General features: G+C 45.2%; 2 protein-coding genes, 1 long non-coding RNA gene and 1 pseudogene across 5 annotated transcripts; 1 reads left to right on the forward strand and 3 right to left on the reverse strand.

Annotated features, from left to right (window-relative positions):
• Positions 1-32956: 32956 nt before the first annotated feature.
• On the reverse strand, positions 32957-34447 carry LOC109740563 (peroxidase 45). The gene is made up of 3 exons (XM_020299614.4): positions 34105-34447; positions 33647-34004; positions 32957-33530 (listed from the first exon to the last, which is right to left on the reverse strand). Exons 1-3 carry the CDS (start codon positions 34324-34326, stop codon positions 33157-33159), a joined length of 954 nt encoding a protein of 317 aa, XP_020155203.1. The 5' UTR covers positions 34327-34447; the 3' UTR covers positions 32957-33156.
• A 2401-nt stretch (positions 34448-36848) lies between these two features.
• Positions 36849-39734, reverse strand: LOC109740558 (peroxidase 45-like; annotated as a pseudogene).
• A 2060-nt stretch (positions 39735-41794) lies between these two features.
• LOC109740562 (protein FAR1-RELATED SEQUENCE 7) lies at positions 41795-45579 on the forward strand. 2 transcript variants are annotated; one of them, XR_012189653.1, is made up of 5 exons: positions 41795-42152; positions 42792-42881; positions 42958-43032; positions 43106-45192; positions 45270-45579. XR_012189653.1 is itself a non-coding variant. In XM_073505123.1 (5 exons), exons 2-4 carry the CDS (start codon positions 42798-42800, stop codon positions 43412-43414), a joined length of 468 nt encoding a protein of 155 aa, XP_073361224.1. In that variant the 5' UTR covers positions 41795-42152; positions 42792-42797; the 3' UTR covers positions 43415-43463; positions 44570-44856. The 2 variants fall into 2 exon arrangements, 1 of the variants encoding a protein (XP_073361224.1); XM_073505123.1 differs by lacking the exon at positions 45270-45579 and having other exon boundaries at positions 43106-43463; positions 44570-44856.
• An 11018-nt stretch (positions 45580-56597) lies between these two features.
• LOC109740561 (uncharacterized) lies at positions 56598-58156 on the reverse strand. Of its 2 annotated transcripts, none has more exons than XR_002227339.3 (3): positions 57898-58156; positions 57675-57812; positions 56598-57012 (listed from the first exon to the last, which is right to left on the reverse strand). It is a non-coding gene; the product is annotated as an uncharacterized lncRNA (long non-coding RNA). The 2 variants fall into 2 exon arrangements; XR_006666347.1 differs by having other exon boundaries at positions 57675-57809; positions 57898-58122.
• Between the last annotated feature and the right edge of the window lie 13933 nt (positions 58157-72089).

The raw sequence follows: 72089 nt of genomic DNA on the forward strand, positions 1-72089 counted from the left end.
TTTTGCAAAATTAATTTGAGCTCTCTATTACTCAATTCTACTTGACCACTAGACTGCGGGTGATAAGGAGATGCAATTCTATGATTAACATCATACTTAGCAAGCATTTTACGAAAAGCACCATGAATAAAATGTGAACCACCATCAGTCACTAAATATCTAGGGACTCCAAACCTCGGAAAAATAACTTCTTTAACCATCTTAATAGAAGTGGTATGATCAGCACTACTGGTTGGAATAGCTTCTACCCACTTAGTAACATAATCAACATCAACTAAAATATGTGTGTAACCATTAGAGGCAGGAAAAGGTCCCATATAATCAAAACCCCAAACATCAAATAGTTCAATAACGAGTGAATAATTCATAGGCATTTATTGATGTCTACTAATATTACCAATTCTTTGACATTCGTCACAAGACAAGACAAACTTACGGGCATCCTTGAAGAGAGTAGGCCAATAAAAACCAGATTGCAATACCTTATGTGCAGTTCTGTCTCCAGCATGGTGTCCTCCATAAGCCTCGGAGTGACACTTGCGTAGGATCTGTTCCTGTTCATGCTCAGGTACACAACGTCTAATAACACCATCTACCCCTTCTTTATAAAGATGAGGGTCATCCCAGAAGTAATGTCTTAAATCATAGAATTTTTTTCTTTTGCTGGTATGTGAAACTAGGTGGTATAAATTTTGCAACAATATAATTAGCATAATCAGCATACCATGGGGCAGTACGAGAAGTATTTATGACATTTAGTTGTTCATCCAGAAAACTATCATCAATAGGTAGTGGGTCATCAAGAACATTTTCTAACCTAGACAAGTTGTCTGCAACGGGGTTCTCAGCTCCCTTTCTATCAATAATATGTAAATCAAATTCTTGTAACAAGAGAACCCATCTAATAAGTCTAGGTTTAGCATCGATCTTTTCCATAAGATATTTAATAGCAGCATGATCAGTGTGAATAGTTACTTTAGAATCAACAATATAAGGTCTGAACTTATCACAAGCAAATACAACTGCTAAGAATTCTTTTTCAGTAGTAGCATAATTTCTCTGGGCATTGTCTAGAGTTTTACTAGCATATTGGATAAAATTTAATTTCTTATCAACGTTTTGCCCTAGAACAGCACCTACAACATAATCACTAGCATCACACATAATTTCAAAAGATAAATTCCAATCAGGTGGCTGAACAATAGGTGTAGAGATCAATGCTTTCTTAAGTATTTCAAATGCTTCTACACAATCATCATCGAAGAAAAATGGTATATCTTTTTGTAATAAATTAGTCAGAGGCCGAGAAATTTTTGAGAAGTCCTTAATGAACCTCCTGTAAAAACCGGCGTGACCAAGGAAACTTCTTATACCTTTGATGTCCTTGGGACATGGCATCTTTTCAATGGCATCAACCTTGGCTTTATCAACCTCAATACCTCTTTCAGAAACTTTATGCCCCAAGACAATACCTTCATTAACCATAAAGTGGCACTTTTCCCAATTCAAGACAAGATTAGTTTCTTCACATCTCTGCAAAACTCGATCAAGGTTGCTCAAGCAATCATCAAAAGAGGATCCATAGACGGAAAAATCGTCCATGAAAACCTCACAAATCTTTTCACAAAAGTCAGAGAATATAGCCATCATGCATCTTTGAAAGGTAGCAGGTGCATTACATAAACGAAAAGGCATACGTCTATAAGCAAAAGTACCAAAAGGGCAAGTAAAAGTGGTCTTTGATTGATCATCGGCTGACACAGGTATTTGAGAGAAACCAGAATAACCATCTAGAAAGCAGAAATGTGTATGTTTGGATAATCTTTCTAGCATTTGATCGATAAAAGGTAAGGGGTAATGATCCTTTTTAGTAGCTTTATTTAATTTGCGGAAATCAATTACCATCCTATAACCTGTAATAATTCTTTGCGGGATCAATTCATCTTTATCATTAGGAACGACGGTAATACCTCCCTTTTTAGGGACACAATGGACAGGGCTTACCCACTGACTATCAGCAATGGGATAAATTATACCTGCCTCAAGGAGCTTTAGTATTTCCTTTCTTACCATTTCTTTCATCTTAGGATTCAGCCATCGTTGATGATCATGAACTGGTTTGGCATCTTTCTCCAAATTTATTTTGTGTTGACATAGAGTGGGACTAATGCCCTTAAGATCATCAAGAGTATATCCAATAGCAGCACGGTGCTTCTTCAGAGTTTTCAATAATCTCTCTTCTTCATGCTCTTCGTCAAGATCCCAATCTTCAGAGTTGCGTTTAATTCTATCCAATAAATCCTATTTGAATTCAATAGTCTTCATCATAAAAGAGCCAGCACAAGAAGTATCGAGCATGGTGCGATTGTTATCAGAAAGCCGAGCATAAATTTTTTGAATAATCATTTCTCTTGAGAGCTCATGATTGGGGCATGAATATAACATTGATTTAAGCCTCCCCCAAGCTTGAGCGAGGCTTTCTCCTTCGCGAGGCCAAAAATTATATATATAATTGCGATCACGATGAACAAGATGCATAGGATAAAATTTCTGATGAAATTCCAATTTCAATCGTTTGTAGTTCCATGATCCCGTATCATCACATAGCCTATACCATGTCAATGCATCTCCCTTCAAAGATAAAGGGAAGACCTTCTTCTTAATAAAATCACCGGGTATACCTGCAAGCTTAAATAATCCACAAACTTCATCCACATAGATTAGGTGCTCATCAGGATGCTTTGTTCCATCTCCTGCAAAAGGATTAGCTAGCAGTTTTTCTAACATACTAGAAGGAATTTCAAAGTAGACATTTTCATCTTCAGTAGGTTCAATAGGTTGAGGAGCAACTCTTTGCTCTACTGGTCGGGGTGAAGATACCCCGAACAAGCCCCTCAGAGGATTACTTTCCATAGTTACAAGTGACAGTAAATTTCAGCACACTATATAAATTTTTCCTTACCAAATTCCACCTACCAAAGGCGCTTCACTCCCCGGCAACGGCGCCAGCAAAGAGTCTTGATGACCCACAAGTATAGGGGATCTATCGTAGTCATTTCGATAAGTAAGAGTGTCGAACACAACGAGGAGCAGAAGGAAATGATAAGCGGTTTTCAGCAAGGTATTCTCTGCAAGCACTGAAATTATAGGTAACAGATAGTTTTGCGATAAGATAATTTGTAACGAGCAACAAGTAATAAAAGTAAATAAAGTGCAGCAAGGTGGCCCAATCCTTTTTGTAGCAAAGGACAAGCCTGGACAAACTCTTATATAAAGGAAAGCGCTCCCGAGGACACATGAGAATTATCGTCAAGCTAGTTTTCATCACGTTCATATGATTCGCGTTCGGTACTTTGATAGTTTGATATGTGGGTGGACCGGTGCTTGGGTGTTGCCCTTACTTGAACAAGCATCCCACTTATGATTAACCTCTATTGCAAGCATCCGCAACTACAATAAAAGTATTAAGGTAAACCTAACCATAGCATGAAACATATGGATCCAAATCAGCCCCTTACGAAGCAACGCATAAACTAGGGTTTAAGCTTCTGTCACTCTAGCAACCCATCATCTACTTATTACTTCCCAATGCCTTCCTCTAGGCCCAAATAATGGTGAAGTGTTATGTAGTCGACGTTCACATAACACCACTAGAGGATAGACAACATACATCTCATCAAAATATCGAACGAATACCAAATTCACATGACTACTAATAGCAAGACTTCTCCCATGTCCTCAGGAACAAACGTAACTACTCACAAAGCATATTCATGTTCATAATCAGAGGGGTATTAATATGCATATAGGATCTGAACATATGATCTTCCACCAAATAAACCAACTAGCATCAACTACAAGGAGTAATCAACACTACTAGCAACCTACAGGTACCAATCCCACACTTAGGGACAAGAATTGGATACAAGACATGAACTAGGGTTTGAGAGGAGATGGTGTTGGAAATATGCCCTAGAGGCAATAATAAAATGGTTATTATTGTATTTCCTTATTCATGATAATTGTCTATTGTTCATGCTATAATTGTATTAACTGGAAACCGTAATACATGTGTGAATACATAGACCAAAACATGTCCCTAGTAAGCCTCTAGTTGACTAGCTCGTTGATCAATAGATGGTTATGGTTTCCTGACCATGGACATTGGATGTCAATGATAACGGGATCACATCATTAGGAGAATGATGTGATGTACAAGACCCAATCCTAAGCATAGCACAAGATCGTGTAGTTCGTTTGCTAGAGCTTTTCTAATGTCAAGTATCATTTCCTTAGACCATGAGATTGTGCAAATCCCGGATACCGTAGGAGTGCTTTGGGTGTATCAAACGTCACAACGTAACTGGGTGACTATAAAGGTGCACTACATGTATCTCCGAAAGTGTCTGTTGGGTTGGCACGAATCGAGACTGCGATTTGTCACTCCGTATGACGGAGAGGTATCTCTGGGCCCACTCGGTAATGCATCATCATAATGAGCTCAATGTGACTAATGAGTTAGCCACGGGATCATGCGTTACGGAACGAGTAAAGAGACTTGCCGGTAACAAGATTGAACGAGGTATTGGGATACCGACGATCGAATCTCGGGCAAGTAACATACCGATAGACAAAGGGAATTGTATACGGGATTGATTGAATCCCCGACATCGTGGTTCATCCGATGAGATCATCGTGGAACATGTGGAAGCCAATATGGGTATCCAGATCCCGCTATTGGTTATTGGCCGGAGAGGTGTCTCAGTCATGTCTGCATGGTTCCCGAACCTGTAGGGTCTACACACTTAAGGTTCGGTGACGCTACAGTTGTTATGGGAAATAGTATGTGATTACCGAAGGTTGTTCGGAGTCCTGGATGAGATCCCGGACATAACGAGGAGCTCCAGAATGGTCCGGAGGTGAAGATCGGTATATTGGACGAAGGGTATTGGAGTCCGGAATTGTTCCGGGGGTACCAGGCTATGGGCAGCATGTCCGAAAGGGGTTTCGGAGGCCCCGGCAAGCGTTGGGGGCCCTTATGGGCCAAGGGGAAGGGGCAAACCAGCCCACTAAGGGGCTGTGCGCCCCTCGCAACCCCTCTCATGTAACCAGGAGAGATGGGGGCGCCTCCCCTAGGGCAGCCGCCCCTCCTGGCTTGGGGGGCAAGTCTCCTAGGGGTGGGGGCGCCCAGAACCCATCTAGGGTTTTCCCCTTGGCCGCCGCCCCTCCCCTAGGGCGCCTCCTCCACCCCCTTCCCCCTATATATAGTGAGGGAGAGAGAGGGCAGCCGCACACCTTGCCTGGCGCAGCCCTCTCCTCCTCCAACTTCTCCTCCTCCTCCTCCGTAGTGCTTAGCGAAGCTCTGCCGAAGAACCACGAGCTCCATTGCCACCATGCCATCGTACTGCTGGAGTTCTCCCTCAAATTCTCCTCTCCCCTTGCTGGATCAGATGTCCCCGGGCTGTACGTGTGTTGAACGCGGAGGCGCCGTCCGTTCGGCGCTAGATCGGATCTTATGCGATTAGAATCGCCGCGAGTACGACTCCATCAACCGCGTTCTTGTAACGCTTCCGCTTAGCGATCTTCAAGGATATGAAGATGCACTCCCTCTCTCTCGTTGGTAGCATCTCCTAGATTGATCTTGGTGACACGTAGGAAAATTTTGAATTATTGCTACGTTCCCCAACAGTGGCATCAGAGCTAGGTCTATGCGTAGATTCTATGCACGAGTAGAACACAAAGTAGTTGTGGGCGATGATTTGTTCAATTTGCTTACCGTTACTAGTCTTATCTTGATTCGGCGGCATTGTGGGATGAAGCGGCCCGGACCGACCTTACACGTACTCTTACGTGAGACAGGTTCCACCAATTGACATGCACTTGATGCATAAGGTGGCTAGCGGGTGTCTGTCTCTCCCACTTTAGTCGGATCGGATTCGATGAAGAGGGTCCTTATGAAGGGTAAATAGCAATTGGCATATCACCGTTGTGGCTTTTGCGTAGGTAAGAAACGTTCTTGCTAGAAACCCATAGTAGCCACGTAAAACATGCAACAACAATTAGAGGACGTCTAACTTGTTTTTGCAGGGTATGCTATGTGATGTGATATGGCCAAAAGGATGTGATGAATGATATATGTGATGTATGAGATTGATCATGTTCTTGTAATAGGAATCACGACTTGTATGTCGATGAGTATGACAACCGGCAGGAGCCATAGGAGTTGTCTTAATTTATTGTATGACCTGCGTGTCAATGAAAAACGCCATGTAATTACTTTACTTTATTGCTAACCGTTAGCCATAGTAGTAGAAGTAATAGTGGGCGAGACAACTTCATGAAGACACAATGATGGAGATCATGGTGTCATGCCGGTGACGAAGGTGATCATGCCGCGCCTTGAAGATGGAGATCAAAAGGCGCAAGATGATACTGGCCATATCATGTCACTTTATGATTTGCATGTGATGTTTGTCATGTTTACATCTTATTTGCTTAGAACGACGGTAGCATAAATAAGATGACCCCTCACTAAAATTTCAAGAGATGTGTTCCCCCTAACTGTGCACCGTTGTGAAGGTTCGTTGTTTCGAAGCACCACGTGATGATCGGGTGTGATAGATTCTAACATTCGCATACAACGGGTGTAAGCCAGATTTAAACATGCAAAACACTTAGGTTGACTTGACGAACCTAGCATGTACAGACATGGCCTCGGAACACAAGAGACCGAAAGGTCAAACATGAGTCGTATAGTAGATAAGATCAACATGAAGATGTTCACCGATGATGACTAGTCCGTCTCACGTGATGATCGGACACGGCCTAGTTGACTCGGATCATGTATCACTTAGATGACTAGAGGGATGTCTATCTAAGTGGGAGTTCATTAAATAATCAGATGAACTTAATTATCATGAACATAGTCAAAAGGTCTTTGCAAATTATGTCATAGCTTACGCTTTGGTTCTACTGTTTAAGATATGTTCCTAGAGAAAATTTATTTGAAAGTTGATAGTAGAAATTATGCGGACTGGGTCCGTAAACTGAGGATTATCCTCATTGCTGCGCAGAAGGCTTATGTCCTTAATGCACCACTCGATGTGCTGAACCTCAAGCGTCGTCTGTGGATGTTGCGAACATCTGACATACATGTTTTGATGACTACGTGATAACTCAGTGCGTAATGCTAACGGTTTAGAGTTGAGGCGCCAAAGACGTTTTTGAAACGTCGCAGAACATATGAGATGTTCCAAAGACTGAAATTGGGATTTCAGACTAGTGCCCACGTCAAGAGGTATGAGACCTCTGACAAGTTTCTTAAGCTGCAAACTAAGGGAGAAAAGCTCAATCGTTGAGCATGTGCTCAGATTGTCTGAGTACTACAATCGCTTGAATCGAGTGGGAGTTAATCTTCCAGATGAGATAGTGATGGTTCTCCATAGTCACTGCCACCAAGCTATTAGAGCTTCGTGATGAACTATAACATATCAGGGACATACATGATGATCCTTGAGCAACTCACGATGTTTGACACCGCGAAAGTAGAAATCAAGTAGGAGCATCAATTGTTGATGGTTAGTAAAACCACTAGTTTCAAGAAGGGCAAGGGAAAGAAGGGATACTTCATGAAACAGCAAATCAGTTGCTGCTCTAGTGAAGAAACCCAAGGTTGAACCCAAACCCGAGACTAAGTGCTTCTGTAATGAGGGGAACGGTCACTGAAGCAGAACTACCCTAGATACTTGGTAGATGAGAAGGCAGGCAAGGTTGACAGAAGTATATTAGATATACATTATATTAATGTGTACTTTACTAGTACTCCTAGTAGCACCAGGGTATTAGATACCGGTTCGGTTGCTAAGTGTTGGTAACTCGAAATAAAAGGCTACGGAATAAACGGAGACTAGTTAAAGGTGAGATGACGATATGTGTTGGAAGTGTTTCCAACGTTGATGTGATCAAGCATCGCATGCTCCCTCTACCATCGAGATTGGTGTTAAACCTAAATAATTGTTATTTGGTGTTTGTGTTGAGCATAGACATGATTGGATTATGTTTATCCAATACGGTTATTCATTTAAGGAGAATAATGGTTACTCTGTCTATTTGAATAATACCTTCAATGGTCTTGCACCTAAAATGAATGGTTTATTGAATCTCGATCGTAGTGATACACATGTTCATGCCAAAAGATATAAGATAGTAATGATAGTACCACATACTTGTGGCACTGCCATTTGAGTCATATTGGTATAAAACGCATGAAGAAGCTCCACGTTGATGGATCTTTGGACTCACTCGTTTTTGAAAAGACTGAGACATGCGAACCATGTCTATTGGTAGATATGCATGAAGAAACTCCATACATATGGATCGTTTGGACTCACTTGATTTTGAATCACTTGAGACATGCAAATCATAACACATGGGCAAGATGACTGAAAGGCCTCGTTTTCAGTAAGATGGAACAAGAGAGCAACTTGTTGGAAGTAATACATTTGATGTGTGCAGTCCAATGAGTGCTGAGGCACGCAGTGGATATCGTTATGTTCTTACTTCACAGATGATTTGAGTATATGCTAAGAATATTTACTTGATGAAACACAAGTCTGAATTATTGAAAGGTTCAAGTAATTTCAGAGTGAAGTTGAAGATCGTCGTGACAAGAGGATAAAATGTCTATGATATGATCATAGAGATATCTGAGTTACGAGTTTGGCACACAATTAAGACATTGTGGAAATTGTTTCACAACTAATACCGCCTGGAACACCATAGTGTGATGGTGTGTCCGAACATCATAACTGCACCCTATTGGATATGGTGCATACCATGATGTCTCTTATCGAATTACCACTATCGTTTATGGGTTAGGCATTAGAGACAACCGCATTCACTTTAAATAGGGCACCACGCAATTCCGTTGAGACGACACCGTATGAACTATGGTTTAGAGAAACCTAAGCTGTCGTTTCTTAAAAAGTTTGGGGCTGCGACGCTTATGTGGAAAAGTTTCAGGCTGATAAGCTCGAACCCAAAACGGATAAATGCATCTTCATAGAATACCCAAAACAGTTGGGTATACCTCCTATTTCAGATCTGGAAGCAAAAGTGATTGTTTCTAGAAACGGGTCCTTTCTCGAGGAAAAGTTTCTCTCGAAAGAATTGAGTGGGAGGATGGTGGAGACTTGATGAGGTTATTGAACCGTCACTTCAACTAGTGTGTAGCAGGGCACAAGAAGTTGTTCCTGTGGCACCTACACCAATTGAAGTGGAAGCTTATGATAGTGATCATGAAACTTCGGATCAAGTCACTACCAAACCTCGTAGGATGACAAGGATGCGTACTACTTCAGAGTGGTACGTAATCCTGTCTTGGAAGTCATGTTGCTAGACAACAATGAACCTACGAGCTATGGAGAAACGATGGTGGGCCCAGATTCCGACGAATGGCTCGAGGCCATAAAATCCGAGAGAGGATCCATGTATAAAAACAAAGTATAGACTTTGGAAGAACTACTTGATGGTCGTGAGGCTGTTGGGTGCAGATGGATTTTAAAAGGAAGACGGACAATGATGGTAAGTGTCACCATTAAGAAAGCTCGACTTGTCGTTAAGATGTTTTCCGACAAGTTCAAGGAGTTGACTACGATGAGATTTTCTCACTCGTAGTGATGCTAAGAGTCTGTTGGAATTATATTATCAGTTACTGCATTATTTATAAAATCTTGCAAATAGGATGTCAAAAACATTGTTTTCTCGATGATTTTCTTGAGGAAAGGTTGTATGTGATACAACCTGAAGGTTTTGTCAATCCTGAAAGATGCTAACAAGTATGCAAAGCTCCAGCAATCCTTCTAAGGACCGGAGTAAGCATCTCGGAGTTGGAATGTACGCTTTGATGAGATGATCAAAGATTTTGGGTTTATACAAAGTTTATGAGAAACTTGTATTTCCAAAGAAGTGAGTGGGAGCACTATAGAATTTTTTGATGAGTATATGTTGTTAACATATTTTTGATCAGAAATGATGTAGAATTTCTGGAAAGCATACAGGGTTATTTGAAAAGTGTTTTTCAATGGAAAACCTGGATTAAGCTACTTGAACATTGAGCATCAAGATCTATAAGGATAGATCAAAAACGCTTAATAATACTTTCAAATGAATACATACTGTGACAAGATTTTGAAGGAGTTCAAAATAGATCAGCAAAGAAGGAGTTCTTGGCTGTGTTACAAGGTGTGAGTATTGAGTAAGACTCAAGACCTGACCACGGCAGAAGAGAGAGAAAGGATGAAGGTCGTCCCCTATGCTTTAGACGTAGGCTCTATAGTATGCTATGTTGTGTACCGCACCTGAAGTGTGCCTTGCCATGAATTAGTCAAGGGGTACAAGAGTGATCCAGGAATGGATCAAATGACAGCGGTCGAACTTATCCTTAGTAACTAGTGGACTAAGGAATTTTCTCGATTATGGAGGTGGTAAAAGAGTTCGTCGTAAAGGGTTATGTCGATGCAAACTTTGACACTAATCCGGATGACTCCGAGTAGTAAACTGGATTCGTATAGTAGAGCAGTTATTTGGGATAGCTCCAAGTAGCGCGTGGTAGCTGCATCTACAAGATGACATAGAGATTTGTAAAGAACACACGGATCTGAAAGGTTCAGACCCGCTGACTAATAACCTCTCTCACAAGCGAGATATGAACAAACCCCATGGGTGTTGGATTCATTACAATCACATAGTGATGTGAACTAGATTATTGACTCTAGTGCAAGTGGGAGACTGTTGGAAATATGCCCTAGAGGAAATAATAAAATGGTTATTATTGTATTTCCTTATTCATGATAATTGTCTATTGTTCATGCTATAATTGTATTAACTGGAAACCGTAATACATGTGTGAATACATAGACCACAACATGTCCCTAGTAAGCCTCTAGTTGACTAGCTCGTTGATTAATAGATGGTTATGGTTTCCTGACCATGGACATTGGATGTCATTGATAACAGGATCACATCATTAGGAGAATGATGTGATGGACAAGACCCAATCCTAAGCATAGCACAAGATCATGTAGTTCGTTTGCTAGAGCTTTTCTAATGTCAAGTATCATTTCCTTAGACCATGAGATTGTGCAACTCCCGGATACCGTAGGAGTGCTTTGGGTGTATCAAACGTCACAACGTAACTGGGTGACTATAAAGGTGCACTACATGTATCTCCGAAAGTGTCTGTTGGGTTGGCACGAATCGAGACTGGGATTTGTCACTCCGTATGACGGAGAAGTATCTCTGGGCCCACTCGGTAATGCATCATCATAATGAGCTCAATGTGACTAATGAGTTAGCCACGGGATCATCTGTTACGGAACAAGTAAAGAGACTTGCCGGTAACGAGATTGAACGAGGTATTGGGATACCGACGATCGAATCTCGGGCAAGTAACATACCGATAGACAAAGGGAATTGTATACGGGATTGATTGAATCCCCGACATCGTGGTTCATCCGATGAGATCATCGTGGAACATGTGGGAGCCAATATGGGTATCCAGATCCCGCTATTGGTTATTGGCCGGAGAGGTGTCTCGGTCATGTCTGCATGGTTCCCGAACCTGTAGGGTCTACACACTTAAGGTTCGGTGACGCTAGAGTTGTTATGGGAAATAGTATGTGATTACCGAAGGTTGTTCGGAGTCATGGATGAGATCCCGGACATGACGAGGAGCTCCGGAATGGTCCGGAGGTGAAGATCGGTATATTGGACGAAGGGTATTGGAGTCCGGAATTGTTCCGGGGGTACCAGGCTATGGCCAGCATGTCCGAAAGGGGTTTCGGAGGCCCCGGCAAGCGTTGGGGGGCCTTATGGGCCAAGGGGAAGGGGCAAACCAGCCCACTAAGGGGCTGTGCGCCCCTCCCAACCCCTCTCACGTAACCAGGAGAGATGGGGGCGCCTCCCCTAGGGCAGCCGCCCCTCCTGGCTTGGGGGGCAAGTCTCCTAGGGGTGGGGGCGCCCAGAACCCATCTAGGGTTTTCCCCTTGGCCGCTGCCCCTCCCCTAGGGCGCCTCCTCCCCCCCTCCCCCTATATATAATGAGGGAGAGAGAGGGCAGCCGCACACCTTGCCTGGCGCAGCCCTCTCCTCCTCCAACTCCTCCTCCTCCTCCGTAGTGCTTAGCGAAGCTCTGCCGGAGAACCACGAGCTCCATTGCCACCATGCCATCGTGCTGCTGGAGTTCTCCCTCAACTTCTCCTCTCCCCTTGCTGGATCAAGAAGGAGGAGACGTCCCCGGGCTGTACGTGTGTTGAACGGGAGGCGCCGTCCGTTTGGCGCTAGATCGGATCTTATGCGATTTGAATCGCCGCGAGTACGACTCCATCAACCGCGTTCTTGTAACGCTTCCGCTTAGCGATCTTCAAGGGTATGAAGATGCACTCCCTCTCTCTCATTGCTAGCATCTCCTAGATTGATCTTGGTGACACGTAGGAAAATTTTGAATTATTGCTACGTTCCCCAACAGATGGTGCTGGTGAAGATGTTGATGGAGATTGCCCTCCCCCGATGAGAGGAGCATTAGTGATGACGATGGCGATGATTTCCCCCTCCCGGAGGGAAGTGTCCCCGGCAGAACAGCTCTGCCGGAGCCCTAGATTAGTTCCGTCAAGGTTCCGCCTCGTGGCGGCGGAGTCTCGTCCCGAAAGCTTGCTTATGATTTTTCTTCGAACGAAAGACTTCATATAGCAGAAGATGGGCACCGAAGGGCCAACAGGGGGCCCACGAGGTAGGGGGCGCGCCTAGGGGGTAGGGCGCGCCCCCCACCCTCGTGGCCAGGTGGAGGCCCCCCTGACGTATTTCTTCCGCTCAATATTTTTTATTATTTCCAAAAATTACTTTTGTGGAGTTTCAGGACTTTTGGAGTTGTGCGGAATAGTTCTCTAATATTTGCTCCTTTTCCAGCCCATAATTCCAGCTGCTGGTATTCTCCCTCCTTATGTAAACCTTGTAAAATAAGAGAGAATAGGCACAAGTATTGTGACATAATGTGTAATAACAACCCATAATGCAATAAATATCAATATAAAAGCATGATGCAAAATGGACGTATCAGGTCCCCCTTCTTCTTCTTCTTCGTTGACCTCCTCCCTAGATGGGAGAAGGGTTTCCCCTCTGGTCCTTGGCCTCCATGGCATGGGAGGGGCGAGAGCCCCTCCGAGATTGGATCTGTCTCTCTGTCTCTCTCTGTTTCTGCGTTCTCCCTGCTGCCCTTTCACCGTTTCGTATATATATATATATATATATATATATATATATATATATATATATATATATATATATATATATATATGAGGATCCGTAACTCTGATTGGACTGAAACCTTCGCCGTGATTTTTTACCAAAAATTAGCTTTCTTGCGGCCGAAGAAGGGCATCAACCGCCTTACGGGTGGCCCACGAGGGTCAGGGGCGCGCCCCCTGCCTCGTGGCCACCTCGGGCACCATCTCGCGTTGATTTTTCTTCCGGAATTTCCCAAATATTCCAAAAGTAATCTCCGTCCGTTTTTATCCCGTTTGGATTCCGTTTGATATGGATATTCTACGAAACAAAAACATGCAACAAACAGGAACTGGCACTGGGCACTGGATCAATATGTTAGTCCCAAAAATAGTATAAAAAGTTGCCAAAAAGTATATGAAAGTTGTAGAATATTGGCATGGAACAATCAAAAATTATAGATACGACGGAGACGTATCAAGGCCCATAAGCCACGAGAGGTAAAGGGGGGAATGCCGACAAACTGGAAAGGAAGGGAGGGGCCCCAGGCCCACCAGGCCCAACGGGCGGCTCAGCGGCCCGAAACCCAGGCTCAGGCACCACCACATTGGGCGTCGCCAGATCTAGGGTTTCAGTCGCCCCGACCGCCGCCGGCGAGGACACCTGCAAACCAGGAGACGTAGCGGAGGAAGAAGGAGGTGATGGGAGGAAGGACAAGAAACCAGGGCCGCCACGGACGCAGGGCACCGGCCAGGACCGAGGATCCCGTGGTGAAGAGACGGCTGAGGGGCCTTACGACGCTGGCGGGAAACGGGGGTCCAGCCGCCATCGACCAGCGGGGCGGGAGCAGGGCGCCCGCGGCTGCCGGGGGCGAACTTGCGGCAGCGTGACGGAGTAGAGGCAGCGGGCGGAGCGCACAAAGCCACTGGAAAGGGGGCGGGGAATCGGGGTCGGGGTCGGAGGCCTCGGGGTCGAGAGCCCAAAACTTGTTGGTGGGGGCTAGGGGGCGAAGAATGGACCGGGGAGTGGACGGCGGAGAGGAAAGGGGGGAGGAGACCACCTGCTGGCGGCACGGAGTGGCAGCCCGGAGGGTCATCGGAGACGAGGGGGAAGGAGGAGCGCGCGTCGCCACCGTCGCCCGGGAGGGGGAGGGAGAGAGGAGGAGAGGAGAGCCATCATTACGGGGATCCTACCGTCTGCATGTACACTGCAGTTCTACAATAATATATTACTAATTCACATATTTATGCCCCATACAACCATTCTCACTAGAATATATTGCAATCGATTCCCGCCGCAACGCTTGTATCATCTAGTTTCATAGATTATTTTGGAACAGCGGACTGTAGCTCTATTATTTCCCTGGAAAAAAGATGACCGGTTTCACTTTAAAATGATTCACGCGTGTTTTCTTAATGGTATGTGTTTTTTTTCTTGCTTGCCACAGAAGGAAAGTGCTATGGTTCGATCGAAGTGGAGGAAAAGCATCAAAGCGGGCAGGAGCGGTTCTAAGTAACTGCGTCGACCTATATGAAAATTCAGGTCACATCCGGCTGAGTGGAAATCCACTGGAATCTCCTTGGAATATTGGTCTTGTGGGTGCAGCATAAAGAACACCTAGCTTTCATGCTTTAGCAAACACGAGTGGGTTTATCCTCCTCCGAGATTTGTTACTGCACTAGGCATATCTTGCAGTGGAGGGAACAGCTCCGGAGTATGTGCCAACATTTCATTCCCGTTGCTTTTCGGTGTGTACGGTTGGGCGTTATATAAAGTATACAATTTCGAACGGACATTTTCTTTTCATGTTGGACACGTATATACTGTTTTCACTATGAATATTTGCCAATTTCCGTATCTGCGGAAGGTTCTGAGAAAACAAACTGTTTTCACTATTAATATTTGCCAATTTCCGTATTTGCGGAAGATTCTGAGAAAACAAACAGTGCACCTGTGACTCTGTGAGGCACATCTGATTCCCGTTACTGAACCTCACTACTGCTCCATGGAATGACTCGCATGGGCTATACACGAAGCAAAGCAAAGCAATTATGCCCCAGGTTGCTCTGGAATACAAGTTTTGGTGGAATATGCTTGTTCCAACCGACCAAGTAATGCCATTTCTTTCGGTTTGGGTACCAGCCGATTAGACACAGCAAGTCTTTTACACAAAATATTGATAGTATCTTACAGTGTTGTCAAGTCAGGTAGAAGTTAGAGCAACTCTAATGGGGCGACCCATTTCGTCCGTCCGCGTCCGTTTGGGTCGGCGCGGACAAAAGTGGCGGCCCAACGCGCCGACCCAAATGGACGCGCGTCCGTTTTTCGTCCACGGGCGACCCATTCCCGACCCAATTTGAGCCGGACTTGCGTCGGCGCGGACACGAGACGGACGCGCGCGCGCCTACTCCTCCCCCGGGCTCGCCTGTCGGTCAGAGCCACCGCCATTTCCCCCATCCCCCTCCCCCAAAACACTCCCGCCCACGCGCGCTCCCGCCCCAACCAGCCATGGACGACGCCATCGACCTCGACGCCGCCGCCGGCCTCGCCTCGTCCGGCGCCGCCGCGACCAAGCCGAAGAAGCCTCGTGCCCCGCGCAAGACCGCCGCCGCGACCAAGCCGAAGAAGCCACTGACGCCCGAAAAGCGGGCAAGGGAGTCGGCCAAGAGGAAGGACCGGAGGCACGCCGTGGACGCGAGGGATGAGGCCGCCGCGCAGGCCGCCGTCGTCGCCTCCGCGCAGCAGGAGTTCACCAACGCCCGCGTCGCGGCGGCAACGAGGGAGGCGCTCTACATGCTAGAGGTAAACCCTAGCCAGCACAGCCTCGTCCAAGCCGTCGTCGCCGCGGCCAGCACAGCCTCGTCCAAGCCGCCGTCGCCGCGGCCAGCACCGGCTCGTCGACGTTTCCTCAGATGGTGCTGCCCGACTCACCCCGCGCATCGGTTTGCAACCCGATCCCCGGCTTCCACGTCTACCCGCAGGCCTCCCGCCTCTCCAGGGAGTGCTCGCCCGACGTGAGCATGGTCGCGCCTTCCACGCCCGCGCCCGCGCCCATCGACCTCAACGCCACCCCGGTGGTCGGTGGCTCGTCATCCGGCGGCTCGAGGAAACGCGCGCGGCAGACGCCGGCCGGCGGGCTCCCGGACGCCCGTAACCTGTTCGAGGAAATGTCGTCCGCCGTCGATGAGGACTACATGCAGAACCTCATCTTCGAGGGTGGTGCGCCGGGCGCTGGCTATGATCCCGACGAGACACAAAGCCAGGACGGCCGCGGGGCGTTCACGCCAGCCGCTGGCTATGATCCCGATCAGGCGGCCTTCATGCGTGATCAAGTCGGCATCGATCTGGACGGCTTCCCCTCGACCACGAGTTTCCGGACGACTACGGGCTAGAGAAAGAGGACGAGTGCGACATCGAAGTGGAGCCTTTGTTCGAGGACGAGCTCGCCAACCAAGCCGCCGGTCCTAAGCCGAAGTGCAAGAGCAAGCGCACGAAGGCGTACACAGCTGCCGAGGACAAGCTTCTTTGCGAGTGTTGGCGCGACATCGGACAAGACCCCAAGACGGGCGCCGAGCAAAAGCATTCAACCTTTTGGACTCGTGTCCATTGAGAGTTTCATGAGCACAAGAAGTTTCCACCTTACCAATGTGAGCACGCGTGGGTGAGTCTCCATTTTCAAGCGGTGGAGGGTGATCCAACAAGAGTGCAACAAGTTTTGCGCCACCCTTGAGAGCGTCAAGGCCCGCCCCATGAGCGGCATCGGCATGCAAGACATGGTATGATAGCAAGCAAGCCGCCCTCTTTTGTGTCATCAAGATCATCCTTTGCGTGTTCATTTGCATATCACTTGCCCATATGCTTGCATGCAAACATTTTGTAGGCATTTCAAGCTTTGGAGGCATTCAAGGTTTAACACAATGGCAAGTGCTTCAACCTCTCCCATTGTTATCGGGTCATCAAGGACGAGGAGAAGTTCAAGGCACAATATGCCGCACTCAAGGCACGTGGGGGGAAGAAAGCCGTGGAGGATGTTGGGGAGGGCGAGCCGGCACGGCCGCGGGGGAAGACCAACTCCAAGAAGGAGGACAAGCGAGATGCGGCCACCAACGCCTTGATCGCAAGCGTGGACGGCATGATGAATAAGAAGGACTCAAGGAAGGAGGAGCGCCGGCGTTTCAAGGCGGAGCAAATGGATGCTTTCATGGAGATCCAAAGGAGGAGGCTAGATCTGGACGCCGAGAAGCAAGCGAAGATGTTCAAGCTCGAGGCGGAGAAGCAAGCCAAGATGCTAGAGATCGAGGCCGCCAACGCCAAGACCAAGGCTAAAGAAGTGGCTCTCGCGAGCATGATGACCGGGATGGAGATCATGAAGGTGGATCTCAACACCGTGTCGCCAAGGAAGAGGTCGTGGTTCGAGAAGATGCAGGCCGACATGCTCAAGTTCGACGACGAGTGATCTACGGCGGCGAGGGCCATCTTTTTTGTATGCCGGCAGGTGTGCCGGCATGACCACGGGAGCCGCGATGGCGTGGTCGAACTCAAATCACATCCTTTTTTTGTGTGCTGGCATGTGTGCTGGTCGGCTGGCGAGTGCGCCGGCATGAACTGTGGTATTTTCTGAAGCCGGCATTGTATGCTGGCGCTGGCATGGTGCCGGCATGAGACATGGCCGCTGGCATGATCAGCCCCGGGCATTTTTTATTTAAAAATTGAATGCGGATATGAAATGGATCGACGCGTTGGGTGCACTGCCGACCCAAATGCAAAACAGGGCGGACGCCGGGCGGGCGGCCGACCAAACGGACAAAAAGCGAACAAATGCGTCATCCGTTTAGGTCGCCCGTTGGAGTTGCTCTAAGTGCCAAGGCGAATGATTAAAGAGAACACACACTGATGAAGTGCGGCCTTGTGAGACCAGTCAGTCAGTCGGACAATCGGACGCTTTAACAGTAACTGCTTTGGAATGGAAAAGGCTTGACAGTCACTACTAGTACAAGCGTAAGGCGCATCGCTTTGGCCTGCTTCCAGAACCCAGAAAGAAATGGTTCCAGAGCGGTCGCAGTGGGACGCACGGTGGAGTTGGCAATTAGTATCTCGCGGATATATACGCGCTGCGAAAGCGCGACAGTAATCACCACTAACGTAACTTAGACGGCAAAAGGGCCCGGTAAGCCATGATTAGCAAGAGGGGTTAGGGTAGACGATGATTACAAGATCTTTCAACGTGGAGGACGGAGGACACAACGGCCGGCCGGGGAGCAGAGCAGACATACATGCCGACTATAATCTCATTTGCCCTTTCGAGAAAACAGAGTTCAGAGTACAAGTCGGGAGTTCATCGACCCCATGTCCAAGAAAATTGTTCTGCCTGCGTATGATTATTTTCCGTTGCGATCCATGGATCGTTGCCGGGCGTACGTGCGCGCGCATAGAATCGCGCCACCGCATTCATGCGCGCATTCCTCCTCGTGGACATGCGTGACGCCTAAACGCTAGCCGCGCGCACGTACGTGTACCACGTGAAACTCTTAACGAACCAAGGATCGGTAAGGCGGCGCGCCCGGCCGATCCCGCTGTGTTTCCCAATGATGAATGCTGGACATGATCCCCGGCCTATACATATTGTTAGAATTATGTCGAATATTATTGTATAAGTTAGGTTACAGTTGGACTTAGAGTCGTACGGTGTGTAGGCAGGATATGAAGTCGTGTCCTAGTAGGACACTTGTATCCTAGGCTTCTCATATATATCGGACGTAGACACATGATGTAACCTATGCCAATATAATAGCACGGACATGCGGGGGAGCCGGCGGCGTGTGCCGTCGCCCGGGCGGCCGGGGTGCGGTATTGTAGCGGTATCATGGGGAGAAGCGCCCGTAGTCAGGCCCGGGGATATAGCCATATCGATGAAACCTGTTAACAAATCTAATGAGTGGTATTATGAGCAAGGTTCAAGGAGGCCACAGATCGTTGATCTAGGAAAAGCTAGGCTTGGATCAAGGTTGTTCGCTGGTAACATGTCGCCTGCGGAGCGCCATGCGTCGACGAGAAATCGATCCGGAAGCGAGCGGCTACAAGAAGCAATTCGAAGCGGGAGGCAGATCGATTCAGTTCGAGGCCGGTCGGGCGGCTGGTGCGTGCAGTCAGCAGATGGGATCGAATCCGATCGGAAAGCAACTTGGCGGCGGCGGCGGCGGAACGTGCGTCGGGACTCGGAAGGCGTAGAGATCGAGCCGAGGTGGCTAGTGACTACAACAGGAGTCATAGCAGGCCGTGGCCCATAGCTGGGCTGCACTGCGGAGCGGTGCAATAGGTGGCTGATGGCACTGGGCTGGAGCTGACAAGGCCCGTGTTGGGCTGCTGGCAGCTACAGGTGAGACTTGTGCATGGCCAGAGGGGAACCGGGACAAAGCGCAAGTGCTGGAGAGTTGCAGGAGGCTGTACGTACAGGTGCATGAGATTTGTTTATAAAAAAGAGAGAATCTACAACGTACTGGTATATACTGTGTCATGGACAGCAATGGTATAGAAAGAGGAGCAATGGGACTTGTGGTGCATGCATGGTGCAGCCACGGAAGATACCATGGTAATAACTCTTTTTTGGGGTTGCATTACTAATTGCGTAGGTGTTTTTTACCAGGAGGTTTGCAGGTTGCCGTCACATGCAAACGAACGTGCTTGGTGTCCAGGAGCAGTTGGAAGATAAAATAGCTTGTCTTGGCTGCTAGGGGTACACGGACAAGTGCTAGCAATGGATAAGGAAAATAATTTTGCAAGGAATTAGGTTTGCACGGAAGGTTTTTCTGTCAAGATTACTAACAGGGTTCAAAGAGTATGTGGCCATATCGGTGAACCTCGTTAATAAATCTCGGGAATGTGCTTGTGTGATTGCTTGGTCCTCGGTAGATCAACGGTGGCCTCGGATTTATTCTAACACATATTGACTGGAGATGGAGGCCAGGAGGCTGGCTAGCTGGAGAAGAGGAGGAGATGAAGTCGCCGTCCGGCCGTTGAAACGCGCCGTGTTGTTTTCGCGCCCATGTCGACGGCCATCACGGCGTCTATGCCGCGGGTTCCATTGCACCCGCCCGGCTCGCCCATGGGTGCCCCTGCCTTGCGTGTGTCGTGGTGGATGGATGTGCCTATCCGTCTTCCTCGGATGTTTTGCCTCTTGGAACGATCTTATATTCTTATTCTTTCCTGTAGGCTAAGCATTCGCGCATTTATAATCTATGTGTGAATGTTGAATTGAGTGTTCTCCGCTCTAAATAAAGATGATCATCATGAAAGCATTCGTCGGGTACGTAAGTGCAAATCCCGCAATGCGCCGAGCATGCAACGCTCGTTCGCCCGCCCGTGAGCTTTAGGCCCAACTCATTCGCGCCATGCGCTGTGCGCGCGCTCACAGCCTGGCTACTGCGTCCGTGAGCAAGTCGACCGGCTCAATGATGATGCCATGCTCAATGGTTGATTCTGAGGAGTGAATGGCCTCTGGTCGCAAAAGATAAAGTGTCATCGTAAACGCAATCATATCGGCTAGGACGGACATCGCATGTCATGACACGCGTCACCCTCGGGTGGACGCCAGCCGCGCACCACCGCCTTTGTCCGCTTGCTTTGCGCGAACGTCATACGCTTGGCACACGGGCGCGCGCGCGCACTGACACGGCGAGCGGCGACGCATCATTGTCGGCCAAACGACATGCCACGGAAGGCCGGGGGTTGGCTACGCCTATCCGGCCATCCATCCATGCGCGTCTTTCGTCCTCTTTCTATCTTAATCATCCCGTCCTCATCTTGGATTCATGTACGACACTTCTCCTGCATGCCCCACATGATATGCTTGTACTCAGGGCCGGTCCTGAGATTTTCAGGGCCCGGGGCGGAAGTAACATTTGGGACCCCTTAATACAAAAATCATAACAATAATAATTAATTTAAGTGTATACATTGTAAAGTCATCGACACAACCATAAGTAACATTTGGGGCCCCTGAGATTTTTGTGTATCAATATATTTATCGACCACCGTGACTTTTTTTAAACCCTTTAATTCTTCACTGAATTGATTCATATCAACCAAAAGAAACAAATATTTAACATGAAAATCTTTCTCAGCTGCTTCTAGAATTTCTTCTTGCGCAACTATAGTTATCAAACTGCTTCTTCCTCGTAGCATATAGTTTTACTTGAAATTGTAGGGAATAGTAAAATGATATACCTGAGATTGATTAGATCGGCGACGCTCGGCGATGATGTAGATATATGGTAGCAGGTGCTCGGTCATGTACGTGCGCGCCCACTCCGCCAATGTCAATTTTTAGGGGCTAGGCGACCATCATGCTGCGTCAGTACTGCCTAGGACGCCAGGAGAGGGAACCGATTTGCGATTTGAGGTCTGGAGTTTGAAACCAGGGAACAGATAATAGGAAATTAGGGATGAACTCACGGCGCACGATTGTTTTATTTATTTATCGCAAGACTGTCTCACGATCGTATAAGGAAAAAAGAGAAGGGGACGACGTGATTTAAGTGCGTAATGCTGATCCATTTTTTCCTCACGATCGTGCGCTGATTGACGTGATTTACGTGCCTACGTTGGTTACCTGCCGTCCTTTCCTTCCTGGACGTGGGCTACTTCCTTTTTTTCACGAGCAGCTATGGCCTATGGGCTGGTTCACCCTATACGTAACATCGCAACTGGGAGGGTCCCCCTAGATCTTGGGGGCCCGGGGCGGCCGCCCCGCCCCCCCTCAGGGCCGGCCCTATTTATACTAGTAGTACAGAGCATATCTGCGTCCTCCTCTTTTGTAGTACTATCGCCTTGTGGGTGTCACTCTCTCTGGTAGCCTGAAACATTTTTTTTTCAGGGAAAATATAATACTCTTGTCTGAACATTCTGAACAACGGAAAAAGAAAGCTAAGCTTGTGTTTGGTGGTGCATTTCAATTTCATATACATATGCACCAGGGCACCATCATGCTAGCGCCTAACAATCTTTAAGGATAAGCAAAGGTAGTCAGGTAGAGGCTTTAGTGGTGTCTCCCGCGTCGAGCAGCGCACGTCAAAACTACAAAACACACGACTACCGACTAGAGTGCTCCACAGGCGTAGACCAGAAAAGCACTTTCGACGGACGCAAGTCGATCCAGATATACAGACGTGTTTGGTTACATGCCGATTCAGCCTGGTCCGGCGAGCCTGGCTCTATTGAGCCGGTTTGAGGGGATGCAGGCCAAAAAAATCAGATGTACATAGTTTGATTGCATGCATGCCCCTAGTTGCATAAGACAATCATTTTTGATCCGGCGTTTGGTTGTCCGCATTGCATTAGGCGCACATATGACATGGTGTTTGGTTGCAACCTGCATAAGGTGTTGTCACCACTTGTAACTAGTGGTGAGCTTATCACATAGAATCTGAACATGTAGCGCCATCTACTTAAACAAATGACAGTTCATCCTAACTACTATCAAATGACACTTCAAATTATTAAGAGCCATTGGCTAAATAGGGGATAGTTCATCGGTGCTACCAGATCTTCCTCTTCCTCTCCTCTTCTTCTGCTTCTGCTTCAGCTGCTGCTTCTACTACTGCTGCTGCTTCTGCTTCTGCTTCTGCTGCTGCTGCTTCTTGTTCTTCTTCCATCTTCTTCAAATCCTGCACTGACCTTTGTTAAGCCACATCGCCTCTGCCCACTCCAACCTTTTGTTCTTCCAAGTGTCATTGTTAAATGCCTCCACACCATGGCCGGAGCTAACAACATCGTCAGGCTCGACATCTTCCTCCTCAGGCACGTGTTCATCAAAGCCCCACTAGAGAATCCAGTTATGCAGAATGCAATAAGCAAGAACTAGCTTAACCTGAGTGGGGTATGGGTGGAATGGCTTCTGATCCAGGATCTTAAACCTATTCTTCAGAGCTTCAAATGCCCTCTCAACAGTTACTCTAAGGCTGGAGTGTCTGAGATTAAACAGCTCCTGTGCAGTCTTAGGATAGTTCCTACCAGAGAACTCGTTGAGATGGTACCTTGTTTTCCTGAAGGGCGAAAGAATACCCGGCCGACATGCATAGCCAGCATCTCCAAGGTAGAACTTGCCGTCGAGGATGTTGATCCAATCAGGTCGACTCATGCTGTCAGTGAGAATGTTAGCATCATGCGCTGACCCCTCCCAGCCAGCCAGCACATATGTGAACTTCAGATCAAAGTCAACAGCAGCAAGCACATTCTGGCTTGTGTAGTGCTTCGTTCCCCTGTATGCTCCAGACTGTGACCTAGGAACTCTGGCAGTGACATGAGTACCATCTATTGCCCCAAAGCAATCCTGAAAATGGCATCACAAGCCTGTGTTAGTTCTCAACTTGAACAATACAAGCATATCAAGCCATGAAAAGTGTATATTGTCAATGCTCACCTTGAAGTATGGTGTCTGGCCTGATGGTCTCCTGATCATCTCTCCTCTAAGCTCCCCAACAGCATAAAGCACCTGCTTGAAGTACCTAGAGATGGTCTCCATTGACCTCCCGAACGTGTTGTGAATGACCCTGAACCTCTGGTTATGGCCAACAACATGGAGGAACATCCCCACTTGCTCTTCTACACTGGTGTTGATGCTATCTTGTAACAGCTCCCTGCTCCTGAAGGTCTCGACAAGCCTGGCAAATGGTGCCCTTTTCATTCTAAGCATCCACAGAGCCTCGACGTCATTGCAGTTGTAGATGTAGTTCAGTTTTTGGATCCTCTCCTGTTCCCGAGAAAACAATGGACCATAGCGGAGCAAAGGTCTCCCAGCACGACGAACAGCTCTCTGGTGCATGAACATGACCCATGCCTGAATCACACTAATCAGTGCTGCTGCCTGGATTATCAGCCTCATCCGTGCGTCCATAACCTAGTCGACATCGACGGTTCGTTCAGTGGGAAATCGATCCTACACCTAGCTGAACGGCCTAATCACTGAGCTAACAAAGGGGGGAGGGGGTGCTGCTTACTGGCATCGGAGACGAGGACGGCGTAGGGGGAGCCATGGCACAGACGGTGGCCAACAGCAAGGGCAGCACCAGATCCGCCGCAAAGGCCGCCGCCTCTTCCGCCGCCGCCGCCTATAGCGCAGATCTGAAATCGCAGCCGCCGCCGGTGGTGAGGTGGTAGGAAAGAAAGGGGGGCAGTGGCTATGGGTGAGCGAGTAAAAGGGGGGTGAGGCTAATTTGACGCCGGGACGGCGTGCCAGATTTCCATCTCCCGCCATCCCCCTCGCCTTCGCCTCGCTCCTGCCCGTGCGACCTCACGCTGCACTGAGCCTGGCTCGCGAGAAACTGCCTATCCGAGGGTTTCCAGCGAGCCAGGCTCTAAGCTGCTTTGAGGAGCGTGCGATGCAGGCCTAACAGAAAAGCCATGCAACCAAACAGACCTCTCCTTTCCCGCGCGGACCTGGTTGGGCTCGATGCAGACAACCAAACACGCCCTACATCTTGGGATGGATGCGTTTTGATTGCGTTTCCGCGCGGAATGCCATGCTGGAAATCGTTGGACATGGGAGCGAGCCTACACGGCCGAAAAATAAAATGCCTGGATCGGGATGGGGCTGGGGTTGCTCATCACAAGGCGTGCCATGGAACCACGGACAGGCGTCGAGCTATACACGAAAATGTCTAGTGCACCGGACAGCGACGGCCCAACTGCAGCTACAGCGGCAACAGCCTACAACTACAAGGCGACGCCGATGCGTTGCATCTTCCGTGGATTCATGCTGTGTGGTACGTGATGCATCCGCTGCTAGCTAGCTGGGTTCTGTTTGGTTCGCTGCGTGCACAGTATGTACCGTGCATGCCCAAGCGGGCACGCTCTCGTTCGTTCACACGTGAAGTGCCGAGCAATATGGTACGTAGAGCAGTGAGCAAACAACTACCTACGTACCTCTGCCAAACATGGATGGACTGCACAACCGTCTGTGCGGCTGCAAGATCACCAACTCGTCGGTCATCACAACCCGGCTAATGCTCCGACATGAGTACACCCGAGACCAACTAATGCCTATGCGTAGTACGTTAGATCTGACGACACCGGCAAAAGAAAAGATCTCCCGTGATAACGAGATGGGCTGCCCGATCCGAGTGATTCCGTGGCGAACATGCGCTCGTGCCCGCGAGCGCAGGGCGCGCGCCGAGCCAACGTTTTTCTGCGCATGAGCATGAAGGATTGGTCCCGGCCGGACGGACTCCCAGGAACGACCGGTCCGCGAGGGGTTCCGAGGCGCGCCCACCTGCTCCCACGTACCCCTGTCTGGGCCACGCCGCGCTCCGCGGCTCGGCGGCAGTCGGCACCCCCGCCCATGGACCGGCGTGCGCATGTCTCCCTCTGCCCGCTCAAACCAATCTGGGTTTTGGAATTTTCCGCGCTTGCCAACCAGGTCTGCACAAGCTTTTATTTTCCTATGACATGAGGTCTGCAGAAGCTAGTCCGGCTCGATTGCTTCAGACATGACGAAGTTGGCGACTCCGATCAGCTCGGTGGCATGTGACCTTTCGTGTCGCATGTTCTCGCCTACAGTGTTCCTAAAACTCAATCGATTGAGACTTAACCAAGATTCAACCGACTGCATAGCCATAGAATCTTTGTGCGGAGATTTATGTTGGACCGAGCATCACCCAACGGCCTTCACGTCAGGTCGTTTCACCGCTTGCAGCACCTCATCCCACTAGCCGCAGCGTCTGCCGTTGTTGGTTGTAGCATGATGTCTCATTGGTTACATCGTCTGTCCTCGTTGCTCGCAACATGTCATCCCACCATTGCAGCGTCCATCTTCGCTGTTTACATCTTGTAATCCCACTTGCCACGCTGTCCGCAATCGTTGCTTGCAGCGTCTGCCATCACCGTTTGCAACATGTCATCGCATTGGTTGTACTGTCAAGCCATGCCGCTTGTAACAACACAATTACGCTGACATCATTAGGAGTCTTGGCCGACTGAGTTCTAGGCAGACCCAAAAAGAAAACGTCTTTCTATTGTCACATAGAACACCTGAACGGCAAGACGTTCACCTTCTGGACACCACATAATGTTGGATTTTAATAGTTTTTAGCATATGTTTGTTTTCCAATTTTCGACGATCTAAAGCAGGGGACAACGTACCTTGATTCGAAAAAAGGGCTGGTCGTGTATGCATGTCAACGGGCAGCACAATTACAAGATGAAAAATGTTGGATCGGCTACATGTCTACAAACGACCCATTCCTATAATCTCCGAAGACATAATACCGTAAGGCAAGAGCTATAGCTCGCCCGCAGCGAGATGGTAGCTTGTCTCGTCTATGGTGCGAGGCTAGCAGGCCTCCTAGTGTTGTAGCATCCCGGAGCAGTTTTGGGGAACTTTATATGAAATGGTTCAGAGCGGTTCTACAACCTTTCATGCATTTTTCTTCTTCATTGTTTCTATGTGTTTTTCTATCGGTTCTTCGAGTTTTTGTTTCGTTTTTTTCTCTTTCTAAGTACATGTTAATTTTATAAATATACAATGTATATTTTTCGTATACACACTGGACATTTTTCCAATATATGATGAACATTTTCTTCAAACACGTACATGTTAACCATTTTTTAGATACATATTGACATTTTTTGGACTGATACAAAAAATGTTTTTAAAATGACATGATTCTTTTAGATTCTATATTTTTTTATAAATGTCACGGACAATCTTTTGAAACTTGTGAATAATTTTCTAAAATATCACGAACATCTTATTGAATGTTATGAAAGATATTTAGAAATTATACGAATATATTGTATACATTGCGTAAAGCATTTTAAAAAATCCACAAACATTTTTTGAAATGCTTGACTTTTAAATATAAATTATATTTTTTTGAATGGTACAAACATTTTGTAAAAATTGCACGAACAAATTTTACACCAAACTAACATTTTGAAATATGCGATGAACTTTTTTTAATAAATTTAAGAAAGGTTATTTTTGAATATGTATGTGTATTTTTTTAAATGTAAACAAGAGTAAAAAAGGAAAATAATACAAGCAAAAGAAACAAAAAGAACGAACTGCAATACTGAATACACGTTACAGCCTTACAGGCAACACTACAACGTCCCTAGAGGTGAGCGCTTCATGCACCTCGCAGAGGGAGAGACATAGATGCTCCCTAAGTAGAACCCACGTGCAACAGTTCCCTATCAGGACGACTCACGGGGATCATAACGCAATCCCCGCGAGGGCTATGTCTCGCTTGTTATGAGACGCCGCCTCGCCCCGGCGCTGCACTAACGAGATGGCCAAACACTGTAGCTTTCTGGAGCAGTTTTGGAAGGGTTCTATGGGCCGGTTCAGATGGGCTTTTGAAGTTTTTGCATGTTTCTTTTCTTTCTATGTGTTTTGCGTGTCGACAAAAATCAAGTGTTTCTGTATTACATTTTCTTTCCTTTTTATTTTTTGAATATGTGTCGACTTTTTGAATACACATTGTACATCTTTATACACGCGGAACTTTTTTTGATACACAATAATGTTTTTGAAAATACATGAGCACCATATTGCAATGTATCATAAACATTTTCAAATAGATGTGAACATTTTTTTGAATGGTACAACACATTCTTTCCCATTGTATAAACAATTTTATTTGAAACGCGTGAACACTTGTTTAAGCAGCATAAACATTTTTCTACATTTTTATAAAAGTACATGAGCATTTTTTATATCTTATAAATATTTTCATTAAATGTAGCAGACTTTTTTTGAACACATGGACATTTTCGTGGCCATTCTCTTAATTGTTTAGACCTTTGTTGAAAAAGTGCGTGAGAAAATTTTGAGACCACCTTAATATTTTTTAAATGCATGGTGAACACTTTTGAATATATTATGGAAAGTATATACATTTATGTTTCCCGTAAAAAAATACTTTTATATACATATTTAAAACATTTTAATATATATAAATGCGTTTAGAAAAAATGCATGAACGACGAAAGGTGCAGCTTATGACGCACTTCTCGTGATATTGTGCCTGACCCTGTCAATCTCGCTATAAGTGAGAGATAGAGACGCTCGGTGCCATGGCTATCTATCGCCTACTGCGATGCTATCTTCCATCTTGCGTCAACGAATTTAGTGTAGAGGAGTTACTAGGCCGGCCAATATGCGAAATAACTAATTGAGGAGTACTTCTTGCAAAGATCACTTCCATCTCCTCAGGTTGTTCCAAGTGGCGCGTTGCATGTGCGTCATTTGTCGCAACCTGGAAGTTTTTCCTTTTTCCGTAGATCTGTTTATTCAAAACATTTTATCTCTTAAACTGTGCGTCCAAATCTCGAACCGTTTTCACCGTTGGATACCTCAAGTCGAGATCTTGAAAACTAGGTCCCATGTTGATAGGTTTTGGTGAACTTTTTTTACGAAAAAAGCTAGACGAAAAAGCCGGACAAAAAAACCGAACCGACAGCACAGTTTTTTTCCCTTTGCGAAAGAGGCACGGCCGTGCCTCCGGCGAAAGCACAACCATGTCTTTCGCGGAAGCAAAACCGTGCCCCTCGCGAAAGCAAAACCGTGCCTCTCGCGGAAGAAAAATAAATAGAAAACACGTTTTTTTTCCGTTTCCGAGAGGCACGTCTCGCGAAAGCAAAGCCATGTCTCTCGCGGAAGCAAAGCCGTGTCTCTCGCACACAAAACAAATAGAAAACACGGTTTTTTCATTTCCGAGAGGCACGACCATGCCTCTCACGGAGGAAAAAAAAGCAGAAAACGAGTTTTTTTTTCGTTTCTGAGAAGCACGACGCGAAACTCTCGAAAGCAAAAGCAAAACCGTACCTCTCGCGGAAGCAAAACCGTGCCTTCCGCGGAAGCAAAAAAAAAACACGTTTTTTTGCGCAATTTTATTTTTCGACTTGTTTTTGTCCAAAAGCTTAGGAAGACCTGTGGAAAACCGAAAAGTCGAAAAAACCCGAGAAAAACCCGTTTAAAAAGCTGAAAACGCGTGTGAAAAGATAAAAATAAGAAACAAAATCCGGAGGAAGTGCCCAGAGCGCGACACATGGCGGTGATCGTTGCGAGGCTCCCGAAGGAGCGCTCGTTAATTAATTGCTCCCGCCGATATGGCTTCCTACAGGAGCGATCTCTTCTCTCTTTTTTTGTGTGTTAATTGTGTTGGTTTCCATGTTTCTTTCTCGTGTTCCTTTTCATTTTCTCATTTTTCTTCTTTTTTGTGTTAGTTTTCAATGGTTTTCTATGTCGGTTTTTATCGGGTTGCTTTTGGGTTTTCATTCTCTGTCTATCTTTATCAATTTTCTTCAGGTTTATTTCATTTTTATTTTTGTATTTTAATTTGTATTTTTAAATTTCCCTTTTTATTTTCCATATTTTCTTGTTTTTCAACACATGTTCACTTCTTTCACATCCATTGTACATTTTTTGCATCAAAAATATTTTTTATATGTTTCATATCTACTTCTTTTCTTACACATTTTACATTTTTCGTAGACATCAGAATGTTTAACATTTTCAAATACATGATTAGCATGTTTTGAACATATTTTTGAATACAATTAAACATTTTTCAGATACCTCTTCAAACATTGTTTGATTGATAAGATTTTTTTATACTATGCGAATGTTCACTGCATTGTATAAACGTTTTTTGGAAATGTCGCGAACATATATTTGAAATGTGTGATCGTTCACAAATAATATAATCTACACTTTTTGAAATTAGACAAACGTTTTGTCAAATTGTATGAACTTGTTTCTTTAAATGTCACATACTCGATTAGATTTGAGCTTCGTCATAAATGAAAGTGCCACTTGTAACTCGTAAAACGGGCTTGTTATGGCTTGAAAGAGATCAACACATCGACAAAGTACGCGAGGAGACTACTATTCTTCGCTTTAAGTGAACTACAATTCGAAGAAGACACACATCAATCAAAGGAAAAAAAACAAGACGCGCATCATTCATTTGAATTTCACGGTCGATGGCTATATGTGATCCCTCTAGGAAGAGGTAGAGGCCCATCGATAATTAATAAGTTCTAGTCTCGGTCCTTTTAGCAAGGAGAGGTGGCAAGAAATACCATATGTTTAAGTGGACATGTATTGGTATGCCAAAAGACGAAGGGAGGGGAGGGTCTAGTTATCGTGTCTACAGAACACTTGAATTCATGCCTTATGACCAAATGAAGTTGGAGAATTGCTAGTGGGGAGGGCGTTCTCTGACTTGACCTTATCAAGGCAAAATATCTACAAGGTTAGCCATTTGCCACATATCCTGTGGGTCAAAGGGTCTATTTATGGTCGGCGATCGAGGTCGTCAAACCTTGCTTCCGGTTAGGGTGTACATGTTAGCAGGGGATAGCGCAGACACCCATTTTTGGCTTGACCAGCGGTTGGAAAACCAGTCTATCTGAGACTGATACTCGACATTGTTTGCTATCTCCAACCAATCGTGGATCCTCATCTCGGCGACAATTGGGAATGAGGTTGGGATCTCTCATTCAACCGATCATTGGGGCCTCCCGAGTTAGAGGAGTGGAAGGTCCTTACCATGGAGTTTGGGAATGTGGCCTAATCTAATGAACTAGATTCAGTCTCTTGGGCTCTTGAGCCTTCGGGTAGATTCTCCACGAAATCCTTGTACGACAGGATTGTGGCGGGTCAGGAGCCCAAGGAACTCACAGAGTTGTGGAAGTTTTGATTGCCCCCAAGCATCAGGATTTTCCTTTGGCAACTGATCTGACATAGCCTGCCGGCGGGCGACCAGTTTATGAAGCGTATAATGGTCCAGGTGATGGTTGTTGACCCTTTTATGATGCTGATGAAGACATCAACCATATCTTCTTCTCTTGCATCTCAACAAAATTCCTTTGGAGTTGCGAGAGGGAAGTGTGGGCTGTGGGGGAACAGGTGGTGTCCTACCAACTTCTTGGACGTGTATGAGATCATCGCAGTTGGCTTTGGCCGGGTCCGCCTCTTGTAGTCGGTGGCTTTGGCACCTTGGCTTGGACACTCTAGTGTATTAGGAATAATCTTATCGTTGAATATTTCCACCCGTCAAAGGCCACTAATGATATATACATTTTTTGTTGTTTCCTCGAACAATGAGAGCAAGAGATGTGATTGGGTGGCGATTGACGCCATGCCGAAGGTCTTCAAGGCTTTGGCTTCTTGCTTGGCTCCTACTACTCATCGACCTTGAAGGCCTTTCCTTGTTGTTTGGGCTTATTGTTAAGTTGGCAGCCCCAACATGTATCTTTCTTTTGTTACTTAAGTTTCTTTCTAAACCTTGTTTTGTGCTACTCGACACTTGTATTGTTTGATAGTTGTATAAGCGGGGCAAGATTGTTTTTCGATAATCTCACCGGGAATATGTCACATGGCCTATATCGTATTTGTTTATTTTCCTAAACGAACCAATGCTGAAATTAGATAAATATGAAAGTTCCTTAAAAACATATATAATCTGATCCTCAAAAACATCCTCGTCTTCCGCGTCTTGCACATGTTGATGGCTTGTCGAAAATGCCACATCTAGAGTCCTGCCCTACCCATTTAATAGCAGAGTAATATCCACGCAGAGAGTTGAGAAGTCATAAGTCTCTACCAGAAGCATCGTCGACGTATATCCCAAAGAATCCACAACCCAAAGAAGAAGGCGATATTGGGTCCAATGACAAACCCTTGGAGCCCTTGCCGTCTCGACCACTCCAGGACGGAGCAGGAGAGGACGACGATCCTTGACCTGATACCCGAAGCCCACTTCGATGTCGTTCCCACAACATCGGCACCACTGCCTAGGAGACTAAAATGCGGACCTAGATCTAGGCCGCGCGCACGTGAGCTCATAGATCCATCACCAACAAGGAACAAAGGGTCCACATCTAGGACCTCATCTTCTTTGTTAACCATGATTGATTTTCTAAATCCTTAGATCTACATCCTATTTTCTTTTCCTCTACTATCCTTTCCCTCTAGCACCGCGTCCATCTCAATCCAACATCGTCTCCATCAGCACTACCACATCCGGTACCGCGCCACCTCTGGCTTGTCATGCTGCCCACTAAGTATCAATCCATCCATAGGGGTTTGTTGGTTTTATGCTCATGCACTGATGCACATGTCGAAGTTTGACTGATTGCCATGTCACCTTAGACACCACCAAGATCTGTTAGGAAAAGAGGCAAGGTCTTTTTGGAGGGTGGTCAAGTACCATGTATTTGTGAAAGCAAATAACAGTTTTGGTAGGTTTTTGCAAATTGAGGGAGTTTGTATACTGAAATTCGCTATTTTTGAAATACGCAATAACTTCGGCAAGAATCATAGGAGTAGTACAAAGGAAGATCGATATAAAATCATAAAAACGTGCGGCCGGCCGGCCAACCTGAATATGCTCACGCGGATGGTGCTGTTACGTACCCTGTAGGAATTGCTTGTTAACGCATGGTGCACTCAATTGCACAAATCATAGTGCTCCATTTCAGAGGTCCTTGGACCATGCAAGTGCAGATCATGGGCATTTGACGTTGATGAAGTTAGGTCTGATATGATTTGCTTTTGGTGCCAGTCGCGGCCTAGCTAGATCGAGGCTAGAGCCATTATCATGCTATTTTGTGCTGGAGTCTGACTCGTTGTCACAAAAGACACCTGCATCCTCACATGATCGATCAAGACAACATGTCCAACAGTAAGGCATCAGAATTCGATCAGTCAAGGACATCTTACAGTCGATTAGTTGAAGACATCATGGGCTCCAAGAATCAAAGCCACATGCATGTATAACAACATGACCGATCTTATTGTAGTTGCGTCATTGACAGTTTTTTTTTTTTTGAACTGTGTGAGCAACTGAGCAACCTGCCGGCGGCGACTCTGTAACTAATTCGTGTACCGGCAGTCGCGGCGTATCTCGCCGTCGGCCGCGGTCTTGACCCCGACCCTGCCGAGCTTGGTCATGGCGACGGTGAAGTCGTAGAAGAAGGTGCCCTGGTTGGACGCGTAGTAGTTCACGGTGCCCCGTGACCTCGGGTCCGTGTACAGCACCTGGTCGGAGCCCAGGAGGCCCCTGCCGCCCTGCAGGTTCTTGTAGTAGGAGTTGTCGAATCCCAGCGGCGTCGGGTCGAGGAACGCGGAGCTCTGGCTGCTGGTGCAGGTGCCCCGGAGCTGCGCGGCGAAGCCCGAGTCCATGGTCGGGTCGGTGCCGATCCTGGACTGGAAGAAGCTGCAGTCCGCCGCGCCCATGGTGTGGCCACCTGGATTCGCGCGCAAGTGATGCCATCGTGCAGCCAGCGAGATTGTCAAATGTCAACAGGTCGGCGTGTGTTGCAAATGGGGCGCAGAGGAAGTTGACGAGTACTAGTTCAGTCACCTGAGAGTGCGATCATGTCGGTCTGGGAGAGGCCCAGGCCTGAGAAGAAGGCGTTGAGCTTGTCGAGGTTGAAGTCGACGTGCGGCAGCACCACGCTGCTCTTCGTCGAGACCTTCCCGTCGTACCTGCCCAGCTCCACCTGGTAGTTCGGCCCTCCGCTCTGGACGACGGACTCTCGTGCGGCGAGGGCGAGTATGTCGGCGCAGGACACCTTGTAGCGGCACTGCGGGTCCTTGTCGACGGCGGCCTTGGCGTCCAGGACCGTCTGGAAGCCCTGTGGCTTCAGCGACTGGTCGTCCGGGCTCCGCCACTCGTCGTCGCCGTTCGAGTTGACGATCATGATCGACGCATCACAGCCCTGCACGCACAGCAAAGTACAGATACCTACGTCATCAGCTCATCAAGTCGACATGTATCTACAAGAGCGAGCTCAATCGGTCAGCGATCGGGTTGTGTACCCTGACGGCGCAGTCATGGAAGAAGAGCCTGAGCGTGGCGCCCGCGGAGATTTGGGATTGGGCCATGGACTGCCTGACGGAGTTCCGGACAATGGTCTCCAGGTTGGGGCAGATGCTGGCGTAGTACCCCGGCCTCAGCTGCGCGGCGGCCAACGGCGAGCGGAGCGTCACCACCACGACGACGGCGGCGGCGAGGGAGGCTAACCATCCAAGCTTCGCCATGGGTCTATCGGTCTCCCTTTCAATTGCTTCGCGAAGACTGTTGCCTTTGCGTGCTCTTCCAGAAGTGTGGCTGGCCGCGCCGGCTAGCTCGTGCCTTACCGGTTTTAGCTCGATCGAGGTATATGGAGGTTGCACGTGGGGTTATATAGCCCAGAGCCGGAGACCGACTGATCCGGTAGTGTGGCTTCTGCCCTAATCCAATCCTCGTCGCCTGAGCAACAGCTAGATATTTGCCACTTGGGGTCTGGACCGTCTGGTCAAAGTGGCATGTACGTAGGGGATGATGCTCGTGCATGGTGATCAAGGCACAGCTCATTTAACACGGTGTGTATAAATGTAACGGCCGGAAGTTCAGAGCAGAGGAATTGGTTATGCAGGTTGCAGCTATATAGACGTACGTGCCGTTGCACGCTGACGAACGAGCTGTTCCTTCTTCAGCCAGTACGCTGTTCGCCTTAACAAATGACAAACAAGGAACAGAATCTTGGTGCGAAGTGCGAACCGTTGGGCACTCCACCCAATCTTCATCTTAGTTGTGGTCGCTTTTGTGAGTTGTTAAGAGCATCTTCAATAGAAGATGTAGATGCAAAATTAACAAACTTTTGCATCATGAAGGCCAAAAAACGCTCCAACGGGTGTAGATGAAAAAAATATATATATCACATCACCTCCTCCTAGTGATGTACAACATTTGGAGATACAAATTTGCACCTTCACATCCGAGGTGATGTAAAACTCCAGTCATGCGACAAGCGCCGCTTCATTTTAGTTTCCCTGCCTGCCCGCCACTGCCGCCGGCGATTTCTGGCCGAAAACATTGTCACCGCCGCCCTTTCTTCCATCCTGACCCCGCCGTGACCCCACCTGCAATCCCCGCCGCCACCCGCACCGCCGAGGAGCTGCAGATTTGAGTCCGTCCCGCCGCACTTCTGCCGCCGCGCCGCTCGCCCATCGCACCACGCCGTCGCTGCCCTGCTGCCAGACCTGGCCGCTCCACCGCCGGTTCTGCGCTGCTCCGCCGCCGAATTGCCACCGCATGATTTGAGTTCCTCCCACCATCCCGCCGTCGCCGGATTCGAGCCGCACAACGGCCTCCACGCCACCGCTGCTTTTCCCCAGCAGACTCGACCTTCTCACACCGCACGACCGCCACCTGGCCTTCCCACCGCGACCAATCCGCCGCTCGATTCACGGCCACGCCGCCGCATTCGACCTCTCGGCTCTCGTCGCTCGGCCGCTGGCGCACCTGCTGCCGCCGCCGCTCCTCCCGGCTCTCGGCGCTCGGCTGTCGACGCTTATGCCGACTAGTTTTACTTCTTCAAATACATCATATCTTGGAGTAGGAGTTTTACATCACCAAATATACATCATCTGTTGGAGTTGAGACTTTTTTGAAGATGTAAAAATCACTTTTCGGTGATGTAAATTATCCAACACCTATTTTTACATCTCCAAATTTGCAACATCTATTGGAGATGCTCTTATCTAAACCCTATGGTGTACTGGAGATGCCGCTGCTAGAACATGAGAGTAATATCCACACATGCAGTCGAGAAGTCACCAAAATCCGCTGAAAAGACGATGCTTCATCGAAGGACACACCCTTATATCCCATGTAGTCGCTGCCACCCAAGGAAGGGCAAGCGGAGGACAACCACCCTTGACCTAGTACCCGAACCCCACTTCGAAGCAACTGCTGCAACTTCGGCACCGTCGCCAACTAAGATGTGCACCCAGATCTAGGATTCAAGCCACACAGACATGAGTTAGTAGACATGCCGACACTAATGGGGAAGCAAACCGCTGCATCGAGGACCCAAAACCGTGATTGATTTTGTGAGTCGCTACATAAACCCTATGGAACATCCTATTCACTTTCCCTCAACTAGTTTTTCCTCCTCAGCAACATCCTTCGTAGTCCAACCTCGTCTGCATTGGCATCACCGCACCTGTATCGTGTCGCCTCCATCTCCTCATGCTTTCCGACTATGTATGAAGCCTTCCATAGGGGTCAGTTTGCTATCATGTTCTTGCACTTAAGAACATGACTAAGTTGAGTGATTGCCATGTACACCGTACACATTACCATGATCCGTTGGGGAAACACGCAAGACCTTTTTGGAATTGTTCAGTGACCATCCACTTGTGAAGAGAAACACAAGTTTTGGTAGGTTTTTGCAGCAAATCGGGGAAGCTACGTACATTGAAGCTCGCTCTTTATGAAATACAGTATAACTTCCGCAAGAATCATGGAGTAGTGAAATTGTTAAGTTGTGATCCAAATTCCTATAAAGGCTAACTTCTGACGGAGAGGAGCGGAGGCCCGTCATTGGAAAGCGTGGGTCATGGCTGAGCAGAGACCGAATTTAGCCCATAACGCCTCGCCCGGTACCAGGGAAGCCTGGGGGTGCGCGGGGGGGGGGGGGGGGGGGGGGAGGCTATGCCCCCCACGGTATGGATCAGTATCGACCTAGGTCATCACTACTATATATACCCTATGTAAGCCGTCGCACGGGATAAGATCATGTTGTAAATCCCAACAGCATTGGGTCAAGGAACTCGACGCTCTGGCTGTTGATGCAGGGGCCATGGAGATGTGTGGCAAAATTCGAGTTCATGCTTGGGCGGGTGACGATCATGTACTGGAAGAAGGCGTAGTCCATCGTGCTCATGGTGTGGCCACCTGAATTCACATGCAAGTGATGCGAGATGGTAAACATGATGGTCGGCTGTGTCACAAATGGAGTGCAGAAGATGTTGTCTAGTACTAGTTGAGTTACTACCTGATAGGGTGATCATGTCGGTCTGGGAGAGGCCCAAGGTTGAGAAGAAGGCGCTGATCGAGGTTATCAAGGTTGAAGTCGAAGTGCGGCAGCACGACACTGTCTTCGTCGAGATCCTCTCCTGTCGTACCCACCCAGCTTCACTTGGTAGTACGCTCCTTGGCTCTACAACCACGCATGGTACAAGGAATGTGTGTAACATTTCACATGCTCAAACTGTGTGAGCTATCATGGAAAAATTGATTCTGAGTGCCTGGAAGACGGATTCTCGTGCGGTGATTCCGAGGGCAAGTATGTCAATGCAAGACACCCTATGACGGCACTGTGGGCCGTTGTCCAGCGCAGCCTTGGCGTCCAGGATCGTTTGAAACCCATGCGGCTTCACCGACTGGTCGTCGGGGTTCCCCACTCGGCGTCCGACCTCTTGATCATGATCGATGCATCACAACCCTGCATCCATGTGTCCATTACCAATCATTATCTAATTGATAATACTTGCATGGAAAAAATTGATTTCAAGAAGGCGTATGATACAGTTAGATGGGACTTTCTGGAAGAGGTTATGCACAAAAGTACTTTTCAATCCATCGTGGATGAGTTGCACTGGTTAGAGGTGGACAAACGGTGATCAGAATCAATGGGGAGGTGGGCCTGTTTTTTCCAAAGGGGAGGGGGTTAGACAAGGGAATACTCTATTCCCTTATATTTTCAACATCATCATAGATGTCTTGGTGGCAGTTCTGGATCGCGCTAAGGCGGCATGGCACATTTCAGAAGTGGCGGCAAGGGTCGTGTCTAGCGGACTATCCTATCCATGGTATGGGGATGACACACTAATCCCAATTAGGAACTCTCTTGTAGAGATCATCAATCCTGAATTTGTACTCATGTGTTTTGAAGCAATGTCACGCATGAAAATAAATTTCAGCCAAAGCGAGGCGTTTGTGACGGGCGGGGATTTGGAATCCTAACTTAGAGTGGCACATATGATGAATTGTGAACTTGGGTCTATCCCAATCAAATATTTGGTGATGCCCATCTTGGCGAGGGCTTTTTCCATTTTGGACTTAGATCTGGCGGTGGGCAAAGTGGCTGGAGAGTTGAGCCTTAGCAATGCAAGTAGTTGGCTTTCACTGGCAGGCTAGTCCTGATTAAGGACTGCCTCACAAATTTCTCGGTGTTAACAATGGGATTTTACTTATTGCAAGATGGGGTTCATGATAAATTGAACTGGGTGAGGTCCTTGTTCTTTTGGGAAAAAGGAGTAACGCAAGCAAAAGTATTACATGGTGAAATGGGCATCCATTTGCTCACCCAAAAAGTTCGGGGGCTAGGGGTAATCAACCCCAAAATCACGAGTTGGTGCCTTATGAAGAAATGGGCATGGAAAATTCTCATGGGCCAAGGGGATTGTGGTTACAGCCTTACATGCTTTTCGCAATAAGTACCTAACTAGGGAGGGGTTAGACATTCCTGAAAATATCAAAAGATCCCAATTTGCTAACGCAGTGATGAAAGTTAAGCACCTGCTTACACTTCGCACAAAATTAGAGGTCCATAATGGGAAATTGGCCAAATTTTGGTTGGACCGGTGGTGCGGTGACCAGGTGCTAGGGAGTCCTTCCCTCCGTTGTTTGCCATGCCTGACAAACAGATCACCACGATTGCAGAGAGTAGGGATACGGGTAGTGGGCTCGCTGCTTTAGAAGGACGTTTGGGGAATAGGAGGCCCAGGGGTGGCATGGGTTGCGGAAAGCCTTTGTGGCCCGCACATATCATATGGCCACGATGTTATCTAGTGGAGGCTAGAACCCTCGGGCATGTTCTCCACGGGGTCGCTTTACAAGGAGATATTTAGGGCGGCTCCCCTATGTGATTTGAGAGATATTTGGAAGGCTTGCTTCTGGAAAAAATCAAAATCTTTCTATGACAGGTGTTTAGGAATCCTATCCCAAGTGGAGACCAAGTGCTTAAAAGGCAAGGGTCGGGCAATGGAAAATGTGTTTGGTGCGACCAAGATGAAAACCGAGACCATATTCTCTTCAGATGCATCGTGGCTATATTTGCTTGGGCTGTATTGCGGGAGGCCACAGGGTGCTCGTGGAACCTAACTGGAGTTTCTGTTTTTCTTAGGTTGGCTCAAGGCACAAGATGGAAGGACCGTGAATTGGCGTGGTTGGGTAGCACTACCCTGGCATGGACGTTATGGACAACTCACAACAAAGTGCTTATAGAGATGGATTTGTTTCGTCATCCGGTCGACCTAATCTTGAAATTGGTGGTATTCGTGCAGCTTTGGAAGTTATTGGCAAGAACACACGACCGTCCTTGGGTGTAGATGCTCACGTCTCGTATTCATTCATGCTACACTGGGCTGCGGCGTCCGGCGAGGATGGACATCACCTGGTAGGGAGCCGCCCACCCGTCTGTCAGGAGCTTCCTGGACTACTTTACGGAGTTTCGGATAATGGTCTTTATGTTGCGGCAGATGTTGGCGTAGTAGTCCGTCCTCAGCTGGGCGGCGGCGAAGGGTGAGTGGAGGGCCATGACCAAGACAATGATGACATCGAGGAGGCTTAGCATGAGGTTCTCATGGATTGGTCCTTTTCAATTGCTTCGTGGAGAAGGTTGCATTGCGTGCTCTCTCAATAGTGTTTTAGCTCGATCGATGCAGTATGGAAGTGATGGGATAAATGGAGATGACATGTAGGCTTTATATGAAGCCCGACAATGACTAGTCGGTCCAGCGTGTGGCGTCTGACCTAATCCAAGCTAATTCTAATTTGGCACCTGTTAATTAGGGCATGGTTACTAGTAGAGCAAACTGCTAGTTTTATCTAGTAGCCATGTGATCTACAGTTAACCTAAAAGCGAACACATACAATAGCAGGCTGTAGCACGAGCCATCTTCTTTTCTCACAAAGTTTTTGGAGCTCGTGCTGCAGCTGGTTACTAATCTACAACCCACTTCTTTTCTCTCATCTTCTCTATCCTCCAACTAACCATAAATATTATATTTAAATCCTTATCAAGTGCTTACATCACCTTATTGTATTTGTTCTTACTATCTAATCGATAGGGCTCACACAACTCCCCTGTGTAGTTCCTATGTGGGCCCCTCCGGTTTTTCTCTCACCGGTTTTGGCAACCTTCTAGAAGGTTCCCTGATTTTTCTAGGGTGTTTTTCCTTTTTGGTTTTCCATGACGCTTTTTATGTGGGTTTTTTCATTTTTCATTCTTCTTCTTTGTATTTCTCTTTTCCATTTTTTGTATTTTTTAAATTTACAACTTTTCTTAGATTCAAGATTTTTAAATTGGAAAAACTGAAAATAGTTTAAATTTGAAAATAGTCCATAATTTTTAAACTTGTGATATTTTTCCAATTTATGAACTATTTTCAGTTTTTAAAGATTTTCCAATATTGTTTTAATTTGTTTTTTTTCAAATTCGTGAACTTCATTTAAGTAGTGGAGTTTTTCCAATTTCACAATATTTATTAAATTCATGAAATTTTTCAAATTTGGAAATGTGAACTTTTTTGATTTCCTGAATGTTTTTCAAATTCAGTAATGTTATGCAAGTTGGTGAACTTTTTTCAAATACACAAACTTTCTTTTAAATTCACAATTTGTACTTCAAATTCGTGAAAGTTTTTCAAATCCAAGAGCATTCTTTTCAAACTCATAAACATTTTTTGATTTCACCATTTTTTCTCAGAGTTTTTGAATCGGTTTTTTGTTGCTAGTAAACATGTCTTTTGCTGGTAAAATGTTTTATTCATCACCAGCAGCTAGCGTAGAGTGTGCCTTTTTTTAGACGAGCGTACAGTTTGCCTTTTCTAGGGAAGCGTATAGTGTGCCTGAGCAAGCGACCAGACCGAGCGAGCCGATGTTTAAGCCGCAGCCCACTAGGCTGGCGTGCAAGCGCAAGCACGCTAACAGGTACCGAAGGCGCTGGTTAGGAGGTGTCAGGGAAGTCAGACGGCCGAACGTGCGCGAGAGCCGCATGTCTCCCGCCTGCACAGATCACATGTACAGTAGATTCCTAAACCTCAAGTTTTTTACACAGTGAGACTAGTCACAATGGGAAGTAACTTAAACCAGTAACATCACATTTTACTAGGCTATGTTACTACCTCCACAATGGGTAGTAACATATGTGTGGTGTCATGTCATGATTCATTTATTAGCCTATAGACTCATATTGTCTTGGTATGTGTGATGTTACAGTAACTAGCTAAGTTACCACCATCACTTCTCTCATCATTAAATATGTGCCACATAAGCAAAATTATCTTGAAAAGTGTGATGTTACTAGTGATGTTACCCCAGTGTGGCCAGTCTGAAGAACGAATTGCTGCACGAAAATGGATAGCATCGAGGCCAGGTTACGTTAAAATTAATGTAGATGGAGCCGTGTCCAGAGATGGAAGGTGTGGTTCTTATAGTGCGGTGGCAAGGAGCGAAATAGGCTTTTATTCCGTCCGTTCCTAAATATATGTCGTTGCGGGAGTGTAAACTGAACTTCCCCAATAACATATATTTCGGAACATAGGTAATGAGAATGTATCTGGTGTAACAAGCGAACTGGTGCGCCGAGTGCACCAGCGACATATGGGCCATTGGATGCAAAAGACAGGGACATGATCGGTTAGAAGATGGGCCTGCTGGTACATTTTCAAAACAGTCCTTGCAGCATAGCTAAATCAAGCAAATTGACCTCCGCCCGCACTCAAGGTCGTCTCCCTCCCCTTCCATCTCCTGTACCAGTACAGCCGCCGCTGTGAGCTAGGGTTACGGCCCAGTGAGCTCAAGAACCAATCTCTCTCCCTTGAGACAAATTTGTGCGAGTTGCCTCCCTCTCTCCCTTCCCCCTCTCTCTCTGACATCAAGCGCTCAAGCGCGAGCGCCCCAAATCACGCGGTCCGTCGGCGGCTCGCCGCGATTGCGGCTACCTAGCGACGCGGCGCTGCAGCTCCGGGGATATCAACGCCGCGGTTGATCAGGAGCCAGCCATCGTCTTTTTATTGCTAAAGGATCCACGGTATGAGCACCAAATGATGTTCTTCTGTTATGCACATGCAGTCTATTTTTTCAATCCTCAAGCTTCAGCGATTTGTTTGAATCTAGTGGCATTTGGGAAACTGAATATTATGAGCACCAAATTGATGTCTGGCGTGCAGTTATAATGGGGAAAAATTGCCACTAATTAAAGCCGACAGTGGAAAAATAGATGAAGGGACCCGTTCTGGTTTGTGTATAATTTTCATGTACGCTTGCTAATTTTATAAAAAGGTTTGTGGATGAAGAGATTTGATATGTGATCAAACGATTACCTGGGAGCCTTCATACATGGCAAGATTGTGTTAATTACTAGTTGCTCATGTGATGTTCTTGATATGTATTTCACGAAATCGACGAGGGGATCTGTTCTGAAGCGACTAAAGATGTTCTTGGTATCCATTTAAATTTGTTCATGTTAAATGGAAAGGCCTTAACAATGTTTGATTGAACCTTCTTTGGCATTACTACGTAAAAGTGCTCCCCAATTTGTCTTTCCGCAATCACATTGTTGCTTTTCCCTGACTTAAAATATTGATAAGTGCTGCTTTCTTGTAGGTTACTCCAGTTCTGTACTTTTGGACATGTATGTGATGTTTTGTCATTTTTTGCATGAAAACAGGTAACCATGGAGTCAATGGCAAGTGCTACTCTAAGTATTGGGTCAACTACGGCAATGGGAGTTGAAGATGATGCCAGCAGCTCTGCTGTGGTAATTAACATGTTGCATTGGTTATGTATGGCACACTATTTTGTGACTTGATTGATTTTTTACCTCAAATTGGTAGGGCATGATCCGGTTGGTGGGAAATGATGAAAATACCTACAACACGCCAAAAAGAACTACCAGTCTTCCGTTTTGTGTAAGTGTTTTTTTCACGTCGATTGCACGAGCTTTAGTTCATGAACTAAACCACTATTATATTGCATTTTTAGGGGTCAACATATGAGCCTGAGTGTGATGATAACTTAAAGCCCGTAATTGGCATGAAGTTTGACACCTGGGAAGAGGGCATGGCACTATACAAAATGTATGCTCATGAGGTTGGGTTCTCGGTCCGCACATGGACAACACACAAAGATCATCAGGGTGTAGCAGTGTGGAAGAGGTTTGTTTGTGCAAGGGAAGGTTGGCAAAAGGTGGCCACAGATGAGGAAAGGATAAAGCCTAAACGGAATTTCAAGTTAAGCAGGTGTGGTTGTGAGGCTATGATCGGATTCAAGAGGCAAGATGACGGCAAATAGGAGGTTGCCCGATTTGTCCAATCGCACACGCACCAACTTATTTCGCCAAGTAAGAGACATCTCATTAAGTCAAATAGAGAAGTAAGTAGTGAGTTGAGGACAAAATTACTTACATGTCATAAGGCATTGGTTGGCACATCTGCAGCATATCGCTTGCTTAGTGTAGAGAAGGGGGGGGGGGGGGGGGCAAGCAAATGTAGGTTGCACAAAGCGTGATTTACAAAACTGCCACCGTGATTTTAAAAGAGCAATTAAGGGAGCAGATGGACAGATAATAGTAGATATCATGAAGAATAAGCAAGCTGCCAATCCAGCCTTCTACTTTGATTACCAACTCGATGAGAATGATAAACTTATAAATATTTTCTGGGCTGATAGTATATGCAGAAAAAACTACTCATTGTTTGGTGAAGTGGTGTCTTTTGACTCCACATACCGCTTTAATAGGTATGACTTGGTGTTTGCCCCTTTCACTGGAGTTAACAACCACAAATCTTGTGTTACATTTGGTGCTGCTTTTTATGGAATGAGAAGCAAGAATCTTATATATGGTTGTTCAAGACTTTCTTGAAAGCAATGTGCGGGGTTGCACCTAAGCTAATCATTACCGATGAAGATCAAAGCATGAGAATAGGGATAGAACATGTTTTCCCAAACACTATACATAGACTTTGCATGTGGCACATCCTCATGAAGCTTACGGAAAAAGTTGGTGCGACCCTAAAAAACAGTCCAGATTTCCATGAACGGTTTATGTCATGTGTTTGGGGATCAGAGACACCAAACGAGTTCGAGTCAAAATGGTGTTCAATAATTAATGATTTCGGGCTAGATGATAATACATGGTTGCAGGAGAAGTATGAGTTACGACGATCATGGATTCCGGCATATTTTACTGATTTCCACCTTGGCGGAATCTTGCGTACCACATCAAGATCTGAGAGTGAGAATGCATTCTTCAGACACTTTACTAACCGGAACCTTGCCTTGATTGAATTTTGGGTCAGATTTGAAACAGCTTTAGAGGAACAACGGCAAAAAGAATTACAAGAAGATAATGTCAGCCTTCATACACTGCCTATACTCAAGACTTGTTGGAGTATCGAGAGTCATGGTAGAGAAGTGTATACTCATGAGGTTTTTGCTGAATTTCAGAGTCAGGTGCTAGCAGCGAGGGATTATTGTCATGTCAAAACAATCACGCAGATTGGTGAGCTCCGCACCATCAGCATTAGCAGCAACAGTGGCAAGGCTAGACAAGTTAGTTTCAACACTAGCACTAGGGAAACACACTGTTCTTGTAGGATGTTTGAATCCTTGGGTATCATTTGCCGTCACATCATTGTTGTCCTAAAGAATGAGGGCTGTAATGAAATTCCTAGTCAATATGTGCTACATAGGTGGACTAAAATGGCTGCGCGACACCTTGCCTATGATGCCAACGGCCATGAGCTAGAAGGGTCATCTACATGTCTTCCACCTGTCGTAAAGAAGTTGTACGCGGAAACATGTTCAAATTTCGGCTTGGCACTTCATGTCGCAAAACATAGTGAGGAGAAGATGAGATATCTTCACAAGGCTATTGGTGATGCCTACACACAATTGGGGCAGGAGGGAACAGTTAGTGAGCAAAGTAAAGTTCAAGAATTTGAATCCTTCGTTGGAACATCATTCCCAACTGTGATCAACAGTCACCTACCAGATGTAGCAAAAACAAAAGGGAGTGGTAAGAGATTGAAAAGGGGCTCGGAGCAGACCGTGACCCAAAAGGAAAAGAGGTAAAGTAACGAACCATGAAAATTTTGTTCATGCCCTTTCTGAAGTTGTACTAACATGGTTTTGTTAATCTTTACAGGGCCAAAGAGCATCACAAAAATAAGTAGTTGTGGTGGTCTCACTGATGCGATGTTGGAATAATTATTTTTAGTCATTTTGTGTAGACTTGGTATTGTGGAAATCAATCCATTCAAGTCTGTGCTTCTCTGTCATTTACGCACTTTGATTGTTCCAGTGCAAAATGGCCGTATGTAAGAAGTGAATTTGCCATGCCAAATATATGCAACAAGTTATGTAATCTATTATGGTACCCGTTACCATGATCTGTGTATAAGTGTACAATTTATGTTTGGTGATGCGATGAAAAACTGGAGATGTAATTTGCAAAAGTTGACTGAGATTACCTGTTTTGGCATGGAACGCCTATTTTTTGCCATAATTATACAAGATATGGTCGATAATACCATGTCTTATTTTCAGGAATATTTGTAGCAGGATGGCGGTTCTACAACAATGAATTGATCAAACTCTGACACCAGGCCTAAAGTTTGAGAAATCTCAAAATGTGCAATGCAGTAGAATATGTAACATTCTAGATGTATAAAAAGTTGTACTGCTTTCACTACTGGAATTAGCTTATTTGCCGTCTGCCAGTTCTTTGTCGTCTGCTAGCTGACGGCAAAGAAGGTCTTTGCCGTCCGTTTACGAAAAACGGACGGCAAAGAACTGGCTGATGGCAAAGAAGGATTTTGCTATCAGCCAGTTCTTTGCCGTCCGCTAGCTGGCTGACGGCAAAGAGAGAGGTGGCCCCACTTACGAGCTGATTAGATAAAACTTAACGGCTCCCCTCTTTGCCGTCCGCGGACGGCAAAGCACGGCGGACGGCAAAGACCTAACTTCACTAACCTAACTAACGGCCGAGCCCCCCACCCCCTTCCTCTCTGTTTCTCTTCACGACCATCGACCCCCCCCGCCGCCCGGCGTCGCCCCCCACCCGCCGCCGCCCCCAGCACCCGCCGCCGCCCCCGCCACCGCCGCCCGCCGCAGCCTGCCCCGTCGCCCCCCACCCGCCGACGCCCCGTCGCCCCACCATCCCGCCGCCCCGGCGCCCCACCACGTCGCCGCCCGACCGTCCCACTGCCCCGGCGCCCCGCCGCCCCCACCACCCGCCCACTACCCCGGCGCCACCGTCGCCCCCGGCGCCACCGCAGCCCCATCGGCCCCGGCTCCCTGCCGGCTCCCCCTGAGCTCCACCGCCCCGGAGCCCTGCCACCCCCGTCGCCACCCGCCACCCCCCGAGCTCCGGTGAGTTATTTTTTTCTGTTTTTTCTTTTTTTTGCTGTTTAATTGTTTGTGTTAGATTTAGGTCTAGATATGTGTTAGTGTTAGTGTTAGATTTAGTGCTAGATATGTGTTAGTGTTAGATTTAGTGCATGGGTTTTAGATAATTAGTTATATTATTAAAAGAAGTAGAAAAAAGATGAAAAAGAAGAAGAAGAAAAGAAGAATATGTAGAAGGGGAAGAAGAAGAGAAGGAAAGAAGACGAAGAAGAAGAAGGAAAGAAGAAGGATAGAAGGAAACACCCCGACCCCCTGACCCCGACACCCCGACACCCTGACCCCGAGACCCTGACCCCGACACCCCGACACCCTGACCCCGAGACCCTGACCCCGACACCACACCCCGACCCCTTGACCCCCTGACCTCGACACCCCGACCCCGACACCACACCCCGTCACCCCGACCCCAACACGACACCCCGACCCCAAAACAGTACCCCGACCCCCTGACCCCGACACCCTGACCCCGACACCCCGACCCCCTGACCCCGACACCCCGACCCCGACACCACACCCCGACCCCGACACGACACCCCGACCCCGAAACAACACCCCGACCCCGACACGGCACCCCGACACCGACACGACACCCCGACCCCCGACACCTCCCGAAAAGGTGCTCTTTGGCCTTCCAGAGGCCGACGGGGTCATATATTTGTGAATTATGAGTTAGGTCATATATTTTTCGATTTTGTTATGAAAAACATCATATATAATTGTGTTGATCGGGTAGATTTAAATGTGCAGTTGTTTCATCGCTGCGAGTTTTGGTGTTCGACGACCTCCCCATGCGTTTGACGAGCTCTGCCCCTTCGTTCATGGGTGAGCACAAATGACATGTCGTCCTCCCCCTTAATTATTTGCTCTGTTCCGGTGTTCGTGCCGATGAAACCTGATAGCTAGCTATATATCTGTCTTGAATCATCAGTATGCGTAACCAATATGTGTCTCCCGTTCGAAAGCGTTATAGTTATAAATATGCATGCATTTGCATATTTATAACCGTGATTCTTTCGAATTGTCCAACGCTATCCATGGACAGCCCGAGTATGTGTAGATTGGGTTCGTTTTCCCATATGCTTTGCTCCGGATCCGACGCATAAATTTCGTCAGTGCCTCCCTCGTTGTTCTCCGGGTACACATCCTCTCTGTTTATTGCAGAGACGTGTATCAGGAGAACAGCGGGGAGGTGCTGCCGAAATTTTGCGTCGGATCCGGAGCATAGCATGGGAAAATGAACCCAATCTACACATACTCGGGTGGGATTATGACCTATCATTACCTATTAGAGTGTAGGTTGCATGGACGTAATAAAATTGACAAAGTAGATCAACTGATGAATATATACATGGTGAATTATATATATATATATATATATATATATATATATATATATATATATATATATATATATATATATATATATATATATATATATATATATATATATATATATATGTTTGTTGTGTATCCAGTAGCTCTGAAAGTCAAGATGAGTGATCGTGCGTGGATGTACACCGGTCACACTGGTCAGAACAAATGGAGGACTAAATGGTTCACAAAAACCAAGGGGTTTGTGCAAGCCGCATTTGCAAATGGCCAGAGGAAAACCTGGTGCCCCTGTTTACGGTGCGGCAATTGGGAAAAGAGGACAGAGGCTGAAATGGGCAAACACCTGCAGAAGAGTGGTTTTACGCCCGATTATACGGTGTGGACATATCATGGTGAGTCTGCCCAACGTGGCCGAGGTGAGGTGGATCGTCGTCGCACCGACGAGCATGGTACCGGGATGGAAAACATGGTGCAAGTTCGATGATGCTCGGGATTCGGACGAGGAGATGGAGGAATCTGCAAAGGCCTTGAATGAAATGTTGGAGTCTTCAAAACGTCCGCTCCATGAGCACACTGAGCTTTGTCAGTTGGATGCCATCTCACAAGTAATGGCTCTGAAGGCTCAGTTCAACTTGGGCAGAGAATGCTACGACGCAATGATTACAGTATTTGGACGCTTTCTACCCAAAGGCCATGTAATGCCTGCAAACCTGTACCAGTCGGACAAAATCCTCCGTGCACTGAAGATGCCCTATGAGAAGATACATGCCTGTGAGAAAGGATGTGTCTTATTTAGGCTTGACTATGCAGACTTGAACTATTGTCCCATTTGCAAGTCTTCCAGGTATGTTGTGGTAGACAACGGTATGGGTGAGAAGACACAGACCAAAATCCACGTTAGTGTTCTTCGGTATATGCCAATCGTACCAAGACTTCAACGTCTTTTCATGGTCGAAGAGACGGCCAGACAGATGACATGGCACAAAACGGGCAAAAGAACCGAACTAGATGCAGATGGGAATCTGATGATCGTACACACATCAGATGGTGTTGCGTGGAAAAAGTTTGATGAATTACATGCTGAAAAAGCGACAGATCCGAGGCATCCTCGAGTCGGCATCAGCACGGATGGGTTCAGTGTGTTTGGTCTGACGGCAGCCCAATACAGTTGTTGGCCCGTATTTGTCTTTCCACTCAATCTCCCCCCGAACAGATTATGCAAAGAAAGAACATTTTCCTGACGTTGATAATTCCAGGGCCCAACTATCCGGGGAAAAATATGAATGTGTACATGCAGCCGCTTAAGGACGAATTGCAAGAAGCCTGGGATAATGGGTTCAAGACATACGACGCCTATAGCAAACGGAACTTCATAATGCGTGTCTGGTACATGTACTCGACGCATGACTTGCCGGCGTATGCGCTATTCGTTGGCTGGTGTGTGCATGGAAGGTTCCCGTGCCCCACATGCAAGGGAGCTCTTGAGTTTCGTTGGCTTTAGACCGGTCGCAAGTTTTCTTGCTTCGACATGCATAGACAGTTCCTGGATCCTCGCCATAAGTTCAGGAAAGACAAGAAGAACTTCATGAGAGGTAGAGTTGTCAAAAACTCTGCACCACCTGCGTTGACAGGCCAACAGACCCTGGATCAGTTAAACACTCTCGAGCCAGATCCAGAGCGTCCAGGGTACTTCAAGGGGTATAATTCTAAGCACGCCTGGACTCACAAGACATGCTCATGGGATCTGCCTTACTTCAAAGACCTCCTTTGCCCACACAACATCGACGTGATGCACACTGAGAAGAATATCGCCGAGGCACTTTTTGGTACATTGTTCGGCATAGATGGGAAGTCAAAGGATAATACTAAGGCTAGAGTCGGTCTGGAGGCGCTATGTGATAGGCCGTTACAAAACATGAAAGAACCGAAAGGAAAGCAGAACTGGACGAAGCCAAAGGCATGGTTCAATCTTGGAAGGCCAGCTATGAGGGAAATTATCTTGTGGGTGAAAATGCAGTTGATGTTCCCCGATGGGTATGCAGCGAATCTAAAGAGGGGAGCGAGTCTTGATAAATTGAAGATATTTGGTCTCAAGAGTCATGATTGGCATATATGGATTGAGCGGGTAATGCCGGTGATGTTGCGTGGCTTCATCCCTGAGGATGAATGGCTAGTACTGGCAGAACTCAGCTATTTCTTCCGTGTTCTTTGTGCGAAAGAACTATCGCCTGGCGTGCTAGAAGAAATGGAAGAGTTGGCGCCGGAGTTGATCTACAAGTTAGAGAAGATCTTTCCACCGGGCTTCTTTAATCCAATGCAGCATTTGATTTTGCATCTCTCGACCGAGGCAAGATTGGGGGGGGGCCGTGCAAAATCGTTGGTGCTACCCAACTGAGAGGATGCAAAAGATGCTTCGAAAAAAATGTAAAAATAAACGTAGAATTGAAGCATCGATGGCTGAGGCATTCATCACTGAGGAGGCGGCAAACTTCGTGACAGCACACTACGAAGCCAAAAATCGTTATTTGCATAATCCGAAGCCTCGGTACAATGCTGACGAACCTCAAAAGGGTGGATCCAACCTCAGCCTATTCAAAGGGAATCTCGCACCAGCCAGTGGTTCGAAACCAGTATCTTTGGATAACAAAGAATGGCGGACCATTACGTTGTATATCTTCAACAACCTGACAGAAGTGCGGCCGTACATCGAGTAAGTTCTCGGTACATTGTTTCGCAACTTCTATTTCCTTTGAACTGCTCTTATTCCTGGATATTTCATACAGTCGATACGTCGCCATATTCTCGTATGGAGCAGTAATCCAAAAGGATTCCGTCGAAGAGTATGAGCTTCTCGCAAAGCAAGGAGGCGGCTATCCCGGTTTCATCTCTTGGTTCAAACAAACGGTAATTTCTATTAGACCATTTCATTACATTCGCTAATTTCTGCCTAATGCAACAATCCTTTCGTATTAAACTTGTAGGCTAATTCAGAGTCTATGGACGCCGAATTGAGACAACTCGCTAATGGTTTTGACTATAAGGTCCGTTCATTTGACAAATACGACATCAACGGGTATCGCTTTTGTACCTATGGCAAAGAGCTATCTATGGCCGACCGAAAGTCTACAAATTGTTGTGTATCTGCTATCGGCGAAGGAGGTACCGAGTATTATGGGAGAGTTGAAGCAATTTATGAACTTATATTCTATGGTGACAACCCACCGAATGTCGTACTCTTCGAATGTTATTGGTTTCAGCCGAAGGAGACTAGAAGGACTCATTAACATATAGGGCTAGTTGAAATCAAACAAAGCACCCATTTAGATGTTCCTGATGTCTATATTACGGCTCAACAGGCGACCCAAGTATTCTATCTACCGTGGGCCTGCCAAACTAATCCAAATCTGGAAGGTTGGGATGTCGTTTATGAAGTGCCGCCACGTGCTAGACTATCTCCCCCAAAGGAAGAGGATTATGAACCTCACATTAACCCAGACACATATGAAGGAGAATTCTTCCAAGAGACACATCTTTCCAAAAAGCGTTTCAAGAACCGCTATACTTCACCCCAAAACATTGAAGTAGACAGCGGCAGTGAATCCGACATCAACTCAGAGGAGGAACAAGAAGAACCGGAACAAGAAGAGGTTACTGCTGCGGATGACCTGTCAATGCTTGACCGATTACGTCAAGGTGGCCTTCGACATGTTGATGCCACTGAACCCTATGAGCCCGTCATTGATTATAGTGATGATGATGATTATGCATTTATTGATGATAGTGATCGAGATTATTAGTAGTGTCAGGTATTCATTTTTTTTATGTTGTACTTGATGATGATACACTTAAGTGATATACATATTATTATTCATGTCGGTATTTTTTTTATGTTGTACTAATTTCGTTTACTCTTTGTCATGGCAGGTGTTGAAAGATGGTGGGCGCTGGTCGGGAGCGCTCCGAGGCCCCTTCTTCGTCGGCGCGTGGTGGGAGGTCTTCCATTCCACACGCACCTCTCCGCCGAGCATTGCTGGACAGTATGGCGACACCGCCGGGCCCTTCTTCGTCGACAGCGGTGCCCAGCAGGGGACGAGGTAAGGGGGGGAAGAAGAGAGGAGTTGGAGCACGTGGTCGCGGGAGAGGAGGTAGGGTGACTGCTAGGGCGCCTTCCTCGCCGCCACCCCCAGCTGTTTCACCCGAGCACGTGACTGCTAGGGTGGACTCGTCCGAGGAGGAGGCTACACGGACTCCGGTCCACGAGCCTCGGGTCGACGGGCCTTCGGCCCACGAGACCCTGGAGGAGCACACGTCTGGATGGGGTACCTGGCCGGATGAGTCTGAGGGGCCGAGTGGCCATGCTGATGATGGCGGGGAGCCGAATGATATTGAGGAGGAGGGGGGCACCGTCTACCAGCGTGGTTGTACACGGCCCCCGTCCGTGCCGGCGACCCGCGAGCAGAGGTGGTTGATTTTCCCTGATGAGGAGAGGTAAGTGCATTTAATCTTTTTGTACCTTCTGCATTCACGTTTCTTCAAATATCTAATGTGTTGGCCTTGTCATGCTGTAGGGGTTGGAACCACCATCATAGTGTCCGCCGGCCCAACTCCGTCCTTGGAGTTCTTTGTCGGCAAAACTTCCCGGGGTTTGTCACGTTGCCTGGTGAGGGCCGGCTTCCAGATCTTGGATTGAGCTGGGAGCACTACTTGGCTGCCTCGGCCCCGCCGGGTGAGATTATCGACGGTGCCTTGTGCAAGACGATGGCAGACGTGGTGATCAGAAAGTTCTGGGTAATTTCTCCTTTACACAATCAAATATCTTCAACTAGCTAGTTATTAATTGTACTAATCAATATTGTCTCATTTGATTGCAGACATTCTACAGGTGTGAGGAGGGATACGAGGAGGACGCGGCAAATGTTATCGATAACGTCTGCAAGCGCCTACTACAGAACTTAACGGCACGAGGCTCGGGTGCAGGCTGTTCGAGACTACTACACCTTGCGTGGTATCAAGAAGACCAAGCCGGCATGTCGCGAGAAGTTCCTGAGTAAGGAGCAGTACATGGAGGTAATTCTTAAGGCCTTGTACTTACTTCCTTCATTTAGTAATTCATAGCCATAGCGCTCAAGTTTCTATTTGCTAACTTAGGCGCCTCCGAGATGGTGTGCGGATCGGATGGATTGTTGGGAGGTGTTGGTCAATGAGTGGTGCTCAAAAGAATGGCTAGCCTTCCACAACGAGGCCAAGGACAAACGTGCCCAAATGGAAGGTGTGCCACAGCATCAAGGCAACTCCAACTTATATCAGTTCGGGCGGAACTGGGTATGTGGTTTGCTTCATGATTCATGCAATTCATTCATCATGCTAGCTTGAGCCCTTTAATTACTAATTTACTTTGTTTCTCTCTTTCAGGCACGCTACAATAAGGCGGATAAGGTGCCATAGGTGTACGACCTGTATGCCATGGCCCACACTGCCTCTTTCAAGAAAGTCAAGGCATTCTCTCCATCTGACCTCGATGATGCAAACAACTTCACCAACATCTCCTCCCATGACAAGCTCGTGAAATATAGAGATGAGGGGAAGGCGAGGAAAGGGGAGGACTTTAACCCGAGCCAGGGTCCCATTGATCCAGAGCTGGTGATGATATCTGGTAGCGGGAGGTCCCATGGCTCCATAGCTATTGGAGATGGACTTATCCGTTGTCCTAGCACTCTCCCGGAGATCAAGGCGCGCCAGTTGAGCTCCGCTCCTGAGATAAGGCCTCGTGAACGGCCAGTCCAACTCGCCATCAAGGTTAGTTATACGTACTCAGCTATCTTTCTCCATTACATTGTGTGTGCTTTCATCAATGATTACAAATGGTAACGAGGAGTGGTGTTGCAGGCTGCTATACAGAGTGAGAGAGATAGAACGGAGAAACTTCTGGCGGAGGCGGCGGAGAGGCAGCGGGAGTTGGAGGAGAGGACGACAAAGATGTTGGAGGAGGAGAGGGCACGGAATGACATGCAGGCAAGGGCCATATACGAGCTCCTTGTGGTAAGTTTCTTCTGCAGATTAGCCAAAACAATCATGTAGTGTTTGTCTCATTACTAACTAGTATGACTGAGTCGTCAAAACCAAATGTGCAGTCTGTGTGCGAGAAGACCGGTCAGACCGCTCCGCCGATGCCAGTGATTGCTCCTGGGACCACGGTGAGTTTAATTTGAATGGACATTACTTGCTACTCTTAACATTTGAGTGTCATCATGCTAACGAGACATTGGAAATGATCTTTGGTGCAGCGTAACTCCAGACAAACATCGCACGATCCTTCTCCAGCTACCGGCACGAGCTAGCCCGCTCCTACACCTCCATGATCATGGTAAGTTTCTCTAGTGTTTTGCTTAACAAATGCATAAAGACCTAGACTTAGCCTTATTTCCTCCAATATGCTTACCACAATGACCTAGAGTTAGCTTCTTTTCCTCCAAAATGACTTAATAAGCTTACTGACCTCCAAAACCATCCATTTTACCTAAGTTAGCTCTAAAACGATCTATACTTAGCTTTATTTCCTCCAAAATGACCTAAGTTAGCTCTAATATGCTTAGTTAACTAGGTTTGCTCAATAATGACATGTACTTAGCTTACTTATGTCAAAAATGGCATAATTAGCTTAGTTAGCTCATAAACAATCCATTTTACCTAAGTTAGCTCTAAAATGACCCATTTTACCTTAGTTAGCTCATAAATGATCCATTTTACCCAAGTTAGCTGTAAAATGACTCATTTTACCTAGACTAGCTCCAAAATGATCCATTTTACCTATGTTAGCTCTAAAATGACCCATTTTACCTAGGTTAGCTCCAAAATGACCCATCTTACCTAGGTTAGCTCCAAAATGATGCATTTTACCCAAGTTAGCTCTAAAATGACCCATTTTACCTAGATTAGCTCATAAACGATCCATTTCACCTAGGTTAGCTCACAAACGACCCATTTTACCTAGTTTAGCTCCAAAATGACCCATCACACCTAGGTTAGCTCTAAAATGATGCATTTTACCTAAGTTAGCTCATAAACGATCTATTTCACCTAGGTTAGCTCATAAGCGATCCATTTCACCTAACTTAGCTCAAAAATGATCCATTTCACCTAGGTTAGCTCCAAAATGACCAATCTTACCTAGGTTAGCTCTAAAATGATGCATTATACCTAAGTTAGCTCATAAACGATCTATTTCACCTAGGTTAGCTCATAAACGATCCATTTCAACTAAGTTAGCTCATAAATGATCCATTTCACCTAAGTTAGCTCATAAATGGCATATACTTCTTCTTCTAGTCACCTTTTTCTAACTTTCTTATTTGCCATTTTGCAGATTTCATTCACTTCACGGAAGCTAGCTTGCTATGATGGAGTGCTTGTTTTTCTTTCATTCTCCTCTAGTATTCTTCTAGCTTGCTATGATGGAACTTGCTATCTTGATGAAACTTTGCATTGTAATATGTATGGATGGAACAATGTGTATGTGCAACTTGCTATGTATGAATGGATGGAACTATATATGTATGCACGATGAAACTTATGTGCTGGATATGTCATATGTTTGCTGTTAAATAGCCCTGTGATATATATATATATACATATATATATATGTCATATATTTGCTGTGAAAATTGCTGGATTTAAAAAAAACAGAAAGGCACCTTTGCCGTCAGCCGCTGATGGCAAAGGCTCCTTTGCAGTCTGCCGCGGACGGCAAAGAAGCCACGCGGCGGCCACCTGTGATCCCTGGGAGCTGGCCCATTTGGTCAGTTTGCCTACAGCAGCGGACGGCAAAGGCTTTGCCTACAGTGGCAGAGGGCAAAGAATGCCCACATTTGCCTACAACAGCAGACGGCAAAGGCTTGTCCCGTAGTGACGTCCAGCTGACATCATTCGGCGGACGGCAAAGGCCGGATGCTCTTTGCCGTCGCGGCGGACGGCAAAGGCTACCGTTAGCCGCCTAACGGACTAACAGCGCATTAAATGCCGTCGGCTTTCTTTGCCGTCAGCCGCTGATAGCAAAGGCCCCTTTGCCGTCCGCTTCGAAAAGCAGACGGCAAAGAAGCTCTTTACCGATGCCTACTTTGCCGGAGCCTTTTGCCGTCCGCGGCAGACGGCAAAGGCCTTTGCCGTCCGCCATCCTTGCCTTTGCCGTCTGCCGTGGCAGACGGCAAAGTAGCTGATTCCTGTAGTGTTTCCAAGTAGCAACATTAATCTTTTGTAGATTGTACATGAAGGCATGTCTCATCTTCATTTATATATTTATTTGACCGAGCTTTTGTTTTAAATTGTGCATAGCACCTGATAAAATTGGTAGATGTGCTGTTGTAGCAGCTTATGTAACTGTTGCGTGATTGCTCATTGCTGACTTTGGCAAAACAATCCAAAATTTCCATGTAATATTTTCTTTGTACAATAAGAAAGCTGAAGCAACTTTATAAATAACTGTTTCTGTTGAGTTGTTTCGTAAGTGAACCAAAGAGATTTTATTTTGCAACATTTTTTACGGAATTCGAGTGATTTTGAGCTTCCTGTGGTGATTCTGGAGAAGCCTGCCTAGGATCAGATTAGTTCATCTGTAAAAGCTACAGGGTGTATTTTCTGGAAGTATACCATCATCTAGTCTAATTATATAATTTTGCCGACCATCTTGGGAATTACTTTTCATCACGTCTTTCATGCAAGAACAATAGCTATCAAGAGATCTCTGAACACATTTTCTTTAGATTCTTCCATGCAATACAAGCATCCACATAAATTGTATGACAACCACACATCTAAAGTACAAAAAGCTTGCCATATTTTTTCTAACAAATGTACATTCTCGCTGATTACATGGTGCCAAAGAAAACAAAGCCTGAGATAACCAGATCGGGACTAGCACAAGAGGTGAAATTATCAGTTTCATCAGCTGTCATCTTGGGAGACATGAGGATGACTCCTATGAAGATTACCCAGCCATAGTTCATCAGCATGGGCTGATTCTTTGATCTCCTAGTTCATGCCTCCAACTAATCGGTTTGAAGCCTGGTGAAGATGCGAAGGAAGGCGATGCTTGCAGTTTTTCCATGCTTATCAAAGGCAAAAATATTGTTGGAGCGGGCAAGATGGCCCTGAATCTGAATAGTAGCGAATAGTCAGTTCTAGAACAACCATAAAACCATGATATAGAAAATAACGATGGATTATCCTCTATAAAGGGGTCGCTACATATAAAACACGGATTCCAAAGTATCACATTTTTACAATATAAATGACAGTTCACTACTAGAGAAAAAGTGATGCAACATTGGGGATACATATTTGTTTTGGCTCGGCGATAGTCAGCTAAAGAAGTTTTTTTAAGTACTGAACATGCAATGTTGATCAGTCATTTTAGAACCATCAGTCAGTCGTACAACACATGAAACAAAATGGCAGCTACTACTTATAGCTAGTGACCAATTATAGGAACGTCCAATCTATGAGCTTTTGCAGATATATTATAAGGAACACCGACATTCTGCAAGCCATGGGTTACTAACCTGCATGAAAATAGGGAGTACATCCCTTGTAATTGACATGAAGATTGTACAAATATACTGCTCGTATGTTAATTTGGTACCCACAACACACTATTCCAATTCTGAATCAACAAAAGTATGCCTTTTCAGTCAACTAGAACAACATTGCTCATGTTATCTCTCTGCCACTGGTTTAAGCAGATTGGGGGAAAGGTGTGGACGAAATTGTAATAACAAAAATAACCTTAACAAATGGATAAAGGAAGAAGCAAACATACCAAGATCCTTGAGCTGCTGCAGATGGTTAGTGCTGCTGACGGCGGTGGCGGTGGTAGGTTGAGTCGCCGATGTGCTCACAACGAGCGACCACTGCCAGAAATCGGGCACTCTTCAGATGTTCCGGTGGTAGGCTGCTGCTAGAAATTTCAAAAACGCAGATATTTGAGTGAGACGGCGCTCGATTGGTACAGGATTGAGAGAGGTTGAGTGAAATTTACTAACCCAAAATCGCCTGGCGGCTGGCGCATTGGTACAGAAGAGGGAGAGAGCGGCGATTGGATTCAGTGAAGACCTTGAGGGAGGGAGATTGGTTCTTGAGCTCGCTGGGCCGTAACCCTAGCTCGCGGCGGCGGCTGTGCTGGTACAGGAGATGGAAGGGGAGGGAGACGACCTTGAGTGCAGGCGGAGGTCAATTTGCTTGATTTAGCTATGCTGCAAGGACTGTTTTGAAAATGTACCAGCAGGCCCATCTTCTAACCGATCCGGTCCCTGTCTTCTGCATCTAATGGCCCATATGTCGCTGGTGCACTCGGCGCACCAGTTTGCTCGTTTCACCAGATACATTCTCCATAGGTAATATTTGTGATCCCCGGCCGTGCAGATCGATGGTCTTTGTGAGCCTGAAATACTGGAGACACTTGCTTGCCGAGAAGGTCTGTCTTTTGCTACAGACCTGAACATTTCCATGGTGCAACTTGCCTCACATTGCAAAGTGGTGATCAATGATCTAGCTAGAGGCTCAGCAGGGAAAAGCGAAGCTATCATTAATGAAATCAAGCAAAGGGCTCGGGCTTTTATTTCAAGTAACTTGGTCACGAAGGACGACTCTCCAACTCGGAGGGGTATAACTTGGCTAAGCATACTATCTCTTTATCTCAAGGGCGACATGTCTAGTTTTTGAACGCACATGACCCTATTGTAATTTCTCTCGAACTTCATTTAGGTCAATAAAGTGAGTATGTTTCCCCTAAAAAACATGTACGTGTTATTGTCTCTCTTTCAACTTTTGTTCTTTTTTTTCATCTATTTCTACAAAAATGCTTTAAAAATTATAGTTAATTTTTTGTATAAATTTTATAAAAAAATCAAAATTTATTTTAAAACTTTTATATTGTGTATGACAAAATATAAATGTAAATTTCTCAAAAGAGATGCCCATCATGTATTTTTTCACAATATAATTTAAAAAATTTATTTAATTTAGGGATAGTTGTATTTATACCCTTAGTTGTGCCCCCCTCAACAGGATTGCCCCTAGTTTTTGAAAACACGTGGTCTTGCCCAACCCACTTTGTCGTCTTATGCTTTTGCCCTTTGACCGTTTGACCGTCACTTTGAAAACTTCATAACTAATTCATACTAAATCAGAAAAATGCAAATAAGATACCAAAATGTTTGGAAAAACATCACCTGTATGCCAATGTCACTTGCATTCATGACAAAAGTATTGGTAAGTGTCCATCCGAGTTTTAGCTCTTATCATACCACCATGAATAGGAAAATGTAAAAAAAATAAACAATTAAAAAAAATTGGTGGCAAAGAATGATAAATGTTTTAAGTACTTGCCAAGTTTCATGAGGAAACGACATTCGTGGAAGTCGTGGCAAAAAAAAACAATCAACACTCGAAAATAGATTGTTTTTTTGCCACGACTTCCACGAATGTCATTCCCTCATGAAACTTGGCAAGCACTTAAAACATTTGCAATTCTTTGCCACCAAATGTTTCTTGAATTTTTTGAATTGTTTTAGATTTTACTGTTTATGGTGGTATGATAAGAGCTAAAACTCGGATGGGCACTTACCAACACTTTTGTCATGAATGCAAGTGACATTGACATATAGGTGATGTTTTTAAAGTGGGTTGGGCAAGACAACATGTTTTCAGAAACTAGGGACAATCCTGTTGAGGGGGACACAACTAAGGGTATAAATACAATTATCCCTTTAATATATATGTTAAAACATTTTTATGTATTTTTAAAAATGTTCACCATATATTTTAAAAATATTCAACATATATGCTAAAATAAATTAGACGTGTGTTAAAAAATCATCATTGTTTATTTAAAAAATGTTCACCGTGTATGCATAAATTGTTCAACATATTTAAAAAAACACCATGTATTTAGAAAAATGGTCGACATGTATATGAGACATGTTCAATATGTGTTTAAAGTATGTTCAAAATATATTTATAAACTGTTCATCATGTATTTAAAAAATATTCAGCGTGCATTAAAGAATTTTTCAACAAGAATTACAAAAAAGTAATGTATATATAATTTTTAAATGTGAATTCCAAAAAGTTCAGCGTGTATTTGAGAAAATATTGAGAAAGATATAATACGAAAAAGGAAAATAACGAGCAAAATAGAAAAGAACCAAATGACAAAAATAAACTAAGAATGAGAGAAAAAACATGGAAAAACAGAACGACAAAGTTGGGTGGCGAACCACGTGATTTTAACGATAGAACCGAAATGTTCGGTCGCGTTCAATCCGCATCACGGGCACTGCGGTCACTCGTTCTATTTTCTCTCTCTTGGTTTTCTGGTTACGAACAGTCAACACTCTTACTTTTTTATCTTTCCAAAAAAAACACTCTTACTTTTTTTCCCTTTTAACTTGAGTTATTCCTCTAAGAGGTAAAAACTTGTATGCGAGTGTTAGGATTCCAGCTCTGGTTGCCCTAGCCAAAACGTATGACCAACTAGGCTAGGTTATATCATGTCTACTAGTAAGAATTTTATCTACTTTAAAACTACAAGGCAGTAACTACAGACCATAAATATAAGCATCATTTTTTAGGTACACAAACTTTTTAGTTATCAATTATCAACAATGCCTACTTTTTAGTTACAAAACTACATCGTCCATATTACACGGTTGATAGCTAGCCATCCTCTTTCTTGGCAATTACTTTGCATTTACACAAACTTTGACCCAGCAAACAAAGTTATTGAAACATAACCTGATACTCCCTCCTTCCATATATATAGGGCCTAATGCGTTTTTCAAGACTGTCTTTGACTATTGATAAGGTTAATAGTACATGAGATCTATAATGTGAAAATTATATCATTGGAAGCTCCTTTCACATACGAATTTGACGATATGCTTTGTGTAAGTTGCATGTCATATATTATTGCTCTAACATTTGATCAAAGTTAGCCTCAAAAAACGCATTAGGCCCTATATAGATGGAAGGAGGGAGTAACTTTCATGTGAATAGTATGATAGTTTACGGACCAGAGACCTGATAAAAAGGGTATAAATACCTGGTAACTTTCATGTGGAGAAAACTTGTGAAACAAACCCCGGCAACTTTTGTGCAAATAGCATGGTAATATATGCACCGCGCTCGTGATAACTTAGGTACAAACACCACGGTAACTTTGACTCGGAGAATATTTTTGTTGAAAACATACCTCCGGCCACTTATGTGTAAATAACATGATAATATACGCACCGCAGACCTCATAACTTAAGCACAAACACCACCGTAACTTTGGACCGGGAAAAAATAGTTGTTGAAATCATACCCACTGGAACTTACATGAAAATGGCATGGTAATATACGCAGCGTGGTGCTCACAACTCACCTATAAACACCATGATAACTTTTGACCGGGAGGAAAAAGTTGTTAAAAAACATACCCCGTAACTTCTGTGGAAATAGCATGGTTATTTACACACAACAGATTTTGATAACTCATGTACAACACTATGCTAACGTTTGACCCCTGGAAAAAAATGTTGAAAAACATACACTAGTAACTTTTGCTTAAAAGCATGATAATATACGCACCGCAAACTTGATAACACATCTATAAACACCACGGTAACTTTGACTCAGGGAAAAGGTTGTAACATAGCCCAATAATTTCTGTGTAAATAGCATGGTAATATACGCACCGTAGACCTGATAATTTACAAACAAACACCGTGGTAACTTTGACCCGAGGGGAAATGTTGTTGAAAACATATCCTGAGATAACTTCGTTGTAAATAATATGGTAATGTATTTACCGTATAACTGATAACCTATGTACAAACACCGGTAACTTTTGATTGCCGGAAAAAGTTGTTGAAAAACTTACCCCCGGCAATTTATGTGTAAATTGCGTAGTAATATACACACTATAGACCTGATAACATTTTCACAAACACCTCGTTAACTTTTGACCGATGGATTTAAAAAAACATACACCCGGTAACTTATGTATAAACAACATGATAATATACGCACCGCATACATGATAACCAATATACAAACACCGCTGTAACTTCTGACCAAGGAAAAATGTTGTTGAAAACACACCCGCGATAATTTATGTGTAAATAGCATGGTAATATACGCACGGCAAAACTGATAATTTATATCCGAACAACCATGGTAGCCTTTGACTAGGGGAAAAAAGTTGTTGAAAAACATTCTCTGGTAACTTCTATGTAAATATATCATAGTAATATAAGAAGCGCATACTTGATAACATATGTACAAACATCACGGTAACATGACCATGGATATTTTTTTGTTAAAAAACATAACCGCGATAACGTATGTGTAAATGGCATGATAATATACAAACTGCAGACCTGATAGCGTATGTACAAACACCATGATAATTTTCAGCCCCGAGGGAAAAAATGTTAAAAAATACCCGGTAACTTTTATGCTAAAAAGATGGTAATTTATATACCACAAACCTGATAACTTACATAGCCGTGGAATGGTATAACTTTTGACCTGAAAAACAGCAAACATATAAATGGGATCTAGTTTTGAAAGACTTACCGTGACAGATTTAATGATGAAAAGGGATTTTGAATCGGACCATTAGTTGGAGCTACAAAATGGTTTTTTAATCAGATCATCATGATAGACCATTGTAAGTTTGATCTGGGAAAAACAAGTTGTTGATACTTACCCTTGATAACTTTTGTATAAATAAAATGGTAATTTACGCACCAATAACCTGATAATCTTTACAGACAAACACTCTGGTAACTTTGAACTGTCGAAAAACGTTGACGAAACATACCAAGTAATTTCTATGCAAATAACATGGTAATTTACGCACGAACATACCTTTCTTTTTAGTCTTTCTATGTACTAGGACAGCAAAAAAAGGGTTGATTTGCATCCAAAAGAACAAGAACAACAATGTCATGGTTAGTTGACTATTGGGCTTCGTTCATGCGCCAGTTTACCTTTGAGACCAGGGTTCGAATCCCATAATCTCATTTCTCTATCTTGTTGGTTTCTTTGTCAGTCCATGTTTGAACGGATTAAAGGAAATGTTTGACCTGGTCTTCACACGCACTGGCCTTGCAGGGAGGGGATCGTTGCAATCCATCGCTATAATCAAAACGGTTGCCATGCTTTCCAAAATGGAAAAAATGAATGAGATTTTTATTAAACCATCTGAAAGGTTTACAAAATTGCTCTAAAAGGACTTCCTGGAAGGTTCGAAGCAACTTACATCGGGTCGGTTTCGTGGGAGCAAGTCTGACAGTAAGAATAGGGGGTACGTAGGAGGAGGCAAGGCCCTAGCTACAGCGAGGTTGTGCACGCAAGGTTTACGAGTTCAGGCCCTTCTCAGAGGAAGTAACAGCCCTACGTCTCGGTGCCCGGAGGCTTGTCGACTGGATTATGCGTGAAAGTTACCGGGGGTGCGAACCCTTGTGCCAAAGGAGGGGGTGGCTTATATAGAGTGCGCCAGACCCCTCCAGCCCTCAGTTACACAGTGTTCAATGCACGTTAAGGCAGGGGCGTTACTAGTAACACTAGCAATAATGGTCTATAAATGATCTTTAAGACTACGGAGTGAACGCCTGACTGTTGCCATCCTGAGGTGGCTTTAGACCTTCTGTGTTCTGAGTCATTCTTCTGTATGGTCGAGTGACTTATGTTGGTCAAGTGGAATTGGGATATCCGAGTGGAATAACTGGTCGAGTGGATTGCACTCCAAGGTGATTTCAATCGGCATCTTCTGTTGGACTTTGAATGTCTTTGACTCTAGGGAGTGTCCTTGGATAGGGCGTCTAGGTCAGGCCTGTGACCCTACCCTAGGTACATTTCATCGTCATTATCCCCTGAATGGATTGAGGTCCGAGTGAGGAAGAGTCGAAGTTGGTTCCGACTCGATTTTATGCTTCGGAGGCATTCCATCGAGGTCTGGAGATCGAACTGGAACTTTGACCCTGCATCAGTCGCCTTGATCAATTTTGAGGTCATCGAGTGAATTATGCTGGTGATCCTCGAGTGAGTTAGTGTAGGAGATATGCCCTAGAGGCAATAATAAATGATATTATTTATCTCCGAGTTCAAATTATGTTTATGTTCCATGCTATAACTGCAATGATTCTCGAGTCTACAATATCCACGAGGCTCGGAGGAAGACTCATATGCACGTGTGGAATAATAAACGGTAAGAAGTATTCCTAGTCTGACCTCTAAGACTAGCTCAAGTGTTGCATGATGGTTCTGTTTTCCTGATCATGGGCATGTCTATGCCAGCAACTTTGAGGGCAAAATGTTAAGAGAACATTTGTGTTGAATCGACCCGGATTGATGTTATGCTATGAGATTCATTCATCACAAGTTAATGGTACATAACACAGAGATGGTTAACATTTGCATGATTCCTTAGACCATGAGAGTATCGAGTTTCTTCATGCTTGCTTCATGAACTTTGGGGTTTGTTAAACGTCATCCGTAAATGGGTGGTTATTACGGCGGCTTACGGGTTCATGGAAAAGTGTGTCAAGTAACTTGATAGCTCAAGATTGGGATTTGCTCCTCCGACGATGGAGAGATATCTCTAGGCCCTCTCGGTGTTACGGTATCCATCATCGTCTGGCCAGACACTTTGTGATTTGATCACCGGGATGCCGGAACACGATAACGAGAAAAGAGAACAATACCGGTAACGAGGTAACTAGCATAGTGGACAAGTTGTTGATCCACGGGAATGCCAACATGTCTCATCTCGGGTATTTGTAACATATCGCAAAGCAACAGGAATAGCACACGGCAACTGGAGGTTCACTCGAATATTTATTCGTGTGGGTATAGGGGTCAATATGGGTGTCCACGATTCCGATGTTGATCATTGATCGGAAAGGGTTCCAGTCATGTCTATACTTCACCGAACCTATAGGGTCACACGCTTAAGGGTCATCTATCTGCTGAATACTAGACAAGGAGTCTGAGAGAAAATCACCGAAAAAGTTTCGGACACCGGAAAAGTTTCGGACAGCGGAAAAGGTTCCGCAGAAAGAGGTCATCGGATGAGTTTCGATGAAACTGAAAAGTTGTTTCAGGGGATACCATAAAGTCAAATTGGTTTCGGCACATTCCTGATAATTCTTGGAGGGTGCCAGAATCATTCTGGAAGCTTTCTGGAATTTTCCGGGATAATAACCGGATATGCTCCGGAGCTGCCGGAACCACTTTAGATGCTTTTAGCAGATGAAAATCACTAAACTGGAATTGTTTCGAAACACGTTGAAAATAATTTTGGTGGGTACTGGAAATGTTCTAAGCTCACATAAATATTTTCAGTTCGAACAGACGCTGAAAAATGTCGTCGTGAATAGTGAAAGTGCTTTTTGGGATATTTTATAGTGAGTCACCTTTTGGGATATTTCCAAAAGGCTTCTAGAAGGGCTTGGGGGCCAAGCATGCTCCTCATGGGGGTCCCCCAAGGGGGTTGGCCGGCCACATGTGTGGGGCTCCATGGAGCTCCACTTCACTCCCCATTATGCCCTTCATGTGTGACATTTGCATGGGCATTTTGGGTTTTTGTGAGCCATCCCTACCCCTTGGCTTTCCTATAAATAGAGGAGGAGTGGGCAGCCCAAACCTCATCCCTTCTCACATACAAGTGCCATGCATGATCTGGCTTCTCTCTCCCTCCCAGCGAAATAGTTTCGTAGAGCCGAAAGGCTGTCTGGGTTCCGGTGGGAACTACTTCTGGACGGCGAAGCCCTGCCGGATAGATGACACTGTATGTGTGCAACTCTGTAGAGAGATCGTAGTTTCGGTCTTAGTTTGTGAGTGCCTCCCGAAGGGCTGTCCGTGTGACCGTCCGAGTTTTGAAGGTCCTCCCGAAGGGCTGTCCGAGTGACCGTTCGAGTTTCGAAGGTCCTCTCGAAGGGCTGTCCGCGACACCGTCCGGGGGGCTGTTCGACCGCCTCCCGGAGGGCTGTCTGAGGAGCAGATGAGGGTATACATCCTCGCAGTTGGGAGGTTGTAAATCCTAGCTGCGGGGATCTGCACCGCCGATCGTCATCGACTCTACTTCCCGCTGCGCTACGAGTCGGTAACGAAAAAGATCAAACCTTGTATGTTGTCTCCATAGTGGTCCTAGGCTGGTGCATAGGTCAGAATTTTTTTGTTTTCTGCTGCGTTACCCTACAGTGGCATCATGAGCCGTGCTATGCGTAGATGTAGGTTGCGATCTAGAATACATAGAGATGCATGGGTATTGCATAATATAATTAGGTAGTAGATGAGATCTATTGCTGAAAATTATTTATGCGGGTGACAGATGAAATCTGTTACCCGATGTTCTTGTTGCTTCCCTAGAATTTGCATTTGCTCAATCTCGAGACAACATGGTGGAATTTGACAAAGTTCTGGCAATCCGTGATCCTGATTGATCATGGAAGTGCTATCAGTTCTTTGGGTTCTGCCGTAGTCAAAAGAAAGATGAAATTCGCAGACGACAGGGCAATGCAGATATGATCTGCATGGGGGTCATGCGTATGACGAAGTTTAGTATGGGGTTCGAGATTTTATTGTCTCGTGCTTCATACACCCTGCAAAATTAATCTAGCGACATGAACTGTCATACTTGATGATGAACGTTGGTCGCTGCGGTTTAAGTCAAAACCTTAGAAGCCATGTAAAATAAAATTTTGCATAAACCGATTAGAGGCGTCTAACTTGGTTTTGCAGGATGTGCATGTGATGTGGTATAGCAGTGCTCATACTAATTCGATTATGTATGAGATGACTATATGATGTAATTTGATTAACATGACCTGCGTGTCATGATTCAGCATGATGGCTGGAGCCATATGATTGCACTTTAATGACCTGCATGTCAACCTTAAGTAATGCATTAATTTTATACGCTATGGAGATAGCAATATTATCTAGTGCATCGACAAGGTGGTGGCAATCTTCTCGAAGGTGAACACCAACACGAATGCCGAAGACGAAGAAATGAAATACTTCTCCGTCAGAAAGGGCTATACCATATCATGCTATTATGAATTGCCTAAGATGTTTATCCCTTATGATGCACCCTTCTTGATTGCGCGGTAGTCGCTTTTTATTAGGGTGATCTCTCACAAAAATACCAAGTAGTTAGTGTTCTCCCAAGTGTAGCACCGTCGCGGCACCTATCTTTTCGGGGTGCGCCGTGTCTCACGGGTACGAACGATTAGAGAAGTGTGAGGCAGGTGAGTTGAGACCTCACAGCGAGATCACTTGGTTGTCTTGACGTTCAGGCATGACCGTCATGAGCTCGGAACACACGCATCGAAAGATGAACAAGAGTCACATAGAGATGTGATTGGCAAGTTGGCCTACCGGTTGAGATTTTTCGTCATCAGTGGTGTTACACCAATGGCGAACAATTGAAATGTGGGTCTTGTATCACTCACAATCAATTTTGAGAGATATTGATTTGAGTGGGAGCGCACTGTTGAATTAACATGTTTAATTCTTAGTGCAATTAATTATGAACATTGTCTAAGTGTTATATGCAAAATAGTTGTAGAACAATGGCTCGCGTTTCCACCTTCCCTATTAAAATTGAATAGCTGTTAAATATCTGGTTAAAACTTTACGATTGGTAACGTAATATGAGGATTGTCCTCAAAAGTGCCGAGAAGGACTTTGTCCTATCGCATGCTTTCCGTATCCTCCCGCTAATGCTATGGATCATGTGACTCTCGTCCTTCGATCCAAAAGCTAGAATTCTGTTACGGTCAAGTGAAATATGTTTGCTTCCATGAAACTTGAACTTCGAAAGTTTGGGATAGTTATGTGATATTCATGGAACTGGAAATTAATTTTCAGAACAAAGGCTGAAAGATATGAAATATCCAAAGCAATGTTTGATTGCAAATTATTAGTAAAGTGTTTACTATGCATTAGACTGATAAGAGAGGGATCCAGAAGAACGCCTGTCATATAATGAAAGGTGAATAAAACAACAACCTGAAGATAAAGGAAGTGTCCAAAGGGTGTTAGTATGACTTACACGCCTAGGAAGTCCGGGGCTAACGCCACTCTTAAGTTGGGTGCTTCTTTTGCGAGTAGGAGAAATACTAAAAGTTAAACTATTAGAAGTATAAAGGCAGAAAGAAAGATGACTGGAATATCCAGCTCATGTATGAATGTCATACAAGTTTTTGATGTATAGTAGGCTGGTCAAAGATATAGTTCTTGGGAATTATGGTTAAACATGTTAATCACTAATTCTTGGGTATTGTGAGTTAATCACAAAGATACCCACTCGATTGCATTCTGTTACGAATCAATGTAAGAGCTACTATGGCCTAAAAGGCTAGCCAGAAATAAGGTTAAGGTATACACAGGGAACATAGTAAATGTTACTATACCTTCCATCGGTTTATTGCCGTCTGTATTTATTTTCATAATTCATTTAGAGTTTTACAAACTCTATCCCATTGCATAAGGTATCTTGCAAGAAGGTTGTTCATAAGAGAACTTTTTATGTTCGATGTTATGAATAACACAAGGGCCATACTTTCATTATGAATGAGATGTATGTTATGAATATTGATAATAATACAATACCTCTGGGTTTACTTTCATAATTCATTTTAGAGTTTCATACACTCTAGCCCATTGCACGATGTTTGTTGCAAAAGAGTTGTTCATAAAAACAACAATTGTTGTTAAGTATTATGAATAACATGAAGGGCCATGCTTCCATCCAAGATGGATGTATGTTATGAATATTGATGGTAATATAATACATCCATAACACTGACGCTAAATGTCGCAAGACTATGAGAATACCACACATGTGTGGCACTGTATTTGGTCACATTGGGGAAACCCGCATGGAAAAATTCCATTGTGATGGATTTTGAAGTCGTTTGATTTTGAATCATCTGACACTTGCAACTTTTCTCCGAAAAGTGAAGTGACTGAAATACCGTTCACAGGCCATAAGGAACGAGCAACAAACTTATTGGTGATCATACATTTTGATGTGTGTAGTTCAATAAATGTTGTTGCAAGTAGTGGATTTATATATCTTCAGAAATGACTCAAGTAGATATATGGATATTTGCTTGATGAGACGTAAGTCTGGATCTTTTGAAATCATTCGAAAGGTTTTCAAAAATGAAGTAGAAGTTATTGTAACAAGAAAATTATGTTTCTGCAATTTGATTGCACAAAGGAATATTTGAGTTACATGTTTAGCGAATGTCTGATGAGTTGTGAAAGGGGTTTCATAACTTGCACCTCCCGGAACACCACTGCAAGTGAAAAGTCCGTGGAGATGTAATCTAACCATTTATGACATGGTAAGGACAAAGATGACATAAATAAATTTGCCATTATCCTTTTTAAAGTGATGCTTTAGAGACTGCGGCTTTTACACTGAAAAGAGCTACATCGGGTCTGTTGAAATGAAGCCATGGTATGGTACGCCCAACCATGTTATATCTTTTCTTAACATTTGGAATATGGGGCTTGTGTAAAAGGTTACAAACCTATTCCAAATGAGACAAGTGCTACTTTGTAGGTTATACCAAAATGTTGGGTATTCCTCCCTCACTATACCGAGGCAAATAGTTTTGCCGCGAAACGGTGTGCTTTTAAAGAGAATGGTTCTTTCAAAAAGGTGAGTGGGAGAATAGTGCAACTCGACGAGATAAACAGTATCTTCGTCATCAGATCAAAGGAAAGAGACCTTGGAAGTAATTCCAGAGTTTCCTACCGCGACTGATACGGAAGTCTCTACAATAAAATGTATGAACTTCGGTCGAACTTGTAGCTGAACCACGTAGGCAAGGCTCGTGCAAACCTCTCAGGTGCGCAAACGAGATATTGTTGTTAGACAACATTATACCTACGACACACAAGGAAGCGTTGATGGGCCCTGACTCCGGAATTGGCTAAATGCCAATACAACCCGAGTTAGTTTCCATATAAGTGATTCAAGATTAAAACCTTGATACACCTTTCGGAAGACTTAGAGTCTAACGAATATTTATGGAACTTAAAACTGATACGGATAAAAATGTTTTATCCATAAAGCTCGACTTGTTGAAATAACAAGTTCAAGAATTGACTACGATGAGGTTGTTTTCATCGTAGCGATGCTTAAAGTCGGTTCGGGTTGAACTAGCAATTAATACATATTTCAATCATGAGATATGAAACATGGATGACAATAGGATTTCCATCTGATGGAAATGAAACCAAGGACTTGCATGTGTTACAGTCCAAGGCATTTTGTCTATCCAGAGGATGCTAGTAAGGGTGCAAACTTCAGAGTTCCTGCGATGGACAGAAGAGAGCAAAATGGAGTGGAATCTTCGTGCTTTGATGAAATGGTCAAAGGGGTTTGACTTCATCAATGGGTAACGAAGATGCTTGTAATTCAAGAAAGTAAGTGGGAGCATAATAATATTTCTAAAAACCTTGTGTGCTTGACACATTGTTAATTGGAAATAAATTTCTTGACACGAATTAGGACTTCATTTGAAAATAGTTTTTTTGATGAAGTGCTTAGGCTAAATAGCCTCAATATTAGGCATAATGATCTATGGAGATAGATTTACCTAATAGGGCTAAGCAATGAATTCATATTGACAAGGTGCTAAAACCTTTTAGCATTTAAAACCGCCAGGGAGTGATTCTTGCCGGAGTCACATGGAAGAGTTTTTTGCAAGACTCGGTGTCCCAAAACACTGATGAGCAAAATACATGATGCAGATTCCACACACTTTTGTGTTTGGATTAATCATGTATTCCATGGTATGTAAAACAACCAGATACGTCTGATACTCCCAAGGTGTTGCGAGTATGGATACTAATGTGATCAAAGTACTGATCATGGGACAACAGTGAAAGATGTCATTGAGTACTAGAGTAAGTATTGATGATATGTTTTCTCGCAAGCGGAGATCATGAAGAGTTCGTTGTAAAATGTTACATCGATACAGTCTTCATCTTTTCTCCATGCGATTTTCGATTTAAATTAAGGGTTTTGTGTAATACACAATATGGTGGCACGTTAGTTGGAAATTGTTCCAAACAAGTTACTGTGGCGAATTCTATAACAGAGGCGAAGTATGTTGCCGCTTTAGAAGCGACAAAGACAAAGATGTTGAATCATATAGTTCATTCATGAACTTAGTATGGTTCCAAGAAGGCTTTGGTCAATGTGACACTATTGCAGATAGTTGCTCCATAACTCAGTCTGAGGAATCAGGTTTCGACCAATGATTCACATATATACAAAGCCAAGTCCACACAAAATATGAATTTTGTGAAAGCATGAAAATGTGAGGATATGCAGAGATACACATGGAGCAGAAGTTGTCAGATCCGATGGACAACAGGCTGTACCACATTCGAAGCATTTTTTACACCAGTATGCCAAAGGTGTAAAGTGCATTAGCATTAACTAGATTATTGACTCTAGTGCAAGTGGGAGTCTGTAGGAGATATGCCCTAGAGGCAATAATAAATGATATTATTTATCTCCGAGTTCAAATTATGTTTATGTTCCATACTATAACTGCAATGATTCTCGAGTCTACAATATCCACGAGGCTCGGAGGAAGACTCATATGCACGTGTGGAATAATAAACGGTAAGAAGTATTCCTAGTCTGGCCTCTAAGACTAGCTCAAGTGTTGCATGATGGTTCTGTTTTCCTGATCATGGGCATGTCTATGCCAGCAACTTTGAGGGCAAAATGTTAAGAGAACATTTATGTTGAATCGACCCGGATTGATGTTATGCTATGAGATTCATTCATCACAAGTTAATGGTACATAACACAGAGATGGTTAACGTTTTCATGATTCCTTAGACCATGAGAGTATCGAGTTTCTTCATGCTTGCTTCATGAACTTTGGGGTTTGTTAAACGTCATCCGTAAATGGGTGGCTATTACGGCGGCTTACGGGTTCATGGAAAAGTGTGTCAAGTAACTTGATAGCTCAAGATTGGGATTTGCTCCTCCGACGATGGAGAGATATCTCTGGGCCCTCTCGGTGTTACGGTATCCATCATCGTCTGGCCAGACACTTTGTGATTTGATCACGGGGATGCCGAAACACGATAACGAGAAAAGAGAACAATATCGATAACGAGGTAACTACCATAGTGGACAAGT

Source organism: Aegilops tauschii, chromosome 7, assembly GCF_002575655.3.
Source record: "Aegilops tauschii subsp. strangulata cultivar AL8/78 chromosome 7, Aet v6.0, whole genome shotgun sequence".
In the NCBI taxonomy this organism is placed as follows: Eukaryota; Viridiplantae; Streptophyta; class Magnoliopsida; order Poales; family Poaceae; genus Aegilops; species Aegilops tauschii.

Coding starts and splice junctions, on each gene's coding strand:
- LOC109740562 (XM_073505123.1), top strand. CDS start 42,798: ATGGAGTCAATGGCAAGTGCTACTCTAAGTATTGGGTCAACTACGGCA. Junction 42,882..42,957: donor ATGCCAGCAGCTCTGCTGTG/GTAATTAACATG, acceptor TCAAATTGGTAG/GGCATGATCCGGTTGGTGGG. Junction 43,033..43,105: donor CTACCAGTCTTCCGTTTTGT/GTAAGTGTTTTT, acceptor TTGCATTTTTAG/GGGTCAACATATGAGCCTGA.
- LOC109740563 (XM_020299614.4), bottom strand. CDS start 34,326: ATGGCGAAGCTTGGATGGTTAGCCTCCCTCGCCGCCGCCGTCGTCGTG. Junction 34,005..34,104: donor TCCATGACTGCGCCGTCAGG/GTACACAACCCG, acceptor CTGTGCGTGCAG/GGCTGTGATGCGTCGATCAT. Junction 33,531..33,646: donor CGACATGATCGCACTCTCAG/GTGACTGAACTA, acceptor GCGCGAATCCAG/GTGGCCACACCATGGGCGCG.